A 72,089-nucleotide genomic window follows, 5' to 3' on the forward strand; every position below is an offset into this window, starting at 1 on the left:
GAAAAAAAACCATATTACTTGAATTTAGTGCTTGCCATAGTTTTAAATTTTTATTTTTATAACAGGACAGCTTTGATTTCTGATTTTCATGTTACAGTCCTTGATTTATAGATAAATAGTGATATTATAAACTGCTCATAACAAACCCCATCACTTGAATTATCTTCTTTGGAACTCTACTTAATGATAGAAAGAGAATAATAATCAAATATTAAATCTGTATAGAAAATGCTTAAAATAAATTCCACTTCCTCTAAATAATCTATTTGGAGAAAGCATTTGGGAGTAGGGGAGAATAAAAATTTCCTCAGATGCTTTGAAAATTACTTAAAAGTATTAATCAAAAGTTAAGAGAATGAAATTGCAATGTGTATTATTTACTTGCTACATTGCTTTGTTCAAACAGCCATGTTATATTATACATGAAGTACATTGACCATAATGATTAATTTCACAAACATCTTTGCACATGTAACAGCAATATTACCTTGTTTTGTCCAATATATAATTTGGATAGGTATATTCCAGAAAAACATCTATTTCTGCTTTATTGGCTATGCCAAAGCCTTTGACTGTGTGGATCATAATAAACTGTGGAAAATTCTGAAAGAGATGGGAATACTAGACCACCTGACCTGCCTCTTGAGAAACCTATATGCAGGTCAGGAAGCAACAGTTAGAACTGGACATGGAACCACAGACTGGTTCCAAATAGGAAAAGGAGCACATCAAGGCTGTACATGGTCACCCTGCTTATTTAACTTCTATGCAGAGTACATCATGAGAAATGCTGGGCTGGAAGAAGCACAAGCTGGAATCAAGATTTCCAGGAGAAATATCAACAAACTCAGATATCCAGATGAATCACCACCCTTATGGCAGAAAGTGAGGAGGAACTAAAAAGCCTCTTGATGAAAGTGAAAGAGGAGAGTGAAAAAGTTGGCTTAAAGCTTAGCATTCAGAAAACGAAGATCATGGCATCTCGTCCCATCACTTCATGGGAAATGGAGAAACAGTGGAAAGAGTGTCAGACTTTATTTTGGGGGGCTCCAAAATCACTGCAGATGGTGATTGCAGCCATGAAATTAAAAGACGCTTACTCCTTGGAAGGAAAGTTATGACCAACCTAGATAGCATACTCAAAAGCAGAGACATCACTTTGCCAACAAACGTCCGTCTAGTCAAGGCTATGGTTTTTCCAGTGGTCATGTATGGATGTGAAAGTTGTACTGTGAAGAAAGCTGAGCGCCGAGGAATTGATGCTTTTGAACTGTGGTGTTGGAGAAGACTCTTGAGAGTCCCTTGGACTGCAAGAAGATCCAACCAGTCCATTCTGAAGGAGACCAGTCCTGGGTGTTCATTGGAAGGACTAATGCTAAAGCTGAAACTCCAATACTTTGGCCACCTCATGCGAAGAGTTGACTCATTGGAAAAGACTGTGATGCTGGGAGGAATTGGGGGCAGGAGGAGAAGGGGACGACAGAGGATGAGACGGCTGGATAGCATCACTGACTTGATGAGCGTGAATTTGAGTGAACTCCGGGAGTTGGTGATGGACGGGGAGGGCTGGCGTGCTGCAATTCGTGGGGTCACAAAGAGTCGAACACGACTGAGCAACTGAACTGAACTGATTGTCATGAATTGCTTTTATCAAGTTATGTTATCCAAGTTATATTTCCAGTGTGGATAGGATGCAATACCTTCTAAATAATTTATAGAGGACTATAAAATTAGTAGAAAGTATATAATGCTTGAATGAGCAGAAGAATATATGGATTAAATCATAATCTCAAACACATGAACATTACTGTTAAAATGTCAGGACCTTTCTAATTGTGTTTACTCTTCCATAAATTAGTAAAAGCTAAAATGCAAGCAAAGTCTTATGTTTTATGTACTTTGAAATCTGTGTGCTGGAAAATATCTAATAGCCAACATGTCCGCAAAAGGGCAAACACTTTTAAAAAATATTTTTTGAAAGAAAACAGTTATTCCCTTTGATCATGTGTTAAAACAGCTCTGTAGGATGATAACTTTATGTTTGTAAAAGCATCAAGTGTTCATGTGTTATAAGGTTCTGTTTCTTCAGTCATGTCTGACTCTTTTGTGACCCTATGGACTATAGTCTGCCGGGCTCCTCTGTCCGTGAAATTCTCCAGGTAAGAATACTGGAGTGGGTTGTCATTTCCTTCTCCAGGAGATCTTCCTGACTCAGGGATCGAACCCACGTCTCTTAAGTCTCCTGCATTGGCAGGAGGGTTCTTTGCACTAGTACCACCTGGGAAGCCCAGTTCCTGACCTACGTGAATGCTAATTCTCTCTGAGATCATCGACTGAAAAATGGAAGACTGAGAGGACACCACTCTTTGTTTTTGTTTGAACTGATTTGGGGGAAAGGATCTATTCTGGTCTGGGGCAGGATTCAACAGACTAGATGTGGAAGGATGAAAAAAGGAAGCATGTTTTGGAATTTTGCTCATGCTCTTGCTCTCCATTGTCTAAATATGAGTAGCCCACACCTGGACCAATGGTGAGGGCATTTCCTAATGAAAAATTACATATTATGTATGCTGTACACCTGCGGACTGAAGGAAAATAAAGTATTTTAAATAAGTGGGAGAGGATATTTGCTTGAGGTCAAAAAAAAAGATTGAAAGTCACAAATTGTAATGGTATGGTTCAGGCAGCTAGTATTAGTGAAATAAAATAGGTTTGTTAGGGATAAAGTGAAAGGTGAGTGGGTATTGGCAAACTGCCTTTTCAAGAGAGGCAGTGACCACTTAGCATCAGGTCACGATGTTGTCAGCCCAGGAACTCTAGATATTCAGATAATCCAATGGAGGCCAGAAATTGATGTTTATTAGAAATTTACCAATGTTTGAGTGTTGCTTCATTTTTTAACTCAGGTCAAGCCAAATTAAACATGTCTGTGAGCATTTATGAGCTGTCTTGTTCGTCTGCAGTCCATTCTCCACACAGCAGACAGAATGACTTTCTCAAGGCACAAATCAGATTGCTTAAAATTCTCCAGTGTTTTCCCATTTCACCTGGAATAGTTAAACCTAATTTCATGGTCCATGCAATCTGTCTCATGTCTACATTTCCAGCCATCTTCTCCGTGACAAAATACCTCTGACTTACAGTCTTATTTGCTATTTCTTTTGCTGGAAACGTGACCACATTAGCTCTTTGTAGAGCTTCTCATCTTTGTGAACTCCATTCAGTCCTTCTTTCCTCAGGCCCCCTTTCTAATATAGCCTTCCTCCATGACCCCACCAGCCACTCTCTAGCTCCATCTTGGTTTTATCTTCTTCCAGAATGTATACTTATCTGGATTAGCATTATTTATTCTTTTACTTTATTATTGTTTCTAAAATGTACACTCTAAGAAAGTGGAGACTTTGCTGTGCTCACAGCTGTAGCTTCAGCTTGATTTGTGGCACATAGTAGGTCTGCTGGATTTTTAGCTTTTTCCCCCTCAACTCCAAATCTACCCTAATTCTGCTCCATGAGATCTTGGCAAACTGTATTGTCAGCAGGATTTCTGTGAGGTGTTGCTAATCAGGAGCCCTTGAGAGATACTGGAAGGCCAAAAGATGGAGGGGACCAAATTCATTTCTTTGTTTTTCTGTTGGTTGCACTTCATTCTGGTTTCCAGTTTTTTTCCCACAGTCCCACAACCAACTTCATAGAGCCTCATCAGAGACACCGAATCCTGTGAGGCAGCAGCCTTCCATAAAGGAATGCCCACTCACCCTTAGATTAACTCCTCTGTAATTTCCACTCCTGTAGGTGTGGTCCTTGCTCTGAAGGCTGCATCTCCACTGACCAGCACCTTCTCCTCAAAAGTCATGGTCTCTATCCATTTCCATGGGTCATCCCATTGAACTTCTAGTTTTGAACCACCCAAACCTCTTTCCTTTGATCTCTCAGCCCAAATCTCCCTATAAAATCTTCTCTTAGCTGGTATGATTTCCCCAATCCTTGCTGGGCCCTGACTGAAACATTAGGTATTTAATAAATATTTAACATTTATGAATGAATGAATGAGGTCAGCTGTCATCTTGTTTGTAGAATGTGCCCTGAAGATACTACTCACAAATTTCTATGATAATGAATCATCCTTACACAAACACAACAACAGTATATTCTCCTTTTGAGTCATTTGATGTACGTCAGATGCTGTATGATCCATCTGTTTGCACTATAGGCTTCCCTGGCAACACAGACAGTAAAGAATCTGCCTGCAATGGAGGAGACCCAAGTTCAGTCCCTGGGTCAGGAAGATCCCCTGGAGAAGGGAATGGCAACCCACTCCAGGATTCTTGCCTGGAAAATTCTATGGATAGAGCAGTCTGACAGATTATAGTCCATGGTGTCGCAACAGGACTGAGCAACAAACACTTTAACTTTCCAGGGTCAGATTACAATCTTTAGAGACCCTTAAACATTGAGAAGATAATGGCGCTTTGAATAGGAAATTCAAAACAAAATATACAGAGGGAGACAGGGACAGACATATTATTTGCAACATAAATGTAAATCTAAAAATTACCTTATTTTTTGCATAATAATTATTTCATCATAGTTCTTTAAATAATTAATTCCCTCCAGAAAAATATCTTTTCTCTTTGTATATTGATGTTCCTGCTTTCCTGATGGCCTAACTTTGTATTCTGTCTGTTGCATAACCCAGATGTCTACTTATTAACATTCTTAAGATAACTTTATGAAGAAAATGTTTAAAGACATAAACTTCTGGGATGATTCAAGTACACACTGGATTCTTCCTTCCTTTCTTGACCCTCTGGAGAAACCCCACTCATCCTTAGATTAGCTCCTCTGTAATTTCCTGAAGCTCTCACATTTATTGAGTGTTCATTATGAGCTAATGCTCATGCCAGACACTTTATATATATTGTTTCATTTTAGCCTCACAAAACTACTATAGATTAGAAATCACCCTTATTTATGCTCTGACAGACCTAATGGAGTGCTGGGTATCCCCCAGTTACTCCATAAAAGATGATTGTATCTCTCTTAACATTTTTAAGAGCATAAAATGGGCCAGGAATTTGTCAAATTGCTTGGAATATATTAAGCTTATTTAATATTAAAGCAATGTTTTTCACCCAATTTTACAGATGAGAACATTGATCAGCAAAAAATCCCTCACCCAAGTTCACCCAAAGAATAGATGGCAGAAATGGGATTTGAAAACCAGCAGCCTGGGTCCTCTTTCAACCATTTACATGTGTTGACCTAGACAGTAATGTAGAGAATAACCTAGACAGTTATTATATTTGCTAGACATTAGACGAGCTACTACTTGGTGAATGACTGTGTTCCAATAAAACCTGTATTATTATATTTAGCTCTTCACAGATTGTCTACAACAATGGTTCACAAGATGTTTAAATATGAGCACCTCTTTCAGGATCAGTGATAGTAGGACTAGTTTTAATTTCTCTTTATTGCCCACATGAATGACAAAGTGCTGTGATTATTAAGCCAGTACTTTTCAGGTCTTACTGGAAATTCTTTAACATCTTCTTATTGTCCTAAAGACAAAATATAAAATTATTAACTTGAGCTTGTCAGGAACAGCCGCAACATTCCTCTCCAGTCTTGGTTTTTGCTGCTTTCCCCCAGTGACTGGTATCTAACCACATGCGCCTTCTTTTGGTTTCTCGTGCAGCCTCAGTATCCTCACATGCAAGCACTCTGCCTCCGCCCTGGAGTGCTCCTTCTCTCCCCACTCAAAAGTAAGTACTCAATTCCCACTAATGCTTTAGATCTCAAGTCTCTCTTTATCCAAGAAGTCTTCCTTAATCCTCCAGTCTTGGCCAGGTTCCCTCTGATCCGTCTTAGTAGTTCTCTAAACTTGTCTTTCACAGCACTTGTAACTGCATTACACAATTCCATGGGTGCTAGGCACCTTGCCCCACAGAGACAGAGACATCTTCTGGGAGCAGAGGCCATGTCTGTTTCATTATTTCTTGTATCCTTAGCACTTTGAAGCAGAAAAAGGATTTTAGATTCTCAAGGTAGAGATGGCTCTTTCCATCTTTACCTGGTAAAATGGACAAAAATTCTACTGTCTCTTGAGGTTTTGAAACAGTGACTAATACTAATAACAATGATAATAGTTAACTTAATGAGTAATTTCTATTTTCCAGAAACTATTTTAAGAGCTTTGAAGTTTGGAGCTCAATTCACAACACTGTGAGATTTGTACTGACATTTATAGAACGTTCAATACATACGTGCTTTACTCCACCGAGGAGTTCAAATTTGATGAAGGATTAGTTCTGCTCTCTTTGACCCAGGCTAAAACCTGAGGGCATCACTTGCTTCAAAGAGATCTTTAAAAATATTTTGCTTGTAGAAAACCTGGCCTGGTAGTTAAATTTCTCCAAGATTTCAAACCAAATGAGAGTGGTCCTCAGGGTCTGAACAGTGATCATTGGAGTAAAAGGTTCTGGTATTAATTCCCAAATCAAACATATAAAAAACCCTAACAGGAGTCTCAATAAACAGCACAAGACACGGAGAACTATCACAGCTTTTTTTCACATAAGAGTGCATATTGTCAAAATTAGTAAACCTGAAATTCATTTGAAGTTGTCCCTTTGTTAATCATGACTGTTGCTGTCTTCTCAACACTAAATGCAGGATGACTGTCATGGCCATTGAAAGAAGTTCTCACGGTCAAGTCGGACTTGACCTAGGTGGCTTCCCACCTAGGACGTCCCAGGTGGCTCAGTGATAAAGACTCCACCTGCCAATGCAGGAAATGCAGGTTCGACCCCTGCGTTGGGAAAATCCCCTGGAGAAAGAAATAGTAACCCACTCCATTGTTCTTGCCTGGAAAATTCCATGGACAGAGGGGCCTGGTGGGCTATACAGTCCATGGGTTCACAAACATTCGCACACGACTGAGCACACAAGCAGGCATGCCACAGATCATCTATGAAGGATTGTAGAAGATCGCATCAGTTTCACTTGAAAACCTACAGACACAAAACATTCACAAAGCTTCAGTTCAGTTCAGTCGCTCAGTCGTGTGCAATTTGTTTTTTGACCCCATGGACTGCAGCACACCAGGCTTCCTGTCCATCACCAACTCTGGGAGATGCTCAAACTCAAATCCATTGAGTCGGTGATGCCATCTAAGCATTTCATTCTCTGTCATCTCCTTCTGGACGTGCCTTCAGTCTTTCCCAGAATCAGGGTCTTTTCCAATGAGTCAGTTCTTCACATCAGGCGGCCAAAGTATTGGAACTTCAGCTTCAGCATCAGTCCATCCAATGAATATTCAGGACAGATTTCTTTTCAGGTGAACTGATTTGATCTCCTTGCAGTCACAAACCTTAGATATGATAATATAAGTCCACTTACATAACATGATTGCTCTATAGAAATTACATGAAACACATAGCAATCTTCCAATATCCTTCCATAGGGTAGTTATCCTTCTGGGACCCTTTCACCCAGAAAAAGACATCTGGTTTCCTTAGATTAACAAACTATAAATGAATTCTTAATGGAATCTTCAAAATAACAATCACTTTTCCCATGTCTCTCTGGCTCAGGATAGTGTCATCGCCATTCCTATATGCTTAGGAATTAAAATTAGATGAATTGCTACAGAATGAGTTTCTTTTAAATTAAGAAAAGATGGGAGACAAATTCTAAATAATATTGTCATCTAAAAATCTTTTTGATAAGAGTGTGACCATCACAACTTGAAGACAAATGCATGTTCCTCCAACGAGAACATGTGACAGAATGCACTGCAATCCACTTGCTATTTCAGGCATATACAAATCGCTGTACATTTTAACAAATCATGATTTATTTCCAGTAACAAATAATAGTTCCTTTGGGTAATACATAAAGAAATAACTATGGTCTTCCAGCTTTGGCTCTGAAAAATTTAGAGAAAAGAGATTACAGAAGGGAAGGGGAGAAAGATTCTAAATAATAGGAAGATAAATATACTGAAGAAGAAAAGATTTACATTTCCAAAATAAAGAAGAAATTTTCAAAGTTTATCTGACTTAAATGATAAGAAATTTCTGGAATGTAAGTTCCTAATGTAAAGTTCCTAATAGATATCTGAACCAATGAATGATTACACTAATTATGGTTAACAGGGAGAGATAATAATAAACTAATAAATTAGAAAATAAGCAACATAGATAGTGGAGAAAAGTAATGGAGAAAAGAAAAAGAAAGAAACATTGGCAATCATGCCATGGGGTGCTGTGGGTACAGTTTTAAATAGCAGGATCCAGGAAAGTCTCAGGAATAATGTGGCATTTGAGCAAAGATCTGAAAGTGGTAAAATGAAGTTAAGAGAATCTGACTTTTTCCCAAAAAGAATGAGTTTGCAAATGTATGAAATATAAGACAATTTGGAAAAAATATTGAATACCCATTTTTGTTCTCACCCCCATTAATGGATCTCAGTGCGTATGGGCTTTCTCTTTTGTACTAAGTCTGATATAATACTGAAAATTGAGAATAGGAATATGGCGGGGAAAATTACACCTGTTTTCAACTAATTTGTTTTTCATGTTGTATTGCATATTTCATGTATTTAAATATTGGTTTTTCAGCTGTAGCCCAAAAGAGCCCCTCTGGAAATGACATAGTACCTCTCTGTGGGATATATTTCCTGCATTTAAAAAATACACATTAACAAAGTAACTCCATAGTGTCTGTGTTCCATCAACCATAGCCTATTTTCTAATTACACCACATGCATGCTCTTTATAAAGCTGATTTTCTCTGTATATAAACATCTTAACATGCTTATTTTTAGATATTTGTTTAGTTTGATTTTATTCCATTTAGAAGATGAGCATTTCAACTTTTCAGATAAGTTTGAATGCTTAAGGTTAACTATCAAATATGGGACTCTTTAAAATAAAATGATTTTAATGGCAAAAAAATCCTGTTTCCACAAACTCAGTTTGAAGAAGATAAACTGTTAATTCTCAGTTTGTGAGCATCTTCAATGTGCTTGGTATTTTACACAGAAAGAAACAAAACCCAAGACATTACATTGGTAATAATAAGTTAACTAAGCAAGCATGTTAAATTATTAAATTTGGAGAATACATTGTGCTTATTATGTTACTTACCCTTGCAGTGAACTAGAAAATGAATGTGGTCATTCCAGACTGGTTAAATTGGAAATATATTTTATACAGATGTGTCTAATGTAGTTTCCTGGCAGAGGAATAATGCGCACAACTTATATTTATAAGTATACAAATCTGGTTTTATATTACTATGCAGTTCTGTAAAATCAGATTTTCCCCTCTGCATTTTAGTTTTCACTTTCAAGATATATTTACATCCTTTCATCATTTAAACTATCTTTATTAAAACACTATTTTTTCCATATCCTTTGGAGTTGGTTTCATTTATGGTTAGGTTGGGGGTTGGGGTTTGGAATAGGAGAGAATTTAAGAATAAACAGTGAGCAACCTATTTAAAACCAAGAGATTCACCCACTTTAATTAGTGTTAAATTGATTTTTATAAAATCCTATTTCTGCTATCAGCTTACTTGAGATCATATTCCTTTTTATTTTGTTTTGGAAATTTTATTAATGCTAACTAATTACACTTCTATTTGTTTGGATGGCTAGACTATTTATAGCCTCCATTTCAGTTCTTTTGACAATTTTCATTAGATCAACTCAACCCTCAAGACAACAGAAAATTTATCTAGACTAACTATCCATTAACATATCTGATATCTACGATTTTATGAGTACATGTATGTGTGTGCGTGCATATGCATGTGTGTATGTGTGTGTGTGTGTGTATAATAATTGCTTATTTAGTTTCAGTGCTTGGATTTAAGGGGAGTTTTAGTGAACTGGATTTATTACAGAAATAAAATATACTTTGTTATACTTACTTTTCAATTAGTGAATAATACTTATTACACACTGCTTCAGAGCCTCTAATAGAGTGGTTCCAAAATTATTCCATTCAAAAATTGGTGTTTTCATGGAATGGCAAAACAAAGGCATCACAGAAAGGCATAATAAGTTAGAATGAAATTGTTGTATGCCATTATAAAAATGTGATTGGACCGCTATTCTAGTTCTAAAGGAAACTGACATTTATGTTCCTCCTCTGGGTATCCTGTAAAAGGAAAGTTTATTCATTAGTCATTTTCTCCAATCAGGACTCATAAAGTCTGGGTGCCAGATCACTCCTAGAGTATATTTTTACCAGTGGATTATTACACCATGGATAAGACAGCATACATTCCAAATGGGTCCTTTCATTTGTGCTCAATTGGTCCAACAAGTACATGCCGAGAGGGCTGAAAAAGCACAATGTGATTCCTTGGGATTCACCAATGGCCATAACCAGTGGATTTCAAGATTGGTCCTTAGTAAAATTACGAATTAGCCAATGTTTGCTGTCAATATCATTGCACCATTTCCTTTCCTGCCTGAAAAACTGCCTCAGAACTAACTTGAATAAGACATCATTCCCATGTGATCACTTATTTTGGACCTTTTCCAAAAGAAAGTCACATAAAAGCAATACAGGGAAATTTATGCTAGATGATATAGCAGAAGTTCTACAAATGTGCAGAGGAGGAATACACATGGTATCTTGGTTAGGGAAAACTCTCCAGAAACAGTACAAATTGAGCTATTTATTGAGCATTTATTCTAAGTGAAGCACTAGGGTAAGCACTTTGTGCCTATTTTGATAATATAATAAAGTTAGGTTGTAATACTTCATGTATAAATAAATCTCAGGCTTTAAATTCAATTATGTGTCATGTTCAGAATCACATGTTCTTAGTCACATGAGCTGAAAATACAATCTTTATACATAGACATGTATATCCAATGGTAAAGAATCTGCTTGCAATGCAGGGGACCCGGGGTTCAATCCCTGGGTTGGGAAGATCCTCTGGAGAAGGAAATGGCAATCCACTCCGGTATTCTTGCCTGGAGAATTCCATGGACAGCGGAATCTGGCAGGCTACAGTCCACGGGGTCACAAAGAATCAGAAACGACTGAGCAACAAATACATATATAACATGAGCCTGGATGATTTCTTACTATACTTTCTTGAAAAGATAAGAAGGGTGATGGTGATCAAAGATCTGGGATCCTTGCTTCTTCCTTAATGAGCAAGGCCCTTACAGATTTGAAATCAACCATCTGAGCTTTGTTGAAACACGAAATTTAAATCAAGCCAAGAATACAATACCAAGTTTAAGATGTTTGTTTAGATAATGTTCATGCATGAATCAGTAGATGGGCAATATTTTTAAATTATCAGTGGCATTGCAAATTTCTCAGCTTTAAGCATTATATATGGAATTGTTATTCTTCCCCCCTCATACTTATCATGAGAAATGTGTAGATATCAAATTTAGAGATTGAAAGGGAATGTCTTGGCAGTACAAGAACATCTCTTTGAGAAATAACTTACTGGGGACTCCTTAATGGTCCAGTGGTTAAAGAGTCTGCCTTGCACTGTCCGGGATGTGGGTTCAATCCCTGGTCGGGGAACTAAGATCCCACAAGCCTCAGAGCAACTAAGCCTGTGCCTTAGCTGCTGAGTCCTCCCTGCTGTGTGCGCCACAACTAGGGGGTCCAAGTGCCACAGTGGAAGATCCTGCATGCTTCAACTAAGACCTATAGCAACCAAAGCTAGAGCACAATTTGAATGTAAAGTCTTTGTGGGCAGAATATTGATTTCTTTTTGTTTCTTTTAACTGTTACATTACTAATTTTCACAACTGTGCCTGCCTTATAGAAGATACTAAGTAATTACTGGTTGAGTGAATAAAAGCAGACTAAATCTGTGTTCGTGCATAGATTTAGATTCCTCTCTATGTGTGTGTGTGTGTGTGTGTGTGTGTGTGTGTGTGTGTGTGTGTGTGTTGGGGTGGAACGGTAGGGGAGTCTGATAGTCAAAAACAAATAAATAAACATACATTAGGTTACATCACACTGTGCATAAAATAGGGCAAGGTAATGCCTGTAATCAGAGAAGGCAATGGCAACCCATTCCAGTACTCTTGCCTGGAAAATCCCATGGACAGAGGAACCTGGTAGGCTGTGGTCCATTGGGTCGCAAAGAGTTGGACACGACTGAATGACTTTACTTTCAATTTTCACGTTCATGCATTGGAGAAGGAAATGGCAACCCACTCCAGTGTTCTTGCCTGGAGAATCCCAGGGACGGCAGAGCCTGGTGGGCTGCCGTCTATGGGGTCGCACAGAGTCAGACACGACTGAAGCAACTTAGCAGCAGCAGCAGCAGTACCTCTCATGATTATTAAGGAGGGTGCATTTTAAAACAGGGTAATCAGGAAAGTATTTCAAGTGGGATTCTATTTGAGCAAAGAACTGAAATACCTGAGAGAAGATACAGCCATGGAGAAAAGAGGTACAAATAAATGTTTTGTATGTTTGGTATTTTCATAGAATTGACTGATGAATAAGGTCAGAGCAGTGTGAGCACAGGAGTAGGGAACTGAAATGAAGTCAGTCAAGTGAGTGTCAAGATAGTTGTCAGTCATACACAGCTCTGTGGCCCCTGGTTCTCTTCAGTTCAGTCACTCAGTCATGTCTGACTCTTTGTGACCCCAAGGACTGCAGCACACCAGCCCTCCCTGTCCATCGTGAACTCCCAGAGTTTACTCAAGTTCATGTCCATTGAGTGGGTGATGCCATCCAACCTTCTCATCCTCTGTCGTCCCCTTCTCCTCCTGCATTCAATCTTTCCCAGCATCTGGGTCTGTTCAAATGAGTCAGCTCTTTCCATCAGGTGGCCAAAGTATTGGAGTTTCAGCTTCCACATCAGTTCGTCCAATGAATATTCAGGGTTAATTTTCTTTAGGATAGACTGGTTTGATCTCCTTGCAGTCCAAGGGACTCTCAAGAGTTTTCTCCAACACCACAGTTCAAAAGCATCAATTCTTCTGCACTCAGCTTTATTTATAGTCCAACTCTCATATCCATACATGACTACTGGAAAAACCATAGCTTTGACTAGACAGACCTTTGTTGGCAAAACGCTGTCTAGATTCATCAAGACTTTTATTCCAAGGAGTAGTTTAATTTCATGGCTGCAGTCACCATCTGCAGTGATTTTGGAGCCCCCCGAAATAAAGTCTGTCACTGTTTCCACTGTTCCTCCATCTATTTGCCATGAAGTGATGGGACCAGATGCCATGATCTTAGTTTTCTGAATGTTGAGTTTCAAGCCAACTTTTTCACTCTCCCTTTCACTTTCATCAAGAGGCTCTTTAGTTCGCTTTCTGCTGTAAGGGTGCTGTCTTCTGCATACATGAGGTTATTGATATTTCTCCCAGCAATCTTGATTCCAGCTTGTGCTTCACTGAGCTCAGTGTATCTCATGATGTACCCTGCATATAAGTTAAATAAGCAGGGTAACAATATACATCCTTGTCGTACTCCTTTCCCTATTTGGAACCAGTTTTTTGTTCCATATCCAGTTCTAACTGTTGCTTTCTGACCTGCATACAGATTTCTCAGGAGAAAGTTAAGGTGGTCTGGTATGCCCATCTCTTTCAGAATTTTCTACAGTTTATTGTGGTCCACACAGTCAAAGGCGTTGGCATAGTCAATAAAGCAGAAATAGATGTTTTTGTGGAACTCTCTCACTTTTTCCATGATCTAGCAGATGTTGGCAACTTGATCTCTGCTTCCTCTGCCTTTTCTAAATCCAGCTTGAACATCTGGAAGTTCATGGTTCATGTACTGTTGAAGCCTGGCTTGGAGAATTTTGAGCATTACTTTACTAGCATGTGAGATGAGTACAATTGTGCAGTAGTTTGAGCATTCTTTGGCATTGCCTTTCTTTGGGATTGGAATGAAACTGACCTTTTCCAGGCCTGTGGCCACTGCTGAGTTTTTCAAATTTGCTAGCTTATTGAGTGCAGCACTTTCACAGCATCATCCTTTAGGATTTGAAATAGCTCAACTGGAATTCCATTACCTCCACTAGCTTTGTTTGTAGTGATGCTTCCTAAGTCCCACCTGACTTCGCATTCCAGGATGTCTGGCTCTAGGATGCTGATCACATCATCATGATTATCTGGGTCATGGGCACTGAAATTTAATCTGAGTGATGTGAGAATACACAAGCAATTTGAACAAAGTGATGATCTGATCTTTTTTATTTCTTCCAGTTATGTAAGAAATAATTGACATACATCACTTTTGCTTATTTCATTGTTAAATGTTTCTCCTCCATCAACTCAATCAAGAGTAAGTATTTTGATAAGAAAAAAACCTTTGTCATCTTTCTCACCATTATACCTCCAGGGTTTATGGTAGGTGTTCAATGAATATTCTATTTGTCCAGTATGCATGGGTGTGTGCTAACTCACTTCAGTCATGTCTGACTCTTGGCAGCCCCATGGACTATAATCTGCCAAGCTTCTCTGTCCATTGGATTCTCCAGGCAAGAATCCTGGAGTAGGTTGTCGTTTCTTTCTCTGAGAATCTTCCTGATCCAAGGTTCAAACTTGAGTCTCCTGCATTTCAGGCAGATTCTTTATCATCTGAGCCACCAGGGAAGCCCTTAAGGTATACAGAATAATGATCTGACTAACATTATCATGAAATTATTATCACAGTAAGTTTAGTGAACAAACATCATCTCATCTAGATACGAAATATAAAAATAGGAAAAAAGTTGTTTCGCCTTGTGATGAGAACTCTTAGTATTTACTCTAACAAGTTTCATATATAGCATACAGTAATGCTCATTACCAGACCACTCGACCTGCCTCTTGAGAAACCTGTATGCAGGTCAGGAAGCAACAGTTAGAACTGGACATGGAATGACACACTGGTTCCAAATAGGAAAAGGAGTACGACAATGCTGTATATTGTCACCTTGCCTATTTAACTTATATGCAAAGTACATCATGAGAGACGCTGGGCTGGAAGAAGCACAAGCTGGAATCAAGATTGCCGGGAGAAATATCAATAACCTCAGATATGCAGATGACACCACCCTCATGGCAGAAAGTAAAGAGGAACTAAAAAGCCTCTTGATAAAAGTGAAAGAGGACAGTGAAAAAGTTAGCTTAAAGCTCAACTTTCAGAAAACTAAGATAATGACATCTGGTCCCATCATTTAATGGGAAATAGGCGAGGAAACAGTGGAAACAGCGTCAGACTTTATTTTTCTGGGCTCCAAAATCACTGCATATGGTGATTGCAGCCATGAAATTAAAAGACGCTTACTCCTTGGAAGGAAAGTTGTGACCAATCTAGATAGCTTATTAAAAAGCAGAGACATCACTTTGCCAACAAAGGTCCATCTAGTCAAGGCTATGGTTTTTCCAGTAGTCATGTATGGATGTGAGAGTTGGACTGTGAAGAAAGCTGAGCGCCGAAGAATTGATGCTTTTGAACTGTGGTGTGGAGAAGACTCTTGAGAGTCCCTTGGACTGCAAGGAGATCCAACCAGTCCATTCTAAAGGAGATTAGCCCTGGGTGTTCTTTGGAGGAAATGATTCTAAAGCTGAAACTCCAATACTTTGTCCACCTCATGCGAAGAGTTGACTCATTGGAAAAGACTCTGATGCTGGGAGGGATTGGGGACAGGAGGAGAAGGGGACGACAGAGGATAAGATGGCTGGATGGCATCACCGACTCAATGGACGTGAGTTTGAGTGAACTCCAGGAGTTGGTGATGGACAGGGAGGCCTGGAGTGCTGTGATTCATGGGATCACAAAGAGTCGGACACGACTGAGCGACTGAACTGAACTGAATGCTCATTATAGTTATCTTATTGTATGTTATATCCCTTGGACTTATTTATCTTATAACTGGAAGTTGTTTTAACTGGATCCCTCTGGAGAGCAAAGGAAAAAGCTGGAATACCAGTGAGGAGGCAATTACAACGGTCCAGACAAAAGACTGAAAGAGAGTAAGTGTTTCTACCTCCTGTCTTATTAACACGCCTCCCACTCAACCCATCTGCCACTCCAGTACCAAATTGATCCTTTTCATATGTAAATAAAACTGTTCATTCACTGCTCAAAATTCTTCAAATCTTTCTCATTTGTCTAAATAATAAATTTGAATCTCCTGTGATATGTAAAGCAACTCTTTATCTACCAAGAGTATCTATTCATTTTCTTTGTGGTTCTTTTCTGCTTCTATTTCACTGCTCAGTGCCCATACATGGTATACTCCAGTATATAAAATTATTTTCAGCCCTCCAACCTATCATTAATTCCAGGGCCTCTGCTCTTTTATATATACTTAGAGATTTTAAAAAGCTTTCAAATGATAGTGCTGTTTCGTGCATTTGTGCATGCATGTGTGAATGGTCGTGTCTGACCTTTTGTGACCCCTTGGTCTGTAGCCTGTCAGGAGTTTTCCAGGCAAGAATATTGAAGTAGATTGCCACTTTCTTCTCCAGGCGATCTTCCCTACTCAGGATTCGAACCCACATCTCCTCCATTGGCAGGAGGCTTCTTTATCACTGAGCCTTCTGAAGGATGGATATTTTGGGGATATTATAGAGTTTTGAGAAATATTCTGGATGGCAAAGTCAACAGGTTATGCTTATGAGTTTGATACGTAATCATAAAAAGGGATATAAGGTCAGTTGTGGTCAGATCACAGAAACTTGAATGCCAGCAAAAGAGTTTTCAACATTTACAGTTTAGGAGAGAAGTTTAAGGGAAGATTTTTGAGGGACGTCAGTTAAAAAAAACAAACCAATCTTCAAGTTTACAAAAGCTCTATGCAGCAGTTTTGGAACTTTGTGGTTACCTCTACAAACCTAAAAGAGCTAAAAGGGATCCTATGATAAGAAAGTCTCCGAGTTTTTTAAAAACCCTGAATAAGGCAATGTGGCATAGCTGTAAAATACTGAGGAATGTGGCTGCAGGCCAAGGTAGTGTATAGTAATCAGAGATGCAGTGACTCATTTTGTGCAAAGGTGTCATACAGACTGCGATATACCAAGACATAAGTCACAGATGGCAGATGACACTTCGAAGAACATACAAACATTAATACACTCACAGCTCTGGAAGAAAACATCATAGCAGGAAAAGCTCTGGGTGAAGGATAGAAAGTTTCATTGTAGTCCTAATTCCACTGTGACCCACTGTAATGCTTAGATAAGGCATATGGTCTTTCAAAGATGTAAATATTTTATCAGTAGAATGGAGAAAATGTCTTGTTACTGAGTCCAAGCTCGTACTGCTTGCCACAAGGCAGGCCAATAAATTGAGAAACAAGTTGTGGAGGCAAGGAATAGCAACTTTATTTGGAATGTCAGCAGATGGAAAAGATGGAAGACTAGTGTCCCAAAGAACCAACTTTCTCAGTGAGAGTTCAGATTTCTTTTATACCAAAAGGTGGGAGAGGGGAGGGGAGTAAAGTTAAACATTTTCTGATTCAGGTCACCCTCCAGAGGGGATGTATTAATTTCTTCCTTCCTGCGGTCATTCACAGGTGAGCCTGGTCAGGATGTTTTCCTAAGAGCTAAACAAAGGTATTTCAGCTTAACACTCATTCCTGAGAGGTAGCCATAATAGCGCAGAGATGCTATTATGTATAATTTAAGCTTATAGGCAACATCCCTTTAGTAATGAACTTGTAGTAGAATACAAAGTTTGTTTCTTATTGCAAATCTCTTCTACCACTTAGAATCATATGGATTTGATGAAATGGTAAACAAGTCTTCCTTCTTCTTTCCTCATGTGATGGTTAATTTCCTGGGCTAATTTGAGTGAGTCGGGGGTGCCCAGATTAAGCACTGTTGCTGGCTGTGTCTATGAGGGTATTTCTAGATGAGATTAGCATCTGAATTAGTAGACTCATTAAAGAAGACTGTCCTATCCAATGTGGGTGGGCATCATCCAATCCACTGATTGAATAGAAGAGAAGAAGGAAGAAATAGGAACGCGTCCTTTTCCTTTTTTCTTTCTTTCTTTCTTTTTTTTTTTTTTTTTTTTTTTGTTACTGCCTCACTGACACAGACTGGAGCATCTCATCTTTCTTGCCTATGAAAAGTGATAAATCATTAGTTTGCCTGGTTCTCGGACCTTTGAGCAGGGACCAAATCATACCACCAATGTTTCAAGAGCAGAGCATGGGAGACAGAGCCAGATACAGGCATAGATGTAGGTAACTGCACTATCCAGTTACTTAGGACTTAGGCATACTAGCAGTGCTGACTACTCGTATTCAGAAGAACATAAACACCTGAGCCTTAACTTAATTTATATCCTTGGGTCAAGAAATTAACTGCACCACGCCCGTCTATAGCCTTCATGACTGTTCCGGGAGCACGGACTACATGGAGACAAATAGGATACGTTCTTAAAACAATTGTCTCAGAGGATGGAGATAATATTAGCACTATTGGCTGGAAGAATATGATGGTTACAGTCAGTGGAAACCAGATGTAAGTATTTGAATGGGTTTTATAAGCTATTTAAATAAGAAAAAGGAATGCATTTTATTCTTTAATTTACTCAGTTATTCCAAACATTCCATGCCCTTCATTATTTCTGTGCATATTTTCACTATTCCCCATGCTCTGTTCTCTGCACAGAAAACTCCCCATGTCTACCCGAACTCCTATAAAAGCCATTTGCCAGGAAAATGCACCCGTATTTTGCTTTGTACTGCCTCATCACCAATAGATACATTTTGCTCAAGCCCTCTTTAGTAAATGGTGGTTCTGTAGCAGTAGAAGGAACTAAGTCTCAGCTCTGGCACCAAATTGTAATTCTTATCTTTGACATCTCTTTCTTCATGAGTGCTCAGTCATGTCCAACTCTTTGCAACCCTGTGGACTGTATGTAGCCCGCCAGGCTCCTCTGTCCATGGGATTCTCCATGCAAGAATACTGGAGTGGCTTGCCATTTCCTATTCCAGGGGATCTTCCCAATCCAGGGATTGAACCCACATCTCTTGTGTCTCCTGCATTAGCAGGCAGATTCTCTACCACTGTGCTACCTAGGAAGCCCCATCTCTTTCCTACTTGCTGATGATCCTTAGGGTTCCTGTACTGAAGAACTTTATCTCATCAGTGTTTTTATCTTCCTGGATTCTCAAGAAGCGCACAGTGTTAACCAAGGGTGTTCAGTGAACATATCCTGATGGAAATCACCTGAATATTCTTGCATATTTCATTTGTTTTCTTCTAAAGCAAGGTTTCAGAGAGCCTAGGTACTATGGAAACAGATTTATATAAATCCTTCTATACGAAATGTGCTCTGCCAAAGCTCTCAATAGTTACAGAGTGAGTTTCTTTAAACTGAAATCTCTTCAAATAATTGCACTGGAAACCTGTGAAGTCAAGCCATACTTTTTAAAAGTGCTTTTTCTGTATCACTCTAACCACCTACATACTGTGAGAAATGTTGCTAAAGAAGAGTTAGATTGGTACAATTTTCCTTGCTATATCACACTTTATCTTAAATTATTAGGTTCACTACTATTTGGGATATGTGAGTCCAAATAAGAATTTATACTTTTAAAAATGTTGTGTTTTTATTCTGGTACAATCTAGAACATTAGGAAGCATTTTTATCACCAGCACGAAGCAGGGGAAAACATTAGTGGTAGAGATGCAAGGGACTCAAATTCGATCCCTGGGTCAGGAAGAGCCCCTGGACAAGGAAATGGCAACCCACTCCAGTATTCTTGCCTAGGAAATCCCATGGATAGAGGAGCCCAGTGGGCTGCAGTCTGTGGGGTCACAATCAGATGTGACTGAGCACATACCCACCATATCTGGAATGAAGCATATCCATTTTTTCATTCAATAACAATTTTTACAAATATTTGATGGGCATGTTACCACATACCAGGCAAATTGTTAAGGAGTACAGTGGTGAACAAAAACTGTACAGCAACAACATATGTAATATATGTTAAAATAAGAATGCAATGAAATGCAAAAATCAATATATTCTTTAAGAATTTAGTCATTTGATTTCAATTCATACTCTGTAAGTTTCTGCTCTAAGTAACATTCCTTGGTCTTAACAGCTTCCTAAAGAGTGACAATTAAAATGAAATTAGCACATAGCTTTTACTGATGGCAAAATATAACATGCTGAAATTTATTCCAGAATGAATCAAAATTATTAAATAATTAGAAAGATTTTCCTTTGCCAGGAGATTTTAAGAAAATGGAGATAATTAAAGCTACCACCTGGGCTAGAATCCTGAGACAGTTGACACAGTAGGCAAAATGCCCAAGAGTTATATATGATGACAATCTGATTGATTGTTCTCACTGGGAGAAGTTATTTGATATTACTGTATTTTCATCATTTCCCAAGTCTGTAAGAATATCTTTACAAACTTCAAAATTCCAAATCTTAAAAGAAAGTTTTTGATTAAAAAAAAGAAGTATGTGTGTAGAGCAAGAGAAAAAGAGGTTGTACCTAAACCACTGTTCTGTTTCTAAGAGACACTTTTCAAAGAACTCCCATTATCTTAGATGGCCATTAGCCAAGACATGTCTGTCTTGGCATGTCTTGGCATCTGTCTGTCTTGGCAAATGTCTGGCAACAGAAGAATGGATAAAGTTATATGTGTGTGTGTGTATATATATATACACACACACACACATACACAATAGAATACTGCTGCTGCCGCTGCTAAGTTGCTTCAGTCGTGTCCGACTCTGTGCGACCCCATACATGGCAGCCCACCAGGCTCCCCCATCCCCGGGATTCTCCAGGCAACATCACTGGAGTGTGTTGCCATTTCCTTCTCCAATGCATGAAAGTGAAAAGCGAAAGTGAGCCGCTCAGTCGTGTCTGACTCTTTGGGATCCCATGGACTGCAGCCTACTGGGTTCCTCCCTCCATGGGATTTTCCAAGCAAGAGTACTACTCAGTCATAAATAATAACAAAATAACACCATTTGAAGCAACATGGATTCAACTAGAGATTACCGTATTAAGTAAGATAAATCAGAAAGGGAAGGTCAAATATTGTATAATATCACTTATATGTGGAACCTAAAATATGGCACAAATGAACCTATCTATGAAACAGAGTGTGTGTGTGTGCTAAGTCACTTGAATCATGTCTGACTCTGTGCAACCCTAAGGACTGCAACCTGCCAGGCTCCTCTGTCTATGGGATTCTCCAGCAAAAATACTGGAGTGGGTTGCCATGCCCTCCTCCAGGGGATCTTTCTGACCCAGGGATTGAACCCACATCCCTTACATCTACCTGCATTGGCAAGTGGGTTCTTTACCACTAATGGCACCTGGGAAGCCCATGAAACAGAGACAGACCCACAAAAATAGATAACAGACATGTGGTTACCAAGGAGGGTTCTGCAGGTAGGAGTTTGGGGTTAGTAGATACAAATTATTACCAATAAAATGGATAAACAATAAGGTCCTACTGTATAGCTCCAGCAACTACATCTGATATCTGGGAGAAAGCATAATGGAAAAGAATACAAGAAAGAAAATTTATGTGTAAAACTGAGTCACTTTGCTGTGCAGCAGAAATTAATACAACTTGTAAATCAACTATACGTCAATTTTAAAATAAATTTAAAAAAATAAAACAGAAAAAGAAGTATGTAAGCAGGAGAGGGGAAAGAAAGAAATATTTCCTAAACCATAGTTCTGTTTCCAGGAGACAGCTTCCAGTGAATTCTCATGATCTCAGATGTAACTAATGATGAAATATAAATAAAACAAAATAATTAGAAAATAAAAAATCAGAAATAGAACAAACTTCAGCCACCAGATTCTAGCTAAGCTCTCTGTTGATAGAGCAAAATCTCTCACCTGTAGAAGTACCATAGTTTCTGCAGAGAGAGCTGCCTGAAGGGGGAGGATCTGCCTGGATAATAGAGTTTTGTCAAAACAATCAAACCCCAAGTTCTTACACCAAAGCTTTCATGAGGATAGCAAATAGAAGCTGAACTTCAATTTCTGGGCAAGAAGAAAAGCAAGCATCTAATGTCTCTTTGGTGAAGCCATGAAAATAATCCACATGTAATCACATTAGGAGCAGTTGTCAAAAAAGTTAATAAATTGGTTAGCAAACATTCAAATATTTTGAGACTGAAAAGGTCAGCCAGTACTCTCTTTAATTTCTATGCAAGCATATTCAATAGAGTAACTGCCTGAGCTTTTTCTAGGATTCAAAACCACTCGTCAATGACCAATTCACATCTAGCTTTTCCTATTTCTATCCTACTAGTCTTTCAGGAGGAAAGTAACATTTTCTGAAATGAAGACAGTATCAACACTTACTTCTGTCAATGTTTGTTCTTAGTCCACAGGAAATTAAACTTCCCTTAAACTTTGGTTGTGTTTATTTCCCACTATTGACATAACTTCCTACTGAAGGCCTGCAATTGTTTTTCTCCATTACAAAATTAAATTTTAGGATGTTTGGATCTCTTTTGCAAAGTAAAAAGAATGATTTGTAAACTTTTGGATGATGGCCATTCCGACCAGTCTGAGGCAATACCTCACTGTAATTTTTTTTTCCTCATTGTAATTTTGATTTGAATTTCTTTAATAATTAGAGGGTTGAGCATTTTTTCATGTGTCTGTTGGTCCTCCCTGTATGTCTTCTTTGGAGAAATATCTATTAAGTAGGTCTTTACCCATTTTTTTAATTAGGGTTGTTTTTTTGGTTCTGATATTGAGCTATACAAGTTGTTTGTATATTTTGGAAATTAATCCCTTGTTGGTCACATCATTTGCAAATGTTTTATCCTATTCTGTAGATTGTCTTTTCATTTTGTTTATGGTTTTCTTTGCTGTGCAAAAGCTTTAAAGTTTAATTAGGTCCCATTTGTTTAAATTCTGGAGAGTGTATGGAGAAAAGGGAACTCTTTTACAGTGTTGGTGGGAATATATATTGGTGCGGCCACTATGGAAAACTACTTAAGTTCCTTGATAAACTAAAAATAGAGCTACCATATGATCCAGCAATCCCACTTCTGGGCATAAATCTGGAAAAGACAAAAACTGTGACTCAAAAAAATATATGTACCCTGGTGTTCATAGCAGCACTATTTACAATAGACAAGACTTGAAAGCAACTTAAATGTTTATCAACAGTTGAATGAACAGATTCACCTAATATGTATCATATCAAAGAAGATATATATACTGATATGTGTGTGTGTGTATATGTACACACACAATGGAATACTACTCAGTCATAAAAAGATGAAATAGTGCCATTTCCAACTACATGGATGGATCTAGAAATTATCATGCTAAGTGAAGTAAGCGAGACAGAGAAAGACACATATCATATGATATCACTGACATGTGGAATCTAAAAAATGATACAAATGGAATTATTTACAAAACAGACTCACAGACAAAAAACAAACTTATGGTTAACAAAAGAGAAAGGAGGGGGATAGTATAAATTAGGAATTTAGGATTAACAGATACTCACTACTATATGTAAAATAAACTATACAGCACATGGAACTATATTCAATATCTTATAATAAACTATAACAGAAAAGAATCTGAAAATAATATGCATATGCATATGTATTCATATATACACACAAGAATGGGCTTCCCAGGTGACACTAGTGGTAAAAAAAAGAAAAAAAAAAAACGCTTGCCAACACAGAAGACATAACATATGCTGGTTCGATCCCTGGGTCAGGAAGATCTGGAGAAGGACATGGCAACTCACTCCAGTATTGTTTCCTAGAGACAGAGGAGCCTGGCGGGCTATAGTCTATGGGTCACAAAGAGTCGGACATGGCTGAGCAACTTTCACTCACTCACACTTCTGGTTGAATCAATATTCATATCAACATCATTGATTAAATAAGAATTGTTTATACTTGAGCCTAGTAATTGTTTATACTTGAGCCTAGTAATATACTGGAATTCCATTGCCTTTGTTTTTCGTTCCTTTTTGTTTTGATTAGAGATAATGGCTTTCTTTTTATTTCATTTAACATGTTTAATTCTTTCTAACACAGGAGTAAAATCCCTCTGAATACTATTCTTCACATTGGGTGACCTAGCATTTCCATCACTTGTCTGTGTGTCTGGTTATTGTTTGCTTATTTCTGCACCATACCTCCTGGAACCCCAGTCGGACTGCTCCTGTTTAGTCTGATTGCTCTGCAATTGCCGCACACTTGTCATCCTGGAATTTCCCCCTTTGCCTCTTTTCTGTGTTTGTGTTTGTTGCTGTATATGTGTGTATGTCTTTGTTTTAAAGATCCAATGACTTCCTTTGGTTTAATCCCTCATTTTGGTAATGCATATACCAAAAATAAAAAATAAAAATTATTTTGTCCAAAAATAAAATTGTCCTTAGAATGAGTATCTGGGACATTCATTTCCCAGAAATATTATGGAAATATTATGCATGATATATCCTAAAAATCTATCTAAAGACCTAGAAATATTGGACATATATCAAATAATCTTCATTTTAAATCCATAGCTTAGCTCACAATAAAATAAATTGAAATCAATCTCTAGAATCATTTTATTGAAACTGTAGAACAACAAAGAGAATGGGACCTTTAAAGCTGCCAGAAAGACAGACAACAAATTACTGTAAAAGAATACTGAAAATAGAACCAGAAGATCAGCAAGAAGCAATATTCATATACCTAGTATTCTCAATATATATATAGATAATATTGACTAGATTAATGTCCTAGTAGGAAATTAGAACACTACAATCTCAATACTTAATAGATAAATAAATCAATTAATAATTGTTCATTTGCATTACTATTTCTTGTTAGAACAGAACACATAATTAGGAATGTAAAATAAAGCATTTTTATAAGAAAAAGCTATTATCAACAAGTGTTACATGTAGAACCACTGTCTTCTTCTTTTTTTTTACTTTATTTTACTTTACAATACTGTATTGGTTTTGCCATACATTGACATGAATCCACCACGGGTGTACATGCGTTCCTAAACATGAACCCCCCTCCCACCTTCTTCCCCATAACATCTCTCTGGGTCATCCCCGTGCACCAGCCCCAAGCATGCTGTATCCTGCATCGGACATAGACTGGCGATTCGTTTCTTACATGATAGTATACATGTTTCAATGCCATTCTCCCAAATCATCCCACCCTCTCCCTCTCCCTCTGAGTCCAAAAGTCTGCTCTACACATCTGTGTCTCTTTTGCTGTCTTGCATACAGGGTCATCATTGCCATCTTTCTAAATTCCATATATATGCATTAGTATACTGTATTGGTGCTTTTCTTTCTGGCTTACTTCACTCTGTATAATCAGCTCCAGTTTCATCCATCTCATCAGAACTGATTCAAATGTATTCTTTTTAATGGCTGAGTAATACTCCATTGTGTAGATGTACCACAGCTTTCTTATCCATTCATCTGCTGATGGACATCTAGGTTGTTTCCATGTCCTGGCTATTATAAACAGTGTTCCAATGAACATTGGGGTACATGTGTCTCTTTCAATTCTGGTTTCCTTGGTGTGTATGCCCAGCAGTGGGATTGCTGGGTCATATGACAGTTCTATTTGCAAATTTTTAAGGAATCTCCACACTGTTCTCCATAGTGGCTGTACTAGTTTGCATTCCCACCAACAGTGTAGGAGGGTTCCCTTTTCTCCACCCCCTCTCCAGCATTTATTGCTCGCAGACTTTTGGATCGCAGCCATTCTGACTGGTGTGAAGTGGTACCTCATTGTGGTTTTGATTTGCATTTCTCTAATAATGAGTGATGTTGAGCATCTTTTCCTGTGTTTGTTAGCCATTGTCTTCTATAGGTGTTTATGCCTATATTTCACATGAGTGTTTCAGAATAATTCACTGAGAGATCATATTGTGTTTTGCTTTGCAGTTGTGGAATAATTAGGAATAATAAGAGTTACTCTTCCTTTCTTCCTCTTCACATACACCCAAGGACTAATAAGGTGCATAAACCTTCCTCTTTAGGTCAAACTTAGATTTAATTTTACAAATGGAACTAAAGTGTATTAAGCTCTGAGATGGTACACTGAGAGCCTGGGGTTTGGACAGTAAGAAGGCTAGGTTGTCAGGAGTTGGTAGCCAGCTCCCAAGGCTGACAGAGGTGGGGAAGAGATGGTACATGTTTGTTTGTGTTTTTATGAAGTAGCTGTTAGCTGGTGGGGATCCATACCACAATAAGCCTCTGATAGGTAGGCATATTGATTAGATTCATGGTGCCCAAGGACCACGGCCCAGGAACTACAAGAATGAGTCTCCTTGCCCCATTTGGCAAAGGGGAGGAGGGACCATGGAAACCCCAGTAGCAAGCACGATAAACTGAAGACTTAAGTTCCCTCTCTTATTTTCTAAACACCACAGCATCTTACTCTGAACATGACTTAAGGGAGGTGAAAAGAAGGTGAGAGGTCCGCCAAAGCACAAATTAGTAAGACTTCAGAGTAAGATTAATTTGATTTTTGAAAGTGTTACCACATTGTTGTTCACCAGAGAACTGAAGGGTACATGTCAGATTTAATACATACCATGAAAAGTTTTCCTGTAAAACATTTTATTTTCAATGTTCATATGTTTGACATTCTTCAGAGGACAACATTTGAGAACCTCTAGGTCTTATAAAAAGCCTTTGGAGTAACTGGGGCTGAGTCTATATTTTGCTGTCTACATTTTGCTGAACCTCTACTTTGTTATTTTGTAAAATGATGTCAACAGTGTAGTCTTTTCATTAACCGAACATTAATAAACAACCATCATGATCCCCTCAGTATATGAGAAGGATTCTGAATTGGTGGATGCTCAATAAATAATTAATGAGTGAGTCCTCTGCCCCTGTCATTCCTATTCCTCCTGTGATGAAACCGGGCCAACACAGATTTTACAGACAATGTTAAAGTCAGAATTAAATTCCGGATCTCACTCAAATGTCTTTTTCTTGGCACTGCACCACCATGCTTCAAACTTTGGGCCATGACCCACTCATGGTTCTCAAAGTCAATAAAACCTGTCAGAATTGGCATTCCTAGAAGGAAAGAAAAGAGAGAAATGTGACAGAATAGCAGGGATAACACTCCCCGGACCGCATAGAGTAACACAGACTGGGAAACAAAACAAAGCAAGATAAAACAAAAGAAAGAAAATCTAGTGTGTCTAACATATACGGGGCTAAGCAGTGTTTTGTAAAAATTTTGCATATATTGGGTCAATAGGTAAAATGGCTTTTTTCTTTTTTTGCTATGAGTCATTTTAGGCCATGGCTCACAGCAAAAATAAATTTTTTAAATGGTTAGAAAGTTAATAAACTAGATTATTTGTCTTCTTTAATTACTCTTTTACATTTGCTAGAAGGAAAAATATATGCTCAGACGGTAAAGCGTCTGCCTACAATATGGGAGACCCAGGTTCAATCCCTGGGTTGGGAAGATCCCCTGGAGAAGGAAATGGCAACCTACTCCAGTGCTCTTGCCTGGAAAATCCCATGGACTGAGGAGCCTCATAGGCTACAGTCCATGAGGTCGCAAAGATTCAGACACAACTGAGCGACTTCACTTCAGAGGGGGAAAAAAAAAAAACACTTTTAACCAGGCTTTTCTAATCTGTTCACTTATTTATCAAAAAAATTTTTTAACCATGCAATTTTCTACATTTACAAAAAGTTAAGAAACTAACAGTAGAGATACCTATACACTGTGTGCAAGCTAGCTAAGTTACTTCGGTCCTGTCTAACTCTTTGCCACCCCATGGACTGCAGCTCACCAGGCTCCTTGTCCATGGGATATTTTAGGCAAGAATACTGGAATGGGTTGCCATTTTCTTCTCCAGGGGATCTTCTCAACCCAAGAATCGAATCCACGTCTCTTGCAGCTCCTGCATTGCAGGCGGACTCTTTACCTGCTGAGCCATCAGGGAAGTCCATTACCACATATTTATCCACATATACTTCATGTATGTATCATTTTATATATAGGAATCATGTGGTTACTTCTTTCCTAGACTGTTTTTGAGAGGAATCCATTTACCCTATGAAAGACTGTTACGCTATTTTTACAAGGAGTACTGAAATGAATATCTTTATATATACCCTTTGTGCACACGTGCTGTGAGGATTCTTTACCTTAGATAAACAGAAACAAAATTGGCCGGCTTTACGTAGATTATGGGAACCTTCAGCTGATTTGAAAAAGTGATTACTCATTTACCATCTCATAAGATATAATAGATTTTGTGTGTGTCCACATCTTTGGCAGCTTTGAAGTTATCATACTTACAAATTTTTACCATATACTGGATAGTAAATCTTTTAATTTGAAGTTTTCTCATTATCAGCAATGTTGAGCATCTTTTTATGCTCAAAAATTGTTTATTGACTGTTTGTATCTCGTTCTTTGTGTATTACTTCCTGCCCTTGAGTTTTGGTAAGGGGGGATTTTTTTTGCTATTGATTGGTAGACATTTCTTTATATTGGATTACTAATTTTACCTATGGGGCTTTCCTGGTGGCTCAGTGGTAAAAGAAATTGCCTGCAATGCAGGAGACCTGGGTTCGATTCCTGGGTTGGGAAGATCCCCTGGAGAAGGAAATGGCAACCCACTCCAGTATTCTTGCCTAGAGAATTCCGTGGACGAGGAGCCTGGCAGGCTACAGTCCATGGGGTTGCAAAGAATCGGACATGACTAAGCGGCTAACACACAATTTTACCTATGCACATTACATGCCTTTTCTCCACTCTGTGGCATTTCTTTAAACTTCATGATATGTTTCTTCTACCTAGCAGTTTATTATTGTTGTTATTATTAGTTTAATATAATCAAAATTATACATATATCACTTTATAAATTATCCTTTCTTGGAAGTCATTTCTCATTCTAATAAAATATATTGTATTCCAAAGTTGTATTATTTTGATTTCCCACCTCATTTTTACTGTATTTGAAATATATTTGTGTGTCTGGTATAACGTGAAATTTTGGTTTAATTGTCTGTTTGGATGGTCAATTGTCTCAGCATCATTTATGAACTGTCAATCTCTTCTGATATGCTTTATAACAGTATTTTTTAATTCAGGTACCAAATACTTACATAAATTTGGGGTCTTCAAAACTCTTCTTTATTTCCTTTGTTTTTCTATGCTTGTGTTAATAACAACTTGCTTTAATTATTTAGTTTTAACAGTTTAGAATCTGATGAGCCATATTCTCCTTCCTCTCACTTAAGGATTTCTTATCTATTTTAAGGCCCTTGCTTTGATATTTGAATGTTATAATCAAATTTTCAGGTTTCATGAGAAACTTTTGTGAAATTTTAATTGAAACTGAAATGAATGTAAAGATTAATCAGTGGATAATTGCCATGTTTACAATATTGAGAGCATCTTTCCAAGAAAAAGGCCTAACTCTTCACTTATTTAGAGCTTTGTCTTCCAGTTTTCATATTTTATTAGTTTTATTTCCCATAACTTTGCAGTTTGTTGCTAATATAAATGTGTAGTTTATTATATAACATTTTATATACTTTGTAATTGCAATTGCTTGTGCATAGAATTACAGGAGATTTTGTATGTTATTCTTACATTCTCTAAACTTGCTGAATTATTTTATTAATTTGTCTACAAAATCTCATGAATTTCTGATATTTATGGTTATATTGTTTGCCAGTTTTTCCACACTTACAGAGATGATTCTGTGATTTTTCTATTTTATTTAATGTGGTTAATTATATCAATATATCCTCTAATATCACTTATTACTCTTATAACTAAAATATTTTATATCCATTTGGATTTGGCTTATTTGTTTTCTCTTGCTGCTCCTGCTGCTGCTAAGTCGCTTCAGTCATGTCCGACTCTGTGCGACCCCATTGACGGCAGCCCACCAGGCTCCCCCGTCCCTGGGGTTCTCCAGGCAAGAACACTGGAGTGGGTTGCCAGCATAACAAATTATCACAAACATAGTGGCTTAAAACAATGCACATTTATTGTCTCACAGTTTCCATTTTCGAGAAACAGTTCAGATAAGGCTAACTATACCCTCTTCCCAAGGTCTTCCCAGGTGGCTCAGTGGTGAAGAGTCCACCTGCCAATGCAGTAGACACAGGAGATGTGGGTTGGATCCCTGGGTTGGGAAGATTCCCCTTGAGAAGGGAATGGCAACCCACTCCAGTATTCCTGCCTGGAAAATCCCATGGACAGAGAAGCCTGGCAGGCTACTGTCCATAGGGTTACAAAAAGCAGTCATGAATAAGTACCTTGAACTCACACACATACCTCTCAAGGTCTTACCAGGCAGAAATCATGTTATTTAGCATTACAATCTCAGCTGAGGCTTGAGGTCCTCTGTCAAACTCACGGGTTGTTGGCTGAATTAATTTTCAGATGGTTATAGATCAATGTCCCTTTTTTTTTTTCTCTCTCTCTGTCTCTTAGCTGGGACCACTTTTAGCTCTTTGAGACTTACCCCAAGATAGCAGGAGACTCTCTCAGTATAAGGGCTCACCTGATTATATTAGCCCCACCTAGAATGATTTGCCTTCCAATTAACTAAAATAAATTCATTAAGGCTGGAGAATGGCATGGCAACCCACTCCAGTTTCTTGCCTGGAGAGTCCCATGGACAGAAGAGCCTGGCAGGCTGCAGTCCATAGGGTCACACAGAGTCTGACACAACTGAAGTGACTTATCACGCACACAAATTAATTTGGGACTTCAGTTACATCTGCAAAGTTCTGTTATCACAGCCATATGTTGTTACATAAGCATGACAGTGATATTCCATCATATACACAGAATCTACTCACATTCAAGGGAAGAAGTTAAAACAAGGTGAGAATCACAGGAGCCATTTTGAAATTTTTCTTACCAGTTTCTTAATCTAATTTAGGAATTTTCTTACTACAGTTGTAAGATTGGATATCATTTTTATTTTATATTAACTTTATTTTTTGGAGTATAAACTTAATTTTAGTCACGATGTTGGAGAGTATTGACTTGATTTTGTCTCTGGATATACAGTTTAATGTATGCATTAATATTTAACATTTTCAAAATACTATTTGAGCTGCAATTAACCACTCTCTGTTCTTCCCTTCATTGTTTCATCTTCTAGCTCTCTGTTTACCAGCTCCAAACTGGTAGAAGTTATAGATACATCATTATAAATCTCTCCGTTTTTTCAGTCACTGGTTCTCTCTGTTTCCAATAAGAGCACACAATACATGTATAATGTAGTGTCAAGATCATGGGATCAGAACTTGGGAGACCAGATTTTAGTTTCAAACCATTGGCCACCATGACATTGGTGTATTAAGTCACTGTCTAATTCCAGTTGGAACACAATGGCTAAGGAACATTTTCATGTTTCTACCTGCTGCAGGCTTCCTGAGAAAAGCAGATTAGCAAACTTTGTTAAACAGTGATGGAATGACAAATATGCTTTAGAAGTTAGAAGGAGCATATTGCTCCAGATAGAACTGGAGACTTATCATGCCCAGAGCCATTTGTTTACATGCCAAGATAGATGCCTTTCCCTCCCACTCCTCAGAAACGATTTGTTTATATTCTCCAGTAAAGTCCTGTGTTTGCAGGGAAGGATTTACCAAAATGCCAGCCTTTGTGCATAAGTCCTGAGTCCCATAATTTTCAGGGTTCTTCTCACATGATGCAATCCCAGCATATGTAGAGATGAATGTTCAGTCCTTTCCCTGTGGAATATAGACATGAAGAACAGGGGCTGAGATATTCTGGGTACTAAATGGATAAATGGTCTATTTTTTGATTCAGATACTGTGCCTACTGTCAGGATATTAATAAATATATAAAATTAAGAATACTTAAACTCTTCTGAGAGTCTTAGAGCAATTACAGTCCAGCTCTGCACACAGGGTTCTCCTGATGAAACAGATGAGATTATTGTTGCCAATATAAAAGGAGTTTCACAAAGCAAGACAAGATATACAACCCAAGGTGGAGAGGTACTGAATGTTTTTATGTGCCAAGAGGTTAGATAATATTCAAGATGGTCAATGTCAATTACCTAAATATGTTTATTTCCAATCTTTATTTGCTTCCAGAATAATGCTTATCCATTTAAAACATTGTATACCTGAAGGCATTTTTTTTTTGTAACAGAGAGTGAGATGAAAGTAGTTTCTTCCATTCAATGTGTGTTCCTGTCATAAAGGATAACCTAGGCAGTAGGAGGGGAGAAGGGTAAGCCCCTGCAAACCTCAACCAAAAATACAAAACTAAACAAAGCTAAACTAAATGAAATTAAGGTCAAATTTTCCATTTACCCCAGAAGCCAAAGAAAGTGCTAGAAGAGAAGAGAGTGGGTAGAGAATAACTCATAGTTTGGATATTTCTTTCCAGGAACACTTCTCTACTTTCACCCCCTTATTCCCCCAAATACCCCTACAACTGAAGAATTTTTGTGCTATTTTATTTATTTCTTCAATTTCCTATGTTCACCAATAGATTATTAAATTCATGAGAGTAGGGTCTATCCCTCCTAATCACTCAATACCTAGCCTCATGACTGGCCCTTTATCACTTTCTGTCCAGAAGTAAGATATTGCAGCTCTATTCACAACACTCAAGATATGGAAACAAAATATGGAACAAGTGCCCATCAGTGGATGAATGGATAAAGAATATCTGGTACATATAGCCGATGGAATATTATTTAGTAATGGAGACAGAAGAAAATCTTACCATTTGTGCCAACATAGATGAAATCAGAGAGCATTATGCTGTGAGCAGTCAGACAAATATTATATGATATCACTTATATGTGGAACCTAAAATACTGAAGTCATAAAAACAGAGTAAAATGGTGGTTAACAGGGACTGAGAGGTGTGGGGAATTGGGGTAATATCGTGTGAGAATGCAAACTGGCAACTAGTAGATAAATGAATTCTGAAAATTTAATGCACAACACAGTGATTAGAGTCAACAATACTATAGTATACATTTCAAAGTTGCTAAGAAAACAGATCTTAGTTGTTCTTACACAAAAGATAAATGTAATTATGTGACCTGATATCAGTGTGGCTTCCTAGGTGGCACTAGTGGTTAAGAACCTGCCGCCAATGCAGGAGACACAAGATTGACCCCAGGTTCAATCCCTGGGTGAGGAAGATCCCCAGGAGAAGGGAATGGGCTACCCACTCCAGAATTCTTGCCTAGAGAATCCCGTGGACAGAAGAGCTTGGCAGACTGCAGTCCACAGGACCACAAAGAGTTGGACACAACTGAAGTGACTTAGCATGCATGCACGCAAGGTGGTAATATCACAATATATAAATGTATCAAATCAATACTTTGTAAACCTTAAGCTTACACAATGGTCATATCAATTATAGATCAACAAAAATTCATTCATTCAATTTCTTTAAAAAGAAGGAAGATGACACAGAAGGAAAAGAGGTGAGGTGTGGAGAGAGAAAAAGTGGGACAAAAGCATGTCCACTTTCAGTCACCAGGACCAAGATGCCAGGGGAAAGGACAGCCTTAGATATGGATTTTGAAGTCTCTCACACATAAGATTTCTTGATTCTTTGAAAGAGAGCCTTCAAACATGTGCTCCCCTTTTTCCCACCACTTGTTTTGCCTATGTATCTCCCTCTCCTGAGATCACCACTTATCAAAGTTCTGCCTATGTAACCCATTTATTAAACTCTGTAGGGATACATGATACTTTTCTTCTTTTTCTATCCTTCCAACCAAACTGTGTCATCTTATGATGAGTAGAAATTTATCACTGTATTTCCCATGTTATTTTCAAAATCTTAACAATGAAAATGTGAAAAAAAAAAAAGATGATTCATTTGAAGGTTTGAAGACATGAAAGAAAAAGAATTGATGATAAGTGTTCTGAAGTTTGAGCAATGTGTGAAACATTTTGAGTATTTTGGATTTCATTCTCCCAACCCACCACTGCTTAACTCCTAGAACTAAAGGCCACTTTTTTAATAATATCCTCTCTAATAATTTTAGCTGAGCCACGTCAAAAGTATAATATTTAGAGAAATTAGTTTACATTTATCTTTCTCTGTTTTTTTTTTTTTCTCTTCTGAGCATCTTAGCCTAAAAATATAGCTTTGGTCTGACATAAAGCTTATTCTGTTACTCAAGTTATTGCACGGGATTGAGTTTTGTGGTTTGGATTGCTAAACCTATGGTTGAAAGCTAAACATTTCTGGAAGAATGGATAAGAATATCTTATATTTATTGAACATAGCCAAGAAATTTATTTTTAATAACTGAACCACAGATTGGGTGCCATCTGTCAGCATATGGCATTGGCTTTTAAAGCAATGTTTACATCTGGGGGATATGATGCTTTCTTTGAGAGAACAAGAGGCATTATAGGACTAAACATGAAGAGAAGTGGTTTTAGATTCATGAATATTGTAAGGTTGCTAAGGATAGAATCAGCATGTTTATGTGCATACAGTTTTCATACATTTGGGTAGATAAAAAGAAAGAAAATCTGTCCATTGAAATTCTGTTATGGTAATAAAAAATAATTGTAAATTTAAAACCATAGGGACTTTTTTCTCTCATGACAGGCAAAACAATTAATATGAAGCTATCAGATCACCAAGTTTGAATTTTTCAATGTATCCCATTTGATTGATAAACTTTCAAATAATAATACTAATATAGTGTTTTAATTTATTGAAACTCCAACTGTCAGTTTTATTTTATTCAAAGTATCTACAAAAATATAATGATTTCTCCTTAAGTTTCATTAACTTCAAAATTTATCTGGTATAGTTTTTGTCTGTTTTGCTGTGCATTTGTTGCTGTTCATTGTTGTTTAATCACGCAGTCGTGTCCAACTCTTTTGCAATCCCATGGACTATAGCTCACCGGACTCCTCATCCATGGGATTTTCCAGGCAAGAATACTGGAGTGGGCTGCCATTTCTTTCTCCAGGGAAACTTCTCTATGCAGGGATCAAACCATTTCTCTTGAATTGGCAGACAGATTCTTTACCACTGAGACACCAGGGAAGTCTTTTACTAAGTATAAAAATTCTTATTTTCTTAATCAACTGCATTTTGAAACATAACTGGACGTATTTTATTACTATAAAAGCACAATTTGTAAAGAAATTGTATTTTGCTTTTTTATATTTAACTCTTTTCATAAAAAATGTTAATAAATTCTGATTAATATTAACCTTTTTCTGTTGTTAGTTCAAAACTAGTTCAAAACAGACTTTACTTTTCTTCCACCTAATATAACAAAGACTTTATGTCTGTAATACATATAAAATTAATGAATTGCAAAATTCTAGTGAATAGAGTCTCAACAAATATTCAACAGTAAAGATAATGATAATAATAATAAAAATGACAGCTACTATCTTGGAATATTCTTTTTGTAACAGATTAGAAGATTTGCAACCATTCTTTTGAATCTTGATAATAACCCTTCCAAATTGTGATTTTCCTTTAGTTACAATTGACACAATAGGTTTAATGGCATTAAAAAACAGATCTGAGATCATAGAAGCTATAATCAGCAATATCTTCTTAAAGACCTATATTCTTTCTACTAAACAATTCTGCTTCCCTGACTGAGAAAATACTACTGATAAGCAAACATAAGATATTGATTGATTGAAAAGGGTAAAAAACCAACTGCGCTAGTAATTATAATGCAAATTGAAATTATAATGAAGTACTAATTTCTGCTGGTCTAACTGATATTTTTAAAGTTTAATTATTAGTCTTGTCAAAAATTAGAGAAACAGTAACAACTACTTCAAGTCTCTTTATGCATGTATAATACATTTGGAAATACCAATCAAGATCTCCAATAGATTCATAATTTTTGATCCTATTCCATCTACTGAAGTTTTTATTTTAATAAGGCAACTGAAAATATCAAGTTAAATTGACAGAAGCTCTCTTTACTGCAGAATGTATCTAGGAAGACAGAGATGATAAGATAAATCATCTTCAGTATGAAGATGCCTGGATCTTATTATATAATACATGCTTAACCACTTCCTTGATATAAGACATTTTAAAAGATGATTGCATAAATATTGCAACAGGCATGAGACATGATATTAAAGGCTTTTGAGTCTGCCTGTGTTCTTTCTTAGAAACCTTGCTTAACTTCTGAAACTCAGTTTCACCACTTCTAATATGGAGACAGTGAAAGAAGCATTCTCATAGTGTTGATATGCATAAAAATTATTCTATATATTTAGGATATTTAGATAATAAATGATCAGTAAATGAAAATTGTTTATGTAGAATTGGTTATAGGAAAGAATAGAAAATGTAATTTTGTTATGATAAAAGACATTATAAGAATATGTCATGAGCAAGAAGGCAAAAAGAAAAATTTTTATTTGTTCAGTAATGATTTTGTGATGAATGTCTACATCTTTTCCTTAAATTTCAAGCAACATCTATAATTGTGATTAGTTAGATCTGTTTTAATTTTAAAAATTCAATTCCTAAATGACCACTCTGAAAAAAATCATTTGGGAAGAGGATTGTGATGGTCCAAAAGAGAAAAATTGAAAAAATTATTAATTTTTTTATTACCTCGCTTTTTATAGGACAAAATTTTCTTAGTGGAAAAACAAAATGAAACAAAAATGATCCTTTTCATTAATTCAGCATTGAACACTAGGTACCATACACTCAATAGTTTCTTCAAAACAGAAGCCAGGTATGAATACCGATTATATTATACCATGATTTTTAAATCAAGAAAACTAACATTATCTCCGAAAATATATATTAAAAGTTATGTGTGGTATGGATGTAGGCGTGTGAGGGCACAAGCACTTATATTATCAGTAATTTGAGAATTCACTACATGGATATTGCCAGAGATTTGCAAAACCGCAATTAATGATTCTTCTTTACCGACAAATTCACTTACCCCACACCACAGAAAAATGGCAGGCACTTTTTAAATCTCAAATTTCATTAAAACCTCTGAATAGTCTATAAATTCAGGGACACTAAATGTTCACTGTTCTGGGAATTGGCTTCATCAGAGTCATGTAAGGGCATTAGATAAAAATAGAGACCCTCGGTTCCTTTTGCCTTAGTCAGAGAATGTATCCCAGGAGTGTTTATTTCTAGCATAGATTCAAGGTGATTGTGATGTGTGGGGCACTCTTTGGCTGGATCAATTTTCTGACTTTATAAGATTATTTCTCTGTTTCCACTGGGGTTCTGATGCAAAAAAAAAAAAAAACCAGAATCTATACTAACTAGTTTGAACAGAGATTAATCACTAAGTGTGGAATGACTTTCTCAGTTCCTGGGAAACAGAATCAAAAGATAGGAAGAATAAGTTTCAAAGTGACAACAAAACTAGAATAGCATATAGAGGCATTTTGCTTCTCTTAACATCATGAAAGGAAAGACTCTAAATCAGGATAGTCATGTGATGGCTTCCGGCTCTAGAATGAAACCACCTCCACACTAAATCCACAAGCAAGATGGATGCCCGATGGCCACTTCTCTCTCCATTTCTCCTCAGTTCTGTATTTAAAACTTATGCCATTGCATTGGATTATCCCTCGGACTGCAAGGAGATCCAACCAGTCCATTCTGAAGGAGATCAGCCCTGGGATTTCTTTGGAGGGAATGATGCTAAAGCTGAAACTCCAGTACTTTGGGCACCTCATGCGAAGAGTTGACTCATTGGAAAAGACTCTGATGCTGGGAGGGATTGGGGGCAGGAGAAGAAGGGGACGACAGAGGATGAGATGGCTGGATGGTGTCACTGACTTGATGGACGTGAGTCTGAGTGAACTCTGGGAGTTGGTGATGGACAGGGAGGCCTAGTGTGCTGCGATTCATGGGGTTGCAAAGAGTCGGACATGACTGAGCGACTGAACTGAACTGAACTGAACTGAAGATCGTAGGGGATAGGGAGTGTGGGGGACAGAGTTTAACAGTTAGTGAAGTTGAGGAATCTTATTGGGGTGATGGGAATATTCTAAAACTGATTTACTGTGATGCTTACACCATTTGTAAATTGGGGGCAGGAGGAGAAGGGGAGGACTGAGGATGAGATGGCTGGATGGCGTCACCGACTCGATGGACATGAGTTTGAAACTGTGGGAGTTGGTGATGGACAGGGAGGCCTGGCGTGCTGCGATTCATGGGGTCACAAAGAGTCAGACACAACTGAGTGACTGAACTGAACTGAACTGAACTGAGTGGATATAGAAAACTTGATGAAAGTGAATCTGAGGAATTTCTAGTCTCCTCAGTCTAGGAAACACTAGCAGGAAGCTGGAAAAAATAACGAAGTGGCCAAATTATTATAACTGCTAAAATCCCTAGATTCTCTGGTCAAATCCAATTTTAATTGGCTTTAAAAAATATTCAAAAGATGATTAAATTTCATACCAGGAAGCTGTATCATTTTATCTCCCCCCTACCCACCAATATCACTTTTCCCTTGAGAACTAATTTCTCTTCCCTCTAAGTCAACTCATTTAATGTGAATCTTCCTATCAATATGTGTCTCTTTCTACCATGTTCCATGGATGTCAATTATTTTCCTTTCTGCTGCAGAAAAAAAAAATCAGTACAGATTTACTGTATATTCCCTCAAATTTAGTGTAGTTCTTCACAAGAGAAGGTGCTTGTTGTCAAGAATTTCTTCAAAAATTCATGTAATTTTAGCATACTTGTTATTTATGGGGCTATGATTTTGAATAAATAAATGAACAAATTTAAGTTTCATCCCTATTTTCAATTGTTGTAAGGTATTACAATTATATTTTAATATATTTTTTGTTACACAGAATTTATTTTAATATAATTTAGAGGCATTCAGATTTGATATGACATTTGTGTATATGTCAGTCCATTGTCAAACTTTCACAACACTGGATGCAAAGCCCAGTGTTGTGAAAGTGTTCCCAAAATATGTGTTTCTTTGTTCCAAACCTAGCCGGTCTTCAACTTTCTTCACTTTCCCCTTGACTCATTCTGTGGACCACTATTATAACTATTGATTTGCAACCACTTACCTTTCTCCACTAATCTACATTCTTAGTATTTGAAAAACGCCTTCTGGATAAATCCAACTTTGTACCCATTCTGTGCCTGCATTTTCCTAGCTGAAAGTGCCCAGAATAAAATACACAATTATGTTATTGGATTTATGTATGAACCGACAGGACTCTGACAGACACCTAACAATACTGCTATTAATTTCTGGGGCAAATTATTCCCCCATTGTCTCAGCTACCAATTCCATACCTTTTTCTCTTTCCTACAACCTCTAGCCTGTATTGCCCCATCCTCATTATCACTTAAAGTTTATGTTTCCTACATCAGTACAAATAATAAAGCTTCCAGGCTCCCAAGTACACATCCACCCACTCCCATACATCTGTGCCCATATTCCTGCCTTGTTTTTTTGGGTATTATCACAGAGAAACTATCCATATTTTTATCTAATGCCAACTGCTTGGATCTATCCCATTGCCTGATTTCTTTTCAAGAGCAACATTCTATCAGTTATTCCCCTCTCTGTAATCATGAAACTTTCTTTTTTTACTGGATTACATCTATAAGCAGAAAGCACATTATTTTGACCATCTAATAAAAAGATTCTTCTCATGACACTTCTTTCTTCTCTAACTACCAAAAATATCTGCTCCTCTTTCCAAAAAAAAAAAGCCAAAATACTTTAAAATGTAGTCTATATACATTATCTGAATCCTTCCCACCCATTCCTTCTTTGTATGCATGTGTTCTCAGTCATGTCCAGCTCTTTGCAACCCAATGGATTAGAGCCTGCCAAGCTCTTCTGTACATGGGATTCTCCAGGCAAGAATATTATAGTATTAGAGTTGGCATTTCTTCTCCAGGCCAATGGCTTCCTTAAATCCCTGCAAATGAGATTTTATTTCCACAGTTCTATTGAATCACTCATTTATTCACTGAGATACTGATCTATTATTTCTTCTTCATTACTATCCAGTCCCACACTTCATGGGAAATAGATGGAGGAAAAGTGGAAGCAGTAACAGATTTTCTTTTCTTGGGCTCCAAAATCACCACAGTGACTGCAGCCACTAAATTAAAAGACACTTGCTCCTTGGAAGAAAAGCTATGGCAAAACTAGACAGCATATTAAAAAGCAGAGCCATCACCTTGCTGATAAAAGTCTGTATAGTCAAAGTTATGGTTTTTCCAGTAGTCATGTATGAATGTGAGAGTTAAACCATAAAGAAGACTGCACACTAAAGAACTGATGTTTTCAAATTGTGGTGCTGGAGAAGACTCTTGAGATCCCACTGGACAGCAAGAAGATTAAACCAATCAATCCTAAATGAAATCAACCCTGAATATTCATTGGAAGGACTGAAGCTGAAGCTACAATATTTTGGCCTCCTGATGCAAAGAGCCGACTCACTGGAAAAGACCCTGATGCTGGGATAGATTGAGGGCAGGAGGAGAAGGGAGTGACAGAAGAATGAAATAGCTGGATGGCATCACCAACTCAATGGACATGAGTCTGAGCAAACTCCAGGAGATGGTGAAGAACTAGGAAGCCTGGCATGCTACAGTCCATGGGATTGCAAAGAGTCAGACAAAACTTAGCAACTGAATAACAATACACATCACTCAATCCAATGGTCAGTTCTCCATCCTTATATTACTGGATCTATCAGAAATATCTGGCCCATCGAAATAACTCTCACCCTCTGAATGATTTCTCATTATTTAGAATTTTAGACACCATATTTTCTTGTTTCTCCTCTTACCATGTAAGTGAATCCTTTGTGATATCCCCTGTCAATTCATCTTCCATCAATTTGCCATGTGACAGAGTTTCTGGGTCTCAATTCTCAATCCTCTTCTCTTTCCCATCTATATTCACCCACTAAGGGGCCTTATCCATTTCCCTGGTTTAACTAACATCTATATGCAGATAACACCACCCTTATGGCAGAAAGTAAAGAGGAACTAAAAAGCATCTTGATGAAAGTGAAAGAGGAGAGTGAAAAAGTTGGCTTAAAACTCAACATTCAGAAAACAAAGATCATGGCATCTGGTCCCATCACTTTATGGAAAATAGATGGGGAAACAGTGTCAGACTTTATTTTGGGGGACTCCAAAATCACTGCAGATGGTGACTGCAGCCATGAAATTAAAAGATGTTGACTTCCTGGAAGAAAAGTTATGACAAACCTAGATAGCATATTCAAAAGCAGAGACATTACTTTGCCAACAAAGGTCCGTCTAGTCAAGGCTATGATTTTCCAGTGGTCATGTGTGGATGTGAGAGTTGGACTGTGAAGAAAGCTGAGCGCCGAAGAATTGATGCTTTTGAACTGTGGTGTTGGAGAAGACTCTTGAGAGTCCCTTGGACTGCAAGGAGATCCAATCAGTCCATTCTGAAGGAGATCAGCCCTGGGATTTCTTTGGAAGGAATGATGCTGAAGCTGAAACTCCAGTACTTTGGCTACCTCATGCAAAGAGTTGACTCATTGGAAAAGACTCTGATGCTGGGAGGGACTGGGGGCAGGAGGAGAAGGAGACCACAGAGGATGAGATGGCAGGATGGCATCACTGACTCGATGGATGTGAGTCTGAGTGAACTCCGGGAGTTGGTGATGGACAGGGAGGCCTGGCGCACTGCAACTCATGGGGTCTCAAAGAGTTGGACACGACTGAGCGACTGAACTGAACTGAACTGATATGCAGATGACACATCTGCTTTTCAGCTTTTAACTCTACCCAATACTCTGGCTTGGAGTCTGGACTAATATATCCAACAACCCACTTTAAACCTCCAGTAGAATTGCTAGTTTTGCTTTTCATTTATTGTTTAGTTGCTAAATCATGTCCAACTCTTTGCAACCCCATGGACTGTAGACCACCAGGCGTCTCTGTTGAATGGATTTTCCAGGAAAGAATACTGGAGTGGATTGCCATTTCCTTCTCCAGGGGATCTTTCCAACCCAACAATCCAACCCACTTGTCTTGCCTCTCCTTTATTGTGGGGGGATTCTTTACCATTGAGCCACCAGGGAAGCTTGTCAAAATCATCATTTCTAAAATGGGGTTCCTAATCTCCTCCCAAAAGACTTCATTTCCTACATTATTTATTGCTGATCTCAGTAAAAAGCAATGTCATGTTTTTCCCAGTTGTTCAGGGAAAGAACCGTGGAGTCACCCATAACTCCTCTTTTTACTCACACAGCTCATATCTGTCAGCAAGTCCTTTTGAACTCAGCTTTCAAAATATATCCCATATCAGGCCACTTCTCCACACCTCTACAGATAACACTAGACAAAGGTGTCATTTGTCAGGATGAGCTCTTGCCTGGATTATGTTAGTAGTCTCTAAATTGATCTATCTACTCCTTTATCCATCCATAGTCTATGATTTACAGAACTGCAAGAATTACTCTTTTTAATACCCAAATCAAAGCATGTCATTCCTTTCCCCAAAATCCTCCATTGGCTCCTATCTCACCAGGAGAAAAATCAACATCTTTATTTCAGTTTGTAAGACCCTACTTGTCTTTTTTCCACCAAATTTATATCATCTCTTACCTCCTTTATTATTCTCTCTGCTCTAGGCTCAGAGGATTTGATTATTTCTTCAAATCCAGCAAACATACTTCTAGGTCATGATCTTGGTCTTTTTTTCATGTCTGGATGGTCCCTCTTCACTCAAACAGCTGCATTAATGGATCCTCACTTCAGATCTTTTAATGAGAGTATCTATTCCTGTCTCCTCTAGTAAACAGTAAATCCTCTGCCCAAGAGCCTGTCCTCTACCTCTCATTCAGCTGTATTTTTTTCTGTAATAGTTATATCTATCTGGTATACTATACATCTACTTGTTCACTTATCACTGTCTTCCCCCACTCAAATATAAGATTCAAAAGATCAGAAATTCTGTTTGGTCTCTTCTATCTCCCTAGTACCTACAATGTTGTTGTTTAGTCACTTAGTCATGTCTGACTCTTATGACCCCATGAACTGTAGCCCACCAGGCTTCTCTGTCCATGGGTTTCCCAGGCAAGAGTATTGGAGTGGGTTGCCATTTTCTTTTCCAGGGGATCTTCCTGACACAGGGGTTGAACCCACACCTCTTGCATCTTCTGCATTGGCAGGCCGATTCATTACCACTGGGTTACAGTTTTCATTTGGGATCAACACCTTCCATTTCTAGTCCTTGCAGGCTGAGTAAGCACCTGGGAAGTAAGTGGGTTAGTTTATGACACTGGCCATAGTGGTTCTGGAGAAGGAAATGGCAATCCACTCCAGGATTCTTGCCTGGAGAATCCCAGGGTCGGGGAGCCTGGTGGGCTACAGTCTATGGGATCTTAGGAGTCGGACAGGACTTAGCAACTAAACCACCAATCACAGTGGTTAGCTTAGCTGCAGACATGTGACTGGAGATAATTCAATATGAATAGCAGGTCTGTGGTGGCTACTACAGAAGAGGGCCTTTCTCTTCCCCTGGACTTGGGAATGAGAGCAGGAAGACTTCAACTTCTAACGCCAGAGTCCACCTCCAGCAGCCTGCAAAAGAAGTTAGCATACGAACAAGAATGGGATAAAACCAAGGAATGGATATAAATGGATATTGTAAGGACCTAATTAAAATTTTTTCCATATGTACATCTAGGAGCAGCTAGATAGCTTTGACATTTATTATCAAGGTTTTATTGACAATCTACTGTGAACCAGATATTTGTTCAGGCACTGGAAATAACTAATGAATAATGTATAATGCTATAAGATTTATATATCCTACATGAAAAAAAGACTTACAAGTAAAGAGGAAACTACATCTAAGTTTTTAAATGCTGTGAAAACATAAATTTCACATTATCACAGAAGTACATTTAAAGACTACCTAATTTAATTTAGGATATATCTGCTGCAGTGTTGATTATTGAAGTGATTTTTAAAAAACCATTGGTGATTTTAAAAAAACACAGTGAATGTGTTTTTACAATAAATATTATGGGAAGTGGAAATGAATGTATTTGTATTCCTTTCCCCTAGCCATACACATACCTCTTTTCAGTTTCTTCCATGCACAGGTGGTATACTAGACAAAGTAAGCTCTGAAGTCACATGTGAAAATTCTGAACACCACTCTACCAGAAGACAGCAATCAAGTGTACTCTTTTCCTTGTTTCTGAATTATTCACCATAAGAGGGATGTATACACACCAGACTGTGTTCAGAGGCAAGTAATGAGTCTGGTACTCACTTGACTTATGTTATATCAGGTAATATGCATTCATGTGCTCATTAATTCAATAAATAGTTATTTAATGAGCTTTTTTATGGAAAAAAGTTATAGGCTGAATTGTATTCTCCCAAATTTTACATGTAATAAGCAAATGTATAAAAAAAACTGTACATAAAGAATATATTATTAAGCTGAAAAAACATGGACTTCACCCTTTGAAGCTTATCATCTAAGTATCAAGAAATATAAATACATAAATAATCATACAATTATATAATTAAAAACTCAGAAAGTGCTAAGAGGAAAAAATCCAGGAAGCTATGAGGATCCATAGTAAGGGAACCTGACCTGACCTGGGAAATTAACACTGAGAAAGCTATATTGTCACTGAGAATTTTAAAATGACTAGGAGCTAACTAGATGAATTAGGTGTCAGGGGCCTGACAGGTGAAGGAACATCTTATGGAAAGACATTACTCTAGGATGCAGCCAGATTCACTGGAAAAATTAAATAAAGGCATATGTGGCTTTTGAGGTCTTTCCAGGTGGTGTTAGTGGTAAAGAATCCACCTGCCAATACAGGAGATGTAAGAGTCACTACTTTATAAGAGACTTTCTTTAGTTTTCAGTTCATCTGCTAAAGTAACTGACATCTGTAGGATAAGGAAGATCATAGCATTTGTGTTAACAAGAAAAAAACTAATAAAACATAAAACACACTTTTCTACAATGCTATTAAAGAGTAGTTGATTCAAAGTCCGTAAATAATATCAAAGAAAGATGAAATATTCATAGGCAGGCCTTTGCAGATGCTTCAGTGCCTAGAGATAAGTGTCTGATACGAGTGCAGATATGCAGAGGAGAGGCATACCTTAGATGGAAAGATTTTACAAGGAAAAATCAGATGAATTTTAAATAACAGTATGGGTAGCATTATACAATGTTATCTGGAAAAGACCCAAATCCAAGAATAAATATTTTATCTTAACAATCCTCTTCTCCAGAAATGTTGATAAGGGAAGGGCATAAAAAGTGTCAACACTAGCAATGCGGGGAAAACAGTGTTTGTATAATACCACTACACTCAGATTCTAGGACTTGCTGAAGTATAACACAAAATCAAACCAAATTCAACTAAGGCTAGAACCCAAATCACTCCCAGCCCAAATCCTGGAAAGACCAAAGGATAGCCTTCTGTGGCTACTGCTCTAAAATTTGGGAGTGAGGCTAAAGGGCAAATTATAGTCTCCACAATCCCATCTGAAACCAGTGGTGAACACAATCTAATGAAAATATTTTGAGTGGTGAGAGATTTTTAGGTCAGTGAAAATATTCTGTATGATACTATAATGATAGGTTCAAGTCATTATATGCTTTATCCAGCACCAAGAACCCTAACGTAAACTATGGATGTTAGATATGTGAAGTATGGACTTTGGGTGGCTTTGATATGTCAGTGTCATTTTATCAGTTGTAACAAATATACCACTCTGCTGGGAGCTGTTAATTATAAAGGAGTTAATGCGTTGTGTGGAGGTAAGGGATATATGGTAAAATCTCTGTACCTTCCTCTCAATTTTGCTGTAAATCTAAAGTGCTGTTAGAAGTTTCTTTTTTTTCTGTAAGTTCAGCTCAGGTCATGTTGGAATCAGAGGGCAGCCCCTCAACTTAGGTGTGCAGTGAAAGAAAGGAATTGCACACTTTGAAAGTTTGAGATAAAGATATAAAAATTTTAAACCCATTTTTCTTTTAGACATTCCACATGTCATATTGTCATGTGAAGAGATATGAAGAAGTAAGAAAATGTGACTCATTATCAGGAAGAAAATTAATCAACAGAAACAAAATCACAAATAGTTCAAATGACATCATTAGTCATCAAGAACTTTAAGATAAATATTATAAAACTATTAAAACATGCATAGTATAAGATGGAACGAATGGCTGAAGATATGAGTGCTTCTAGGAGAATAGCAGATAACAGGGAATCAAACTGGTATGTTTGTACTGAAAATATAGTATAAGAAGACTTCCCTGGTGGCTTAGCAATAAGGGTTCCGCCTGCAACGCAGGAGACCCAGGTTTGAACCCTAGATCTGGGAAAATCTCCTGGAGAAGAAAATGGCAACCCACTCCAGAATTATTGCCTAGAGAACCCCATGGACAGAAGAACGTGGAGAGCTACAGTCCATGGGATCACAAAAGAGTCGGAAGTGACCCAGTGACTAAACAACAACAAAACGAGCAAGAAACAAAAATTTATTAGAGTATTTTAACATCAGATAGAAGAAAAGCAGAAGAAACCACTGGTGAACATAAAGATACGTCAATAGCAATTATCCAAACAAAAGTACACAAGGAATATAAGATTGGGAAAAAGGTGATCAATGAATGGATCAGCATCCTATAGGAAAATATTAAATTAGTAAACATATATGTTATTTGAATCCAATATGAGAAGATATAAAGAATTAGGCAGAAAAAATATTTAACAATAGCAAAACACTTTTAAAGTTTAATTAAAAATCTCATCTTCAAGTCTAAGAACTAAAGACGTTAAGACATAATTCATGGATGACATGAGAGGGTATATAGAAAATGCAAAGAATTTTTAAAAAAATATTAGAAGTTACAAATGCATTTGTATATGATATAAAAATCAGTTGTTTTATATACTATCAACAGAAAAATGAAAACTGAAATATAAAATATCATTTATAATAGCATCAAAAGTATAATATGCTTTGCCAAAAAATTAAAGAAACAAAATTAAAATCTCTACAATGGAAACTACAAAACAGTGCTGATATAAGCTTAAAGACATATAACTAAGTGAACAGATACACTGACTTCATAGTTTGGAAAACTTAATGATGTTAACATGGAGATTTCCTACAAATTGATCTATACATTTATGCATTTTCTGTCAAGGCTTTTTATAGTAGAACTTGATGAGACAATTTTAACAATCACATGGATGTGCAAAGAATTCAAAATAGCCAAAACCAATATGGAAAACAAAGAATATGGTCGAGATACTTGTACTACTAGATTTCATGACTTAAAGTTGCATGAAATTTAGAAATGATGACATTGATGTAAAACTTGAAACTCATTCAAACAATATGGTATTAGACTTTCACATTCTGTAAAGATGGAGTAACAGAAACCAGATTTACTACTCTACTAAAAACAAGTTAAAAACTAGGGGCAAATTATATGTAATATCACTTTGGTTTTATTATTATTTGGCTGTGCCACCAGGGAACGCCTGACAACATTAGTTTTAAATGCATGGGACATTGCTTAGTGCCCATTGAGAGACAGTAAAAATTGAACTAAGCTTTACTATTGTCCCAGCTTACTACTCATCCAGGCTACAGTACAGTGAGGAGGAGCCCAATGGAACCTGATAGTCGCCCTGAGTTGAAGAAACAACTGGGAGACCAGGAAAGCCAACATAGCTGGTTTTCAGAACATTATAAGCGGGAGAAAAATACTCGCATATGCAGAGGGTTCCATAAATCTACAGCAAGTCATTCTTCTGTCTTTGGCTAATGATTACCAAATGCATATGAGGCCAGGAAAAGGAAAACCCCAAGAATCAGAGGGAGTGATACCTGAAGCTCATACAAGGCAGAGACTAGTTCCCTTTCCTACCAGCCTTCCTGGAAAACCTCATAGTTCACAGAAAAGCACAGAACACACAGAATAGTAGTGTGACCTCAGTAATGGACAAAATTAAACCTAGAATAAATGTTGCTCTGGTCCTACAGAACAAAACTTGAAAACAAGACCTGACAGGATCAAATGACTTCCATGGAATTTAAATGCACCCCAGAAAAAATACATCCCAAGAATATTAAAGCAAAGTAAAATATCCAGCACCCAAAAATGCAAACATCACAATATCTACCACATAATAAGATATTAAATAGACATACAAAGAAGGACGAAAATACAGCCCATGGCAATGAGAAAAATTAGTCACTCCAACCTGACCACCAGATGATATAAATGCTTGAATTGATAAACAAGGACATTAAAGTTGTTATTATAACTATATTCTGTACATTCAGGAAACCAGAAGAAAATTGATAATGTTAAGTGGAAAACTGAACGATCTAGAAATTTAAAACTATGATGTTTAAGATTTTTAAGAAATACACTGGATGGGATTAATAGCAGATCAGATATTATATAAGAAATGATGAGTGAATTTAAAGCCAAAGACACTGAAACTGTCCAAAATAAATTGCAGAAAAAAATAATATTAAAAAAAAAGAATAAAGTGTCAGTAATCTGTAAGATGACTTTAAGCAGCTTAGTATATATATAATTAAAGTCTCTGAAGTGGAATAAAGAAGGAAGAGGCAAAAAGAAGTTCAAATTTTCTAAATTTAATGAAAAATGTAACCTTTTAGATCTATGAAGCCAAATGGAATCTGTGCATAATAAACATAAATTAAACTTCATCAAGTTACATCATAATTAAGTAATTAAGAAGATTAACAGTAGTGATAAAAAAAGAGCTTTAAACTCAGCATGTGAAAAATGACACATTATTTAGGGAAGAACAAAGACAAGAGTTCTCACTAGAAAAAAAACAGTGCAAGCTGGATAATGGAGAAAAACTTTTAAAAATACTGGAAAAAAATTTTTTTAGCTTAACTATGCCTAGAAAAAATATCTCCCAGCAACAAAATAAATAAACATTTTCTCAGGCATACAAAAGTAGAAAGAATTCATAACCAGTAGACTTGCATGATATGAAATGTGAAAGAAAGTCCTTCAGGCAGAAACAATGTATCAGATTGATGTACAGATTTATCCAAGGGACCACAGAGGCAGAGAAATGGTATCTATGTCGTGCTATGTAAAAGAGATATTTTAAAATATGATTTAAAGAAAGATTAAAGATGTAGAGCTGTTTACAGCAAAATGAATATCAGTGCATTGTTGGGTTTATATCACATGCAGAAGTAAAAATGATAATAACACAAAAGCCAGGAGAAGATAAGTGAAAGACATTGGTAAAATATTCTTATACTTTCTGTGCAATAATAAAATATCAATTGGAGGCAAGCTATGAATTACAATGAACTTTATAAGCTAAAATTATATCAAAAACCCTAGTACAAACACTAATGACACAAAAGTGTACATATAATAAAGCTAAAAATAAGATCAAATTGAATCATGCAAAACATGTTATGAATTCAAAAGAGAGAAAAAAAGTAGCAGAAGAATCAACTGCAACAAAAAGGGAAACAAATGGAAAGATGATGAATTTATACCCCAAAATACATTTAAATGTAAATGGTTTGAAAGGCAAAATATTTCAAAACAGATATAAGAACAAGATCCAATTATATATTATATATTATCTACAAAAAACCTACATTGAATATAGATGCTAATAGGTTAAGAGTAAAAGGATATGATACCAAATTAGAAGACTTATACAAAATATAAAATCCCTAGAAAGGACACTAATAAAACTGACTCAAAAAGAAATCATCCTGAATAGGCCTTAGAGCAAGCATACAATTAGTAATTTCAAAGCTTTTAACAGAGTAAATCCCTGACTCAGATAGCTTCACTGATGAATTCTACAAAATATGTAAAGAGTAACAACTCTTATCCACCACAAACTCATTCCAAAAAATAAAAGAAAAGGGAATACTTTCCAATTTATTATATGCTGGCAGTATACTCTGATATCAAGACAATGACATCCTAAGAAAACTAGAAACTAATTCCCTTATGAACACAGACATAAAATTCTCAAAAATTAGCAAATCAAATCTGGCAATATATTAAAAAAGTATTATAAAAGAGCAACTGGAATGTATCCCAAGAATGCAAAGTTGCAAAAAATAAAAGTCAAATTAATACACCTCATTCATGAAATAGGAACAAAACGCATATAATCATCTCAATTAATGCAGAAAAAAGCTACTTGATAAGACTTCCTATGATAAAAATAATCAACAAACCAGTAATAAAAGGAAACTCTCTGACCTAATGAAAAGATGAGGTACAAAATCCTACAGCTAACAGCATAATTAATGTGAAAAAACTGAATGCATTTTCCTTAAGATTAGAAGCAAGACAAAAAAGACAACTATTGCCACTTCCATTCAACACTATACTGAAGAGTCTAACCAAGGCAATTAAGCAAAATAAAAATTAAAGGCATCCATATTGGAAAGGAAGAGGTATAACTATCTCTGCTTGCAGATGACAGTACTTGGTATATAAAAAACCTTAAGGAATCTACATGCAAGCTCTTTGAACTTATATATGAATGCAGTCAGATTGCCTGGGCTTCCTTGGTGACTCAGTGGTGAAGAATCCACCTGCCAATGCAGGAGATGCGAGTTCAATTCCTGGGGCCTGCAGATCCCCTCAAAAAGGAAATGGCAACTGACCCCAGGATTCTTGCCTGGGAAATCCTGTGGACAGAGGAGCCTGGCAGGCTATAGTCCGTGGGGTAGCCAAAGAATCAGACACGACTTAGCAATTAAAACAACAACAGTCAGATTACAGAAAACAAGGTCAATTTAAAGATTGTTTCTATTCATTAGCAATGAATAATGCAAAAATGAAATTAGGAAAACAATTTCATTTGCCATAGAATCAATAACAAAATAATAGATTGAACAAAAATGCAAGACCTATCCCTCGAGAACTAGAAAACAGTTATTGAAAGATATTAAAGAAGAACCAAATAAATGAAGACAGCTCATAGTAAGAGATCAAAAGACTTAATACTGTTAAAATAGCAATACTGCCAAAACTGATCTACAGATTCAAAGCAATTCTTGTCAAAATCCCATCCGGCTATTTTGCAGAAAATGACAAGCTAATCCTGAAATGTATATGGAAATTCTAGGGGCCCAGAATAGCCAAAACAATCTTGGAACAAAGTTGGAGGACTTATACTTTGAGATTTCAAATATTACTACAAGGCTACAGTAATCTATATTATAGTACTAGAATAAAGGTAAATGTGTGCATGCCAAATCCCTTCAGTTGTGTCCATCTCTTTGTGACCCTATGGACTGTAGCCCATCAGGCTTCTCAGTTCATGGGATTCTTCAGGCAAGAATACTGGAGTGAGTTGTCATGCCCTCCTCTAGGGGATCTTCCATATCCAGGGATCAAACCCACATCTTCAGGATAATCCCCCGACCTCAAAGTCTATAACTTTAATCAAAACTATAAAGTTATTTTTGCCACATAAGGTATTCACATAGCATTCATAGATTCTGGGATGAAAGCATAGGTATCTTTGCAGGGTCGTTATTTTTCCTTCCACTCTTGGTTAAATTATTCTTTTATTTTTTTTTGTTTATGTATTCTTTATTTTACTTTACAATACTGTATTGGTTTTGCCATACATTGACATGAATCTGCCAAGGGTGTACATGAGTTCCCAATCCTGAATGCCTCCCCCTCTCTCCCCATATCATCTCTCTGGGTCATCCCAGTGCACCAGCCCCAAGCATCCTATTTCTTGTATCGAACCTAGACTGGCGATACATTTCTTACATGATAGTATACATGTTTCAATGCCATTCTCCCAAATCATCCCACCCTCTCCCTCAAAGAATACATTTGAATCCGTTCTAATGAGGTGGATGAAACTGGAGCCAATTATACAGAGTGAAGTAAGCCAGAAAGAAAAACACCAATACAGTATACTAACACATATATATGGAATTTAGAAAGATGGTAATGATAACCCTGTATGCAAGACAGCAAAAGAAACACAGATGTATAAATTATTCTTTTAATATGATCTAATTTAATAAAAATTGTGCAAGAAAAACTTATACACAAATATTCAGAGAGACATTATTCATACTAGATAAAAAGTAGAAATAACCCAAATGTCCACCAACTGCTAAATGAATAAAATGTGGTAAATCCATACAATGCAATATTGTTAAGCAATAAGAAGGAGCAAAGTAGTGATACATGCTAGGATGAATGCCAAAAACATTATGCTATGTGGAAGAAGCTAGTCAGTCACAAAAGACTGCATGCAATATGATTCTATGCTATAAAACATTTAGCGTAGGTAAATCTATAGAAAAAGGAAGCAAGATGTTCTGCCTAGTGCTCTGGGATGGAGAACTGGGAAAAGCCTGAGAGTGGCTGTGGCTGGCTTTAGTTTCTTTCCAGGATAATGGAAATATTCTAAATTAAGTGAACTTCTATCTCAGCAAAGCTGTTTTGTCTCCATGACAATACTGTTATTACATAGTGTTCATGGTCAAGATAACAGGTCTCCCATAGGAGGAAAAGAGGGAGTGGCTAGAAGGGACACAGGGGAGCTGGCATATTAAAAATGTCCTAATTCTTGGCCAAGTGATGTTTACGTGAGTGTTCCCTTTGTTATCACTTATTGAGCTTCACATTTAGGATTTATACATTTCCTAGGTCTATGTTACACCTCAAAATAAAAAAGTCTAAATTTTTTAATAGTGGTAAATGTGTTTCTACCCATGACATAAAGAAGTAATGTTAGCTTGGAAGTATTTACACTGTAAAACTGTTCTAATAATGATAAAAAGAAGTAAAGAGATAACAGGAAATATTTAAAAAGTTAAAAATCCAAGAAGAATTGGACATGGATAGAAAAGGAAAGGGAAGTGTGGTATTAAGAATTATGTTTCACTTTCTTGCTGTTAGACAGCTTTTCTTTTTGACAGCAAGCAGACTGGATTTAAGTGGGTGACAATGCATATGTGTTTCAATAGACTAGGTCTGAGATGCTTTACCACCCAACTGAAATGTCAAATAAAAGCTTTACATACATGTTGGAGCTAGAGGAGATATTCAATTTGAACATTCTGCTGGATTTTCCCATTTATGTTTCTAGACCTACCTTACGTTTTCCCGTCTTTCTATACGTTTTCTTTTTTGCTGTTGTAGTTTTTTGTTTTTGTTTCCTGTGATACATCAACTATTAGTACATCCCTCACCAGCTGGGCAGCAAGTTACCTTGGCTGAGTTTGTCCAGTGGAAGATAACAACAGAAGATGGAAGGAGAGTACAATTCACACCTAGGGATAATAAAAGCTCCCAACCTCTGCTAGCTCCAGGGTGCTTTACCAACTCTTTTTGATTTTGGTTTCTCTTATTCCTATTTGCACTTCTATAAATAGCTTTTTATTAAATTCTCCTTAATCAGACCATTTGAATGTACCATCTGTTTCCTGTCAGGATCTTCAGTAATTCAGTAATTGGCACAAGAAGTGGCCCCAGGAAACACCCTTAAAATAGGTTCCCGGAATGGGTAGGTAGAATATTTGAGAATCTCACAGATAACTTCTTTGCTTCAGGAAATGGGACACTGATAATCTCTGGCGTGCTGTGACATTGTGATTAGCCGAATAATCACTGGTGGTGGCGTAAGATGAAGCACAGATGCAATGAAGGCGTTGGGAGATCAAGTGTCTGTGGCACTTAGTCACTATGGCAACAGTGGTTATTACAAAGATTGTAGCAAGAGAAAAGGACCAAAAATAATGAAGGTCTGCTTCAGAACATGAATGAAAAATCAGAAAGCTTCTATGGAAACCTAAAAGAATCTCTTATGTCCAGTAGCCAAAGGGAAGGTATGAATGAGAATCAAGCCCAAGGACTGGATGTAATTGTACAGTGGTTAAAGCCCACTAAATGAAAAACCCAGCCATATGTTATGCTAAGATAAGAGTACTCATAGAAAAAGAATAAGACCCAAGGACCTTTGGGCAAATATAGGCAAAGGACAAGAATTTTGAATCTGCAAATTCTGGGTGTACTCGGCTGAGATTTGAAAGGTAATGACTTGGGGTTTAAGTACCCAAAGAAGGTGGTTCACATCCAAAAGTCTTGCTGATTGAAGTTTGGGTTCAACATTGGCTTACAGTTAATGAGAAGGCAATGCTAGAAATTCTCTGACGTAGGGCAGTGGCTCTCAACCTTCGATGTACATTAGAATCACCAAAGAAGCATTAAAAGAATTAATCTCTTGGCCCCAGCCAGATGGAGCCTGATTTTAACATTCTGGGATATATCCTGGACATTAGGTTTTCTGAAACTCTCCAGGTAATTCTAATGTGCAACCTGAGTGGAAAAATCACTGATGATGAAGAAAGAATCTGAGGTTAAGGGTTATGGGACTATTAGAGCAGATTTATTATGTGTAACCACCTCAATTCCCCTCTGCCAAACACCCTGAAAGAGCCTGGAGGACACTCTGCTTACCAAAGCAATTTTGAAACTCTCTGTGTGTTTGAATGTGTCCTATGGGCCAAAGATGACTGATGGTGGAAGATGCTGCAATACAAATCGTTCAATATTGCAGTAGAAAAAATGGCCTGCCAGGGCAGTAGAGACCAGATAAAAGGGATTAACCATCAGAAACAAGGTTTTTAAAATCACATTAATAGGGCAAGTGTTGAGTTGATCATACTGTTCTGACCTGCATTAATCAGTGTCAGTGGCTTTTTAACCACTGGGTCCTTCAGAATGAAATAAATGAACAGACTAGTGAGGTATGGCTTAATATATAAAAACAGAAAATTTCTGGGTCTTGAAAATCTAATTTTCAAATCTTTCTAGGTGTTGGAAATCAAATTCATGTCATCATAATGGGAATTCATAGCCTCTTATCCAGTTCCAAGGTCTAAGTCAATACACATGCCTAAAGCACCTTTGTTGAAGTGAAAGTTGGTTCCTTTTGAGAAAGGATCAGCAATGTAGCCATTGAGGAATATTGTATATTCCCCAGACCTTCTCTTCGTGACTTCTAGCTGTTAACTAGATTATGCAATGGTGAAAGGGAAACACTCAGAACTTCTGGGGGGTAGGGATTATTAAGAAAAGGCTCAGAATTGCTATTAATCCCTAGAAACTCTAAGTGCATCCTGGTATCCTGAAAGTGAAAGTGAAGTCGCTCAGTTGTGTTTGACTCTTTGCGACCCCATGGACTGTAGCCTACCAGGCTCCTCCTTCCATGGGATTTTCCAGGCAAGAGTACTGGAGTGTGTTGCCATTTCCTGGTACCCTACTGGCAGGCATTTATTGAGGTCAGATTACAGATGTAATCCTGACTTGACTCATCTCAGAGTGAGCCTAAGGGGACCACTGACCTATCCTAAGGGTTATTTGTGAGTTATTTACATTAGGATGAAGCAAGTGAAAGCTTCTAGTTACTCATCTATTGCCAAGACAGCAAATCACAAACAATGCTCCATCACTAGGGATGATGCAGAACAGTATCACCATCATATGCTAGAAGGATATGTGTAGGAAGGGGTACAGGAATTCTTAATACATGCCCAGTTAAATCACATTTTTTGCTGATGGAAACCCAGTCTAGAAGATTGACTATGGATCATTACAAAGAAAATCATGCATTAATTCCTATAGCAACTCTGTTTTCAGATATAACATCTTTACTGGAGAAAATCAATGTGACCCCTGTCACTTGGATGGTTTAAAGTGTAGTTCTTGGATCAGCAGCCTCAGTATCACCTACAAACTCATTAAATATGCACATTCTTGAATCCCATTCCCCATAGACTAAGTCAGAAACTCTAGAAGTGGGGCCCCCAAATCTGTGTTTTATCAAGTCTTTAAGATGATTCTTTTGCATTTTCCTGTTAGAGAAACACTGACTTAGATAATTTTTCCCCAATTCTTATCATGAAAAACACTCATAAGCAATTTGCCTTCACAAAGTAAGGATAGAAACTCATATACACGGTCTAGTCAAGTTTTGTACTGCCTTTCATAATATAAACTTGGGAGAACTTAATCATTTTCTGTCCCCTAAAACTGATGACCTTATGTTAATTGAGTCTATAAGTAGGAAGGGGCATATACTAGATGCCTTATTAAGACATATGTGTACCAAGGGTTGAAAGATAAACCTTATAAAATCTCAAGAGCCTATGTCTGTCATACTGATAGATCTATAAAGTTTTAATGGTCTGAGATAGGATAGGACAGGATATTTCATCTAAAGTGAAATATAAATTACTGAAATATGTACCACCTACTTTTAATAGGCACAAAACTGGTTGAGCCTTTTTAAATTATGAAAGTAAAACATACTGCATTTAAGTACGATGTGACTAATTCACTGGCTAATTCATGACATGTCCTAAGACATCAGATTGGAGCCTGAATAAAATCAGTAGGTCTGTGCTGCAGTGCATACTGCCACAATTTGGGGTCCTATGCCAGCAAAGGACTGGTGCTGAAGCTGAAACTCCAATACTTTGGCCACCTGATGTTGAAGAGCCTGATGCTGGGAAAGATTGAGGGCAGGAGGAGAAGGGGACGACAGAAGATGAGATGGTTGGATGGCATCACCGACTCAATGGACATGAGTTTGGGTAAACTCTGGGAGTTTGTGATGGACAAGGAGGCCTGGTGTGCTGCAATCCATGGGGTCACAAAGAGTCGTACACGACTGAGTGACTGAACTGAACTGAACTGATGCCAGCAAAATAAGTTGTTTGATACAAAGAAGTTACACAGAACTTCTGGAAAAATCTCAAAAGAGGAACATGATTGTGCCCAATTCTGTAGTTTTGTTATACAACCATTTATACTTTTCTGCCAAATATTCACATGCATTTGAATATCAATTTCACACTGGCAGTTGGGCTGTTTTTAATATTGAATATCTGATCACAGGTCTATGAAAACTAAACTTCTCATTATTAATTGATTGTTGTCTCATTCAATTGAAATTAGATGTTAAAGATTAACAGGGACTAGATTTACATTCATATCTAAAATCAGTGAAAAGCTGGCTGAAAACATACCAAGCAACAGTTTTCAAAATATTGCCCATCAGCAATGAAAGATGGTCATCCTTGAAAGAGGAGGAACAAATGGCAGCAGAATTTCCGAGCTGCCCAGAGATCCCCTTGACTTGGACAAGATAATAAATTTAAAACCAACCATACAAGTAATCAAATCAAATGTAAATGGTCTAAACACTCCAAATAAAACAGAGATTGTCAGATTGTTTTTAAAAAAATGTAAACCATATGTTGCCTTCAAGAAACATACTTTAAATATAAAGCAACAATGAGAATAAAGAAAAAATACATTAATAGATATGCTACATTAACAACTTTTTAAAGGTGATTTGGCTACATTTATATTAAATATAGTAAAGTATAATAGTAAAAATAGTAAAGAATATAGCCAAGGATGAAGGGAGCATTTCATCTAACAGAGAAGTTAATTCATCCATAAGAACATGTAATAGCTCCACTAATTATAACAGCTTTTTAGTACAATTTCCAGGAGAAACAGATAAATCCACACTAAGAGTTGGATTTTAGCTCTTATTAAAATGATACTTCTCCAATAACAAATAGAATGAACAGACAGAAAAAGAGTAAAAATATAGAAGGCTGAATAACATTATAACCAATTTTATTTAAATGACATTGGAGGGATTGGGGGCAGGAGAAGGGGACGACAGAGGATGAGATGGTTGGATGGCATCACTGACTCAATGGACGTGAGTCTGAGTGAACTCTGGGAGTTGGTGATGGACAGGGAGGCCTGGCGTGCTGGGATTCATGGGGTCACAAAGAGTCAGACACGACTGAGCGACTGAACTGAACTGAACTGAACTGATAGCTCTCTCAATCTAATGATAGTAGATAAACATTGTATTAAAGTACACAGAAAACAGTTACCAAGAAAGCCCATAATATAGGCTACAAAATAAAAAGACTCGAAATTAATAAAATTAAAAAGTTTCTAAACAAACAAACTATGGTTTCTGTCCACAGTGGAAATAGGTTTGTAATAAAAACACAAAGGTATCTGGAAGCTAAATTTTGAGGCCAAAATATGCATTCCTAAATAACTCTGGGATCAAGGACATATTAAAAGGAAACACTGGAAGCTCAGCTCGGCACTCTGTCACAACTTAGAGGAGTTGGATGGCGATGGGGTGGGAGGGAGGCTCAAGAGGGAGAGGATATACATATGGTAGCTCAGCTGGTAAAGAATCCACCTGCAATGCAGGAGACCATGGTTCAATTCCTTGGCTGGGAAGTTCCCCTGGAGAAGGAATAGGCTACCCACTCCAGTATTCTTGAGCACTCCTGGTGGCTCAGATGGTAAAGAACTCACCTGCAATGAGGGAGAAGTGGGGTTCGATCCCTGGCTTGGAAAGATCCCTTGGAGACGGGCATGGCAACCGACTCCAGTATTCTTGCCTGAAGAAACGCCACAGACAGAGCAGCCTGGCGGATTACAGTCCATGGGACCACAGTGAATCAGACATGACTGAGCGACTGAGCTCAGCACAGCATGGCTGATTTGTGTTGCTGTGTGGCAGAAACCAACAGGACATTGTAAAACAATTATTTTCAAATTTAAAATTTCAGTATATATATTTATTGAAATAAGTAAAAATAAAAATCCAGCATATAAAAATTTGTGGGACATAACTAAAGTTGTGCTTATAAATTTATAGCACTAAAGTCCTATATTCGAAAAATAAAAAATATATAATCAATGAATCCATATTTTACTTGAATAAAAAAAGGAAGAGCAAATTAAACCCAAAGTAAATATAAAGAAATCATTACTATCATACTGAAAATCAATAAAAGAGAAAATAATACAGAAAATCTGTAAAACCATCCAAAGATACATCTTTGAAAAATTCAGTAAAATTGGTAAATCTCTAGCCAGACTGATCTGAAGCAAAAGGAAGTATTCATTGTGAAGTCAGAAATTAGATGTGAAAAAAAAAAAAGAAATTAGATGTGAAGTCACATCTTTATTGTGAAGATGTCCTGTCCCATAGATATTTTGATTCACTCTTCAGTTATTACCACATTTTCCAAAGGCCAAGTACACAGGCTATGATAACAATACAATACTGGAGCATGTGTACACGTCTATTTGCTTAGCCAAAAGATGAATCCAGTTCTGAATCCTTATATGACACCATCCTCGGGGGACCACATAGCCATCTGCTAAGTAAAGCAGGGACTTTTCCCAATAGGACTTAATACATTCTCCAGACATGCGTTTACCATCCTTACACACTTCTGCCAGCACCAGAACTATGGACTTAAATAATGCTGCATCAATTGTCAGGCATTTCACACATTTCCCACAACCAAGTAAGATGTTTAACAACTAAACTCATAGAATGCATTGATTTTGCAAAATCACCCACCTTTCAAAAGCAGTTGGCTTGAAAGAGCTACAAAAGTCTTGACCATGGGGAATGTCTAGAGGACAGAGGTCTAAATTCATGGTCCAAAAGGGCTACAAAATCAAGTAAGGCAGTCTACAGAAGTTATAATTCCAGGTCAAAGAGGAATGCAGAGACTAACAGAGAAGGGAGATCTGATGAGTGCATGGTTGGAATTGGAGAATGGGGTGGGGAGAGCAAGAGCAAACATAAAAATCAGGAGGTGGGAGGGGGGTTCAGGATTGGGAACACATGTACACCTGTGGCGGATTCATGTCAATGTATGGCAAAACCAATACAGTATTGTAAAGTAAAATAAAGTAAAATTAAAAAAAAAAGAAAGAAAAAGGTCAGACTTAACCAAGCTACTAAGCACACGGGCTTTCCTACTTTTTTTCTATTAGGGTTTTACTCTACTTGTTAATTTGTTAAAGCTCTTCATATATTTAGGATATCCGTCCTTTTTCATCCTGTGTATTATTTAATATTCATTTATTTGCGAGTATTCTTTTTTAGACTACAAAGGCTGTTTTCATGCAGCCACATCTGTGTCTTTTCCTCTGTTGATTTGCTTTTAAACATGTATGGAGGACACTGTGTCAGACATTGCGGTATGAACTTTACAGTCATTATCTTACTAATTCTACCTTGTGAACTGTATGAGACTGGTATTATTATCATCCTATCTTACAGTGAAGAAAATGACTCTACAAATGGCATCTTGGGAACTGAGTCTGCAGCCTGACACAGAGGAAAAAAAAATTACAATTTACAATCCAGGTTACAATTATTTTGAATGCTTAAAGTTATCCAATCAATTTAGTAACACCAGACGCATTTAGTGTCTAATTTCTGCTTTGAGTTATAGGTTATCTATACTTAACGATTAAAAGGAAAAATAATGGGAAAAACATATTAATCTGTGTTTGGAATGGCAATCAGTCCTGTTAAGATGCTTTCAAAGAGGGAAAATAAATGTTGAAAGATTGTCTCTAAAAAAAAATCAGCATACTGAGAAAGTATTTTCCACTGAGTTTGTTAATGGGAAAAATTGAAAACAAAAGACTAATTGGAAGGATATTAAGAAAATTAACATTTTCCAAAAAGAGCTTCTAGTCAAAAATCATAGTAAAAACAAGAACATAAAAAGTGTTCTTGGATTCAACACATTTCTAACAGTTCCAAGAAGCTGGCTTGAATAGTATAGCTTTGATTCTTACTTCCTTTTGATCCTGTAGTGCATGTTCTCTTCTAAGGTTCAGAATAACCAATACTACTATGGATTCCCTTGCGTCTCTCCAATGATGTCTTTGAAAAAGGTAATTGCTATAAATACTCTTATTTCTGCTAAAAATTATAATATGAATTTTTTATGTAAGAGCAATAAATCAAACCAAACAGCTGCCTCACTATTATTCATCATAACAAACGTACGATGTAGCCAGCTGGAAAAAAAAATGCAATTTTCCGAAAGTGCCTCTTTGAATTATTCAAAGTTTCTGTTGCAGCTAATTAATTTAATGCACATTGCTATAATGAATCAATAAAATAAACAAAATTCTGAGCAAAAATAGAAATACAGATTCTAGTAGTGTTCTGTTTTCTTTGATATTATGCTTTATATATCTGCCCCCCAAAACTAGGAATTAATATAGTAAAGTGATAGTCTTTTAAGGAGTTCTACATGTGCAGTCATATATATAATGATCTGATAATGTACTCCATTTAACACTCTAGTTGAATAAATTTGTAGGTTGTTTGAGAATTGAGAGCTTGTCACTAACAAACGTTGAAATGAGAAGTGGGTCTGCATTTAATACACCATCATTGCAAATGCTTCTTTATTTCACTCAGTTTTTGCTTGCAAGAGGGAGCTTACTTACTCTATTAGGCTATTTACATCTCCTCCATCTTACATAAGATCTCTTCCTGGTAAAACTGTTAACAATAGAAATTATGTAGCATGATAAAGAAAAACCATGTCAGAATAAGAGACAAATGCATTCCTAAAATCACATCCACTAGATTGCTAAAGTGCTATTTCTCAGGCTAGATCCACATGCCCCTTCCTTGAAACTTCTTTCTTCATTTAAGGCAACTTTCAACTCAAATCCATCTGATTTTGTGAAAGCAGAGACACCGAAGACAGAATCCTAATTCCATATCTGCCATTAATATATTAAATGACCTTGGGCAATCTCCCCATAAACTTCATCTCCTTCATCTAAAATATGATGCTCTCAACTCAGTGGTAACTTACTTCACAGTCTTGTTCAAAGGAATAACTAGCAAAATCTGTCAGGTATACTGAAAACATTAACTGCTAGATACATATTTAATTACGAGATGGAACCTTTATGACATTAAAGGATCTGATGCAGAAAAAAAAAAAGAAAGATGAAGAAATCATGTACTAGGAAACAGAATCAAAAATATAAAATTTTTTTCCTTAAGCCAATTAGAAATACTGCAGTAGGATTAAAAACAATTTTTCTGGTACTGTCTTTAGTCCATTCAGGCTACTATATCAACAACAAACACACAAACCCACCAAAAATGTAGACCGGGTTGTTTAAATAACAAATATTTATTTCTCATAGTTCTGGAGGCTGTAAGTCCAAAGACAGGACACCAGCAGATTTGATGTCTAGTGAGAGCCTACTTTCTAATTCATAGAAAACCTTCTTCTCACTGTGTCCTCATATGCTCTAAGGGGAACAAGAGACCGGAGTCTCTCTTAGAAGGGCAGTAATCCTATTCATCTGATCTCCACCTGCATGACCTAATCACCTTCCAGAGCCCCACATCAAATATTATCAAAAAAGAGATTAGACTCTAACCTTTGAATTTAGGGGAGAAATAAGCATTCTGTCAATAGCAAATATTTTGTATCTGTTGCAAAAACAAATCAACTCAGCCAAATTTACACTAGTATTTGTTGGGATGATGAACTTTATGCTCCAACAAGATTTATATTGAGGCAGGAATTTTACTAGTATTGTGAAAAATAGAATATTTGCTTGTTCTGCTTCAGGTAAACATGTAGAACAACAAAACATTCTTTGTTGACCCCAGATAAAATCACATGGAATGTGCAAGACTATTTTACAGACTCTCTTGTTACCTCTTCTACATGGGGACAGAAGAGCAAATAAACTTACAAATGAATTCTACTGTATTAAGGGATGACAGTAACAGTATCCACTTTCTAAATTAAAAATACCCTGGAAAATCAACAATTAAAAAAAATAGGTCTATGTAAAGATCAATAAAATTGATAATACTCCAGGCAAATTAAATGAGAAAAAAAAAAAGAGGCTATCAATTCTTAATACCAGAAATGAAACTGAGGACCTCATTACATATCCTATGGACATTACAGGGCTTCCCCGGTGGCTCAGCAGTAAAGAATCTACCTGCATTGCAAAAGATGCAGGAGCCATGTGCTCAATCCCCGTGTTGAAAAGATCCCCGGGAGGAGAACATGGCAGGACATTTCCACTCCAGTATTCTGGCCTGGAAAATCCCATGGACACAGGAGCTTGGTTTACTACAGTCCACATGATGACTAAGAGTTGGACACGACTGAAGCGACTGAGCACAGCACAGCACACAACATGCAAGTCTAATTAAGCACTTGAAAACAAGTTAATATGTAAACCCTCACCGTCCAGGTGAAAAAGCAAAAATCACATGGAAATAACTAATAGATAAGAAAACATGTTTGACAAAATCCAACACTGATTTATGATAAAAGTCTCTCAGTTCAGATCAGTTCAGTCACTCAGTCATGTCCACTCTTTGCAACCCCATGGACTGCAGCATGCCAGGTCTCCCTGTCCATCACAAACTCCTGGAGTTTACTCAAACTCATATCCATTGAGTCAGTGATGCCATCCAACCACCTCATCGTCATCCCCTTCTCCTCCAGCCCTCAATCTTTCCCAGCATCAGAGTCTTTTCAAATGAGTCAGCTCTTCGCATCAGGTGGCCAAAGTATTGGAGTCAACATCAGTCCCTTCAGTAAACACCCAGGACTGATCTCTTTTATAATGGACTGGTTGGAATTCCTTGCAGTGCAAGTGACTGACAAGAGTCTTCTCCAACACCACCGTTCAAAAGCATCAATTCTTCAGCGCTCAGCTTTCCTCACAGTCCAACTCTCACATCCATACATGACCACTGGAGAAACCATAGCCTTGACTAGACAGACCTTTGTTGGCAAAGTAATGTCTCTGCTTTCTAACATGCTGTCTAGGTTGGTTATAACTTTCCTTCCAAGGAGTAAGCGTCTTTTTATTTCATCGCTGCAATCACCATCTGTAGTGATTTTGCAACCCCCCAAAATAAAATCAGCCACTGTTTCCACTATTTCCCCATCTATTTGTCATGAAGTGATGGGACCAGATGCCATGATCTTAGTTTTCTGGATGTTGAGTTTCAAGCCAACTTTTTCACTCTCCTCTTTCACTTTCATCAAGACAATCTTCAGTTCTTCTTCACTTTCTGCCATAAGGGTGGTGTCATCTGCAATCTGAGATTATTGATATTTCTCCCAGCAATCTTGATTCCAGCTTGTGCTTCTTCCAGCACAGTTCTGGCAGCTCTATACTGGGGTTAATGGCAACCTCCCCCGAGAGGATGTATGCCATACCCACACCCAGAGCCCCTGTCCCTGCGGCAGACCACTGCCGACCTGTACCTGCACAGGAGATGCTCAAACACAGTTCTGTCTCAGTCTCTGTGGGGTCCTTGGGTCCTGGTGCACACAAGGTTTATTTGATCCTTTGAATATCTCTGGTAGGAATGGGGTTTGATTCTAAACACTAATTCGCCTCACCTACCATCTTGCTAGGGCTTCTCCTTTGCCCTTGGACATGGGGTATCTCCTCACAGCCGCTCCAGTGCCTTCTGTCTTACTGGAGTTTTTCTGACCTTGGACATGGGGTATCTCCCCACGGCTAGTCCAGTGAAGTGCAGCTACCGCTCCTGACCTTGGACGTGGGGTTCAGGAAAATGCAAATTAGAAGTGCAATGGCATGTCACTACACACCTATTGTAGTAGCCATAATCCATAACACTGACAGCATCAAGTGCTGACAAGACTGGAGCAACAGGAATTCTCATACATTCCTAATGGCAATGCAAAATTGTTCAGCTCCTTTGGAAGACAATTTGGCAATTTCTTAGAAAACTAAACATCAGTTCAGTTCAGTCACTCAGTCGTGTCCGACTCTTTGCGACCCCATGAATTGCAGCACGCCAGGCCTCCCTGTCCATCACCAACGCCCGGAGCTCACTTAGACTCACGTCCATCGAGTCGGTGATGCCATCCAGCCATCTCATACTCTTATGCTATTGTTATCATTATCATACTACAGTAAGGATTCTTAAATGTTATTATTTATTCATCTTTAAGACTGTATTTTAGGGAAGTTTAAGATTAGTATAGCCTCCCCCATTATCAACATTCCCTACCAGATTGCTACATTTGTTACAATTTATGAACCTACATAAATACATCATAATTACCTAAAGTCCATACTTTCCATTATGGTGTATTCTTGATGATGTATAGTTTATGGATTTGGACAAATTAATTTTAACATACATCCATCACTATAGTTGCATACACAGCATTTTGATTATCTTAAAAATTCTTTGTAAATTATGTCCCTTTAAATATATTGTAACAAATAAAAACTTGAAACAATGCTTCTATCTCTTTTGACTGAATATTTTCCTGGCTTTTCATCTTTCTTTTTTACAGGCCATTGCCTAATAAATCTGCCCAGCTAGTTATTATATCAGGATTAGAGCCATAATCTTCTTCCTCCAGCCTCAGCCAGCAACTATCTATGGGGATTAAGTAATAGAAACAAAATGTAAGAAAAAATATGCTACTAATTGATTATTTCAAAATCTGAATATTCCTTTATTGAAATCTTTGCTCAAAAAACATTTTTCTCTCTGGACCATAATGAAACAAGGCTAGCTGCCACTATCACTTCTATGGGATCCAGAATTATATAATATAAATGAGAAAAAAGGGATTTCCAAAGTAAAGGCAATGAAATGGGGCAGAAATTTTCTAGTTTGGAGAGCTCAACTTGATTTAAGATTTAAGTGATAAATATAAAGTTGGGCATTTGGCAAGCAAGCAAAGGAGCACATAGTAAAACAATGCTTTTAATAAGCAGATGTACAATGTTAAAGTAGAGATTAGGTCACCATATCAGATTCCATTGTTGCAGTGGTCATATGTTTATTGTAACAAGCTATCATCAAAGTTTTCACCAGAACCAACTGATTTTTTTTTTTTTTTGGCAGCTTCTTCCAAGTTGTCAACTATTAAATGTGACTGTTAATTTATTTGGCCAGAAAAAGGAAAGATTCAGAAGACAAATTGGAAGTTAAAAGTGATTTATTTTAAGAATAACTCATACTTATTCTATAAATAATCCATCAATTAACCATATCAACACACTTAATTTAATCTGTTTACTTAGTTAAAATATATATTTTGTTTTTACTCACAGGAACAGAGAAATCCAAATTCAAAAAAAACTTCAGGTTATACTGCTTTTTAAAGTAAATTCAAAAATACCTAAAGGACTTTAGAAACTACATAAAGGCTAGTGTAACTTACTAAAGAACACTTCTGTCTGACTAATAATTTCATATAATTATGTTGAAGATTGATAAGCATGGAAGATTTAGAAAAAGAAAAACATTATTTGTTACTTATATTTTAATAAGATTTTGTCATGCAACACTGTATATTATAAAATTCAAACTAATTAAAGAGAAATAACTTATTTGGGTATTACATACTCATTAGGCTGATACATAATTGGTTCACAAGTGATGTTAACAAAACTTTCCTCACCAGCTCAGAGATAGGAAATATAACTAAGTTTCCCAGAGGCTAATGTTGAAATCTCGATTACATTTACGTATTTTAACCATAATCTAAGGCATATCTTCAAACAATTCTAGAATATTCTATAACTGAATAAATTAGACTTAATGGTGAAAATAATAAGATTTAATAGAAAGAAATTCAGAAAAAAAGAAAGTTACCTAACATTAGAAAACTGCAGCTACAAGATATAGAGAATAAATGGTAATACATCTAAATGAACTCAAAGGCTATCTTTTCTTTGGATTTTTATTATACTTACTGTGTGAAAAACATATTCCATTTATTTATTATAGATTGTGTTGTATTCATCAAAAAAATTTCCCATACTTATAGTTGAAGTCTTCCAGAATATTTCAACTCTAAAAATTATGTGTTAGAAGTTATTTTTTATTATTAGCTTATATTTGATTTGTTATTAATTTCATGGAAACCATACAATGTTCTGTTGATTATGCTCTATAGGTGATTGTTAGAAAAAAATGTGGACTTAGGTGCTGATAAGAAAATGTAAAATAAATAGCTGACATTAAAGAAATAAAAGAGTTGAATCTTTGAAAAACAATAGCAAAATACACAATCCTGAGTAGTCTGATCAAGTAAATAGTCAAATAACATTATGCAGAAATAAGACAAAACTATGATCCCAGAAACAAGTAAGATTTTTTAAAATTACAATACTATGCATAATTCTCTGATATATATGATAATCCCTAATGAAATTAATAATTCTAGAAAAACTGTGGTTACCAAAGTTATTTTAAGAAAATCTGAATACACCAATAACTGTGTAATAAACTGAAACACTTTAAACGAAATTTTCTCTGAAAAGCCATGAAGCTCAGGTGGTTTTAGTAAGAAGTTCTTCCAAATTCTGAGAAGAAATGCTATTTTTATCCTATTTAAACTGTTACAAAGCATGGAAGAAATGCAAAATGTCATTATTCATGTTATCAAATTATGTTGCTCTTCTCTGTAACTGTTCTTCCCCCCACTCAGCCCCATGCTGTTATGATCTGTAATTTGCTGCCTCAAGGATTTTTAAACAATTCTCTCTCCTCTTTTGCAAAACCTCCACTGAAGAGATCTGTTTAAGTATTTTCATGGTGGAGATCAGTTTTTCTTTACAGGAAAGCAAAAAAGAAATTCCCTCATATGGCAAAACTAGTACAGTATTGTAAAGTAAAAAAAAATTAAAAAATTTAAAAATTTAAAAAAAAGAAAAGAAATTCCCTCAAACTGCTGAGAGAGAAAGATTTATCATTCCCTAAAAACATCAGGGACCTGAACTCTGTGCTCTGGCATCTTCTAGAAGGCAGTAAAATCTCTGAGGAAAACGGCAGCATGGGGATCAAGGACTGAATAATAGATAGCTTGGGAGTAACTGAGCAACAGAGATGACTGATTACAAAGAGTTACCTCCAATACCTAGCACTTTGTTCAGTTCAGTTCAGTCGCTCAGTCGTGTCCGACTCTTTGTGACCCCATGAATCCCAGCACGCCAGGCCTCCCTGTCCATCACCATCTCCCGGAGTTCACTCAGACTCACGTCCATCGAGTCAGTGATGCCATCAGCCATCTCATCCTCTGTCGTCCCCTTCTCCTCCTGCCTCCAATCCCTCCCAGCATCAGAGTCTTTTTTCCAATGAGTCAACTCTTTGCATGAGGTGGCCAAAGTACTGGAGTTTCAGCTTTAGCATCATTCCTTCCAAAGAAATCCCAGGGCTCATCTTCAGAATGGATTGGTTGGATCTCCTTGCAGTCCAGGGGACTCTCAAGAGTCTTCTCCAACACCACAATTCAAAAGCATCAATTCTTCAGCGCTCAGCTTACTTCACAGTCCAACTCTCACATCCATACATGACCACTGGAAAAACCGCAGCCTTGACTAGATGGACCTTTGTTGGCAAAGTAATGTCTCTGCTTTTAAATATGCTATCTAGGTTGGTCATAACTTTTCTTCCAAGGAGTAAGAGTCTTTTAATTTCATGGCTGCAGTCACCATCTGCAGTGATTTTGGAGCCCCAAAACATAAAGTCTGACACTGTTTCCACTATTTCTCCATCTATTTCCCATGAAGTGATGGGACTGGATGCCATGATCTTCGTTTTCTGAATGTTGAGCTTTAAGCCAACTTTTTCACTCTCTTCTTTCACTTTCATCAAGAGGCTTTTTAGTTGCTCTTCACTTTCTGCCATAAGGGTGGTGTCATCTGCATATCTGAGGTTATTGATATTTCTCCCGGCAATCTTGATTCCATCTTGTGTTTCTTCCAGTCCAGCGTTTCTCATGATGTACTCTGCATAGAAGTTAAATAAGCAGGGTGACAATATACAGCCTTGATGTACTCCTTTTCCTATTTGAAACCAGTCTGTTGTACTTTGTAAGACCCCAGAAACTTTGTGCTACCTTAGTAACAAGAAAAAGACTCAAGAATAACTGACACTGAATTCCCTGCCAACATTAAGGCATATGCACTTGTAGTTGGAATTAAATTGATTTAAAAGTAACAAAAACTATGATATTTCTTTCACAATAGAGTTTATGCATTAAGATCATACCCACTACATACAGATTAAAATTTTTTATTTAATACATTGTTGGTTAATTAAATCTGGAAGAATAATGTTTGAAAAAGTCAAACTGGATTAATTCTGCAAATATGTTTGGTTAAATACTGAACAATCCATTTGTAAAATTGACTGAATTAATGACCAAACTTAAAAATCATGATTATACATCTAGCTGTTGAAAAGGAATTTGAAAACATTCAACATTCTTGATTTTTTAAAGTTCAATTAAATTAAAAATGAAAGGTCACTTGCTGCTGTTTTGCTATCCTCTTTCATATATTTTTCTTTTTTTAATTCTTAACAATCCTATCTTTCTTTTTTAGACATAAATTTTTACCCTGAGAAGATTAAATAACTGGCCCAAGATCATTCAGATTATTAAGTGAGCAACTTAGAATGCAGATGCTTATTTCTGTACAAACTTACTGTGCCATAAAGTTACCTGGTCTAAAACATAGCAAATTATTGGGTAAAGAATAAATAGAATATATTTGACTATAAATCCAGTGCTTGCTATACTCAAAGTTGGAAGTGTTTGTCTCTCCTGACACTTCTTAGACCACAATCTTGACTCATTCATCTTTGTTTCCCCTCATATCAGTACTGTGCTAACAACCTATTATGAACTCTACAAATGTTTAACAAGAATGAATATTTTGAGTTAAATCTGTGGGCAGGGGTGATATGGGAAATGTTTGACAACCTACATGGTAGAGACACCAGCTAATCAGAATTGGCACCAGCCAGAAACAACCGTCACAGTGATAATGAAATCAGTATGTCCTGATAGCCGTCAAGCCTATCCAAGACTGCCCAGCTCAATCCCTAACTTTTCCTGTCCACAGGAAAGTACCATTGAAATCCCAGCAGTCATTCTGTTTAACCTGCCCCTGTTGCATCTGACAAAGTTGTTTGAACGATGACACGATGGTTGACACCAGACATACCCCATTTCCTTCCTTTTCAACCTGACCCCCTAGATACTACAGATCATTCCAAGCCAGACTATGTGATTCAAATGGATTCAACAGAGTCTGTTTCCTGAGGTCTTAGAATTTGTCACATCGAAAGGCAGACACTCAATAAAAGAATTAGTATCTCATCAGGTGGCTGGACATTTGAAAGAGTCTGCCTACTCTCAGGGAGATATTTTCCACCATAGTTTCTGGAGATGCACAAGGATGCTATACAAAGAGAAAGAAATGCTTGAAGTGAGGCTGAGGAAAGGCAGAAATGAGGGACATTCTTGATTTTTAACCTCAATTCCTGATCCTTAGTTTTCTCCCCTAGCATGTAACAGACAAGGTCCAACCAAAGAAGCAGAACAATTAGGATATAAAGATACATACTAAGAAATGTATTACAGGGAATTTGCTTGCCCAACTGTGGGTGTGGGCTAAGAAGTCACCACAAGGCTGACTTCACATCTAACGTCAGAGCCCAAAGTTACTAAGGCAAACCATCTGGAAAAGAATGTCATCAGTCCACTGCAACTCCATGAGAACCATCTGGAACTCCACAACAGCAGACTGAAGCTTGCACGTATTTTTATTGCCACTGACCTTCAAATAAGTATCTTGCAGAAGACGCGGTCCTTGCCCAAGTTGCTGAACACACACACACAGACACCCACCTGGCCAAGAACTAAGACAACTGGAAGAAGATCAAGGAAGAAGCAGAGCAGCTGTAGGTCAATTTGCTGCTTCACACCAAGGAGGGGAGTCAGCTGATCAGCAACAATATATGTATCCTACAAATTGGCTCCTGCCCGCCTTCCTCTCTCCTGCTCTGGATAGAATCTTCTCTGTATCCCCTGCTTCCAATGAAATATACCTAAAAAGGGCATTCTGGGAAAGGCAGTTCTGCTTAGACATATTATAGAGCCATTGAATTGCAATGCTAACTCAGGTACTTCCTTGTTGCTCTTAACAGCAGCAATAAATAACTATTCCTAACTTACACAAAAGAAGATGGAAACTGTGGGAAATCATCAATAAAAGAGTAGAAGATATATGGAGGCCCCAGAATCAGATCCAAATGATAATACAAAATAATAATAATAAAATGACATTCTCATGGTGTTTTATAATTGGCAACAAAAGATATTCAAATAATTTCACAATCATAAGAACTACTAGAAGGTAGAATTGCCCATATGGGCTTATATTGCATTTCCTAAATTGCTCTGAAACTAGGACAGATATCCGTGTGTGTGTGTGTGTGTGTGTGTATTTGTGTGTGTGTATTTGTGTGTGTGTGTTTGTTGGAGGTGGGGGAGACTTGGTAGTATCCTTTAGCTTAAATAGAAGAGCTGAAGTAGACTTCTCAAAATTCTTTCCAACTACATGATTATATTATAAACCAAAATTTCTTTAATTGCTCTTATTCCCATGATTCAATTAGCTTACTCATATTAAGAATCTTTTCAGTCTTAAAAAACATATCCATAACTTGTTGGCGGGAACAAGTGTTTTCCATGAAATGCCACAGGAATAAAAGTAACTTTCAAAAAGAATAAGTGCTTCCAAAATTTGACTTGGAACAGATATGCAATACCTCTGCTGCTTATGAAAAGCATGCATGATCAGATCATAAAAATAGCTTCTTGATTTAGGTAAAATGAATCAGGGTTAAACTCTGAAAATGAATAAAAGCTGAGGCTATCAAACTTCTCCCACTTGCCCTAGACAGTTCCTGTGCTGGGCCAGATTTGAATGAGGAAGGATGTCTTTATTTGATACATTGAAATACCTTCATTTTCTGAGACATTTTGCCACCAGCTCTAAGCTCATAATCAATGTCAGATCACATTAAGGGCCACTGATTATATTAAAAGAGATACCATCTTGATAAACACATTCGTACAACCTTGCTCTGGCCTTAATTTGGTCTTCTCAGGAGAATGAGCATTTAAAAAAAAAAAAAGTACAAAAGCAAGAATAATACAAAGAAACTAATTTTATTTGTGGACTTATTGTCATCATTTCAATTATATACATCCATTGGAAAAATATAGATGTTTGCACAATGAAATGAAATAATTAAAAGCACCAAAAATTGAACAATCACATTTCTATATTTATCCACATATTTTCAATGTATAT

This window comes from Capricornis sumatraensis, chromosome 7 (assembly GCF_032405125.1).
Source record: "Capricornis sumatraensis isolate serow.1 chromosome 7, serow.2, whole genome shotgun sequence".
NCBI classification, from domain to species: Eukaryota; Metazoa; Chordata; class Mammalia; order Artiodactyla; family Bovidae; genus Capricornis; species Capricornis sumatraensis.